The 72,089-nt window shown below is 41.7% G+C and overlaps 1 long non-coding RNA gene across 1 annotated transcript; it reads left to right on the forward strand.

Annotated features, from left to right (window-relative positions):
• The first annotated feature begins 34,743 nt into the window (after nt 1–34,743).
• LOC144376860 (uncharacterized) lies at nt 34,744–47,781 on the forward strand. Its single transcript, XR_013437229.1, has 3 exons — nt 34,744–35,076; nt 37,250–37,430; nt 47,358–47,781. It is a non-coding gene; the product is annotated as an uncharacterized LOC144376860 (long non-coding RNA).
• Nucleotides 47,782–72,089: the final 24,308 nt, after the last annotated feature.

Consider the following 72,089-nt stretch of genomic DNA (forward strand, 5'->3'; position numbering starts at 1 on the left):
CCTTTACACACCAAAGAACATTCAGCTGGGTATAAAATTATGTAGAGCCATTTAAAAAAAATTCTTATTCTTTTGACAGAGCTGGAATGAAATCTGAGGTTAGCTTGATTTATCTATTGTTTGTTAACTTTTTTATTGACTAGAAAATAATCTAATTTTAAAAATTCATTCTTAAGGCCTAGGCTTTACTTACCAGTGACATCTTACATTCACAGGAGTATCATATTTTCCACGTACCATGCCCCAACATACTTGCTGGCAGAAGTCTCTCATCAGAGGCCCCCCCCCCATGACAACAATTGGTGAGTTTCCCAGGGACACTTAGCTTTAGTGTCCCTTGGGCCCTGCTAGTTCCCAAGTCCAAAGTCAGAAGCTTTGTTACTCCCCAGGGTTGGTTTCACCATTGACCAGAGCCAGTCTCTGCAGTTCTCATTATCCCTCTGCCCCACCAACTGTGATGGTGCCTCCCTGTTCTGCAGACAGCCTCAAGCTGCATGGTGTTGCCTGATGCATCACACCTACCTCCTCTGGATGTCAAACTCCATGGCTTCTTGTTTTTCTGGCCCGTCTAAAGTTACCTTCCTCTGATCTTGCCAAACTCTGTTAGCAGGAGTTGTTTTTCTTTTTTTTGGTACGGGAATTGAACTCAGAGGCACTTGCCACTGAGCCACATCCCCAGCTCTATTTTGTATTTTTTAGAGACAGGGTCTCACTGAGTTGCTTAGCACCTCACTTTTGCTGAGGCTGGCTTGAACTCACGATCCTCCTGTCTTAGCCTCCAGAGTCGCTGGAATTAGAGGTGTGTGCCACAGTGCCTGGCTGTTATCAGGAGTTTTTAAAGCAGAACTGTTTGACCCTAATGCTCTTGTCTCTCCTTCAGAATTCCTGGGCTCTATGAAAGTTCAGTTGTACCTGGATGCTTGCTCTAAGTGTCCTTGAGCATTCGGCAATAATTCAGAAGCACTTAGAACAGTCTGTGATAAGCAGTTTGGAGACTTATCTGCTTGAAAGTAAGAGGTACATATGTTCTAACTTTTATTTTCAGCAAAAAGATGGAGTGAAACGTGCATGTGATTCCCCTCTCCTTCTCCAGGTGAAGTTGGAGCCTGGGGCTGCAGTTTCACCTACTCCCCCTGGAATCCAGCTTTTCAGCCCTGAAGTGAGAGCCAAGAAGAGCCAATGGTTGGGTTTTGCACAAGGTGCAGAATGGGTGGGCTGGGGATCAGGGACTATTTGGCTGTACTGGATCCTGGGGAGTGGCAGAAAACAAGAAAGGGATTAATTGAAAATGTCAGCAGCTGATAACTGTGAAGCAGAAACCAGAAACCAGAGAGAATCTTTGAGATGATAGAGTTCAGGAGAAGAGCCTTTATAGGAGATCTTCAGGGGACCTGGGTGCTGAACTGATTTGGAGCAGAAGGAAAGCGAGACAAGCTTATCCGGCCTCTTGAGGTGGGTGAGAAGACTCTACCCCAGCATGAGGGAGCACGAGGCAGATGTGTGTGGTGATTTAAACTGCATCTGCACAGGGACAGCATCTACATGAAGATGGAGGGGGCTGTCATTGAAATTCCAGAAGCTTGGAGACACTCCCTAGAAGATTAACTCTGGGCAGCATTGTGTTTGTAGAAGGGGTAACTGGTCTGGGATGGGGGGCAGGTGATGGGTGCTTCAGGTTGCCAGCCACTGAGTGGGAACCAGGTAGCAGCTCTTTGCTTTTGTCCTCATAGGGAGATACTGGGCTCTGTGTTAATCCCCCAGGTAATACCATGAGTGGGAATGCATGCACCTGGAGAATGTACGTGTCCCACCTCTCTTGGAAGTCATCAGTTGTGTCCTGGAGCAGGACTGTACAGGTTTTTTTTTTTTGGCTAAATATAACATATGACTGCATGAGTGGATGGATGAATTAGTTTTTATGAAGCCATAGAGGTTACTATAAATTTTGGTGGGCACTGTCATTGATGAGCAATCCCTGCCTGATGCTCAGAGGGTATTTGGATCTTAGTCTGGGTTGCTAGGTTCCCCGGGGGTTCCTTGGGAAGTAACTTTGCCTTTGTCTTTATGTCTACCTCCCCTGGTCAGCTCTTCTCCATGCTGGTATGGAAGGATGGTGATGAGTCCCTGGGAAAACAGAACACTGGATTTTGTTTCATTCACAGAACAAGGAAAACTGAGAGAAGTAAGAGAAGCTGTTATTTGTGTTTTCACTGTCATCTTTGCATAAGGCTTTGGGCTTCTTGTGACAAACTTCAATGTCAATAGGTTGGTTCCCCAACACACAGTCTTACATTTCCCCACGGAGTCTCTAGTGAGGTGATAGTTACATGGCACAGGGAAGAACTGTTTTTTGTAGCTGGTTCCTCTGGACCACTCTCCTCCACTTATTCCAGGAGCACAGAGTTACCTGGATCAGACCTTACCTGATCTCTCTTGCCTGTGCCCCTAGACCCACATAAAAGGTATTGAAGGAGCCTGGGAAGCCTACTAGACCTGGGCAGAGGTCTCTAGGGCTGGTGATGGGCAGGTGCTTCATCTTCTCTTTTCTTCTATCCTCAGGGAACTCACATTCCCTGGTGTAGAAGAGGAAATTAAGCAAACCACTATCATAGATTTATTTTGATTGCACAGAAGAATCTCATCTGCATATATTAGAGTAATACAGGCAATAGTCAAGTGTATAAGAGCATGTTTTCTCAAGATAGAAATCTCCTGATTTTAGACAAAGATTTGACATTGGTACCTCTTGGCCTCTGAGACACTTGATGATTGGAGGGAGCAGATGGACCATTGCACCTCTGACCTAAGAGGCCCCCAGACAGGTGCTACTGTTTCTTGAAGTCTTTCCTAGCTGCCTGCCATAAGGGTTGACATTCCCTCAATACTCACTCATTTTGATTTAAGGAACTGAAGCTACTTTTAAAAATGTAAATGCTGTCTGGAAGGGTAACATATTAAGCCATAATTTGCATTAGCTTGAATTAATTTATCAGGTTAGCACTAGTCTCCTATGAGTGCTCACAAGAAATGAAATTGGTTTTGATTGGGCCTAGGGAGGGGAGCTGAGGGGGCCAGCTGGGAAGGCAGGGCAGGCTGGATCCTCATGGGGAGACCACTAGCTGGCTCCCTGGGCATGAGGTGCATACACAGCTAATAGCCAGGGCACCAGAGCCAACCTTATAGGCAAGTTTATTTTTTTTTTAAGGAACCAGCCTATCAATCATACACATGCCACCAATGCTTTACTTTACACCAAATTGTCACATCTGTTTCATCTCCTCTCCCCAAACCAAGCCTCAGCTGTCTTTGGGCCAGTCCTGCTGGCTGTTCTCGGCACACGCATAGCAGCATTCTCAAATCAAGGCCAAACTCATTTTATTAAATCACAGAGTGGCTAGTTTGTTCTATTGCCTTATATTAATATGATGAGCGCAACCCGAGTCTCTATGGGCGCTACCAGATGGGGGAAGGAGATGGCGTATTTTCCCCCTCTACCTCATACTTCTATCTGCTAACACAGGGCCTCTAGCCCACTTCAAAGTCTCAACCTCTGTGAGTGGGACAGAGAAAGACTCCACGGAGCACTCTTGTTTGCTTAGAGAGAAATTCCTCATGAGGGAACCAGTTTTGCTGGGGGCCTTAGCAGTAAACCAGCTTTGGTGAGTGGCAGCTTGTGCTTTCCCATTCTCCTTGGTGGGGAGGGCTGGTTCCTGGGGTTGAGGTGGTTACATAAAAGCCATGAGCTTTCTGGGTAACGAGACCTGGATCCCAAATGCTTCCCTGTTGAAGTCCAAATGCATCAGAACTCTAACAAATGCAGATAGTCCTGGATTGAGATTCCTAGACAAGAGGGAAGGAGAAGTCCTGAAGGCTCTAACTGAACATCTGTGCACAACCCAAGGACTCCGCACATTGTAACCCCCTTTCACCCCAGCCTCTTTGCCCATGTGGTAAATAGCAATACTGCTCAAGCCATGATTTGCTTGTGAGTGGTGTAGAGTGGTTGGAAATATTAAACACACATTACATTTATTCCATGGATCTCCAGTGGCCCCTCGAGACGATATGACTTTCCTACTAATATTCTGATTCATTCTTCAAGTCTTTAAGATTCTTCCTGCCTTTTATTTGCTTTTGCCAAAAGTGCTCCCTTGTCTAGTCAACTGAAAATACCACCCTTCAATTTTACAAGAAAATGGAAGTATCCAGAACAGAACCACATCTTCCCCTCACCACAGCCATGCTTCAGTAGCCCTGTGGTAGGTCGCCATGTTGGACAGTGGATGAACACCCCTGCTCCTACTGAAGGCTGGTGCCTCCGCCTGTGGTCTAGATGCCCTTCTCTCCATTCCACACCAGACTACTGTTTGTTCACTTATCCCTTCCCTCCTGGATGACTGCTTCTTTCCTACTAGTCTCCACATGGGCTATAAAATTGCACCCTGGCAACAACCACAAACAAACAAGTAAACAGCAGCCAAACACTTTCTGGTCACCAAGTCTCCCCCTAGGTTCTGCTCCAGTGCTCTGCTCCCCTTGATAGCAGAATGTGTCAAAAGAGTTGTTCGTAGTGTCTCCACTTCCCCAGCTTCCATTCTTTCTTCCCCACTCCAAGCAGAGCTCTTGACTGACCTCCTCCTCTAAAACCATTCTTGTCCTGATCCCCAAAGACATCCATTCACCAAATACAGAGGGTCGATTCTCTTCCTTGTCTTTCTGAACCTCAGCAGTGTTTGATATGGTTGGTGGCTCCCTTCTTTACTGTATACATTCTTTTACATTTTATTCCCACAAAGATGGTGGAAAGGCTAGAATGCTGCCACCCTGTTCAAGACTGAAACAATTCCTGATACAGCTGAAGCCCTTTGCATGTCTCCCTCTTGAGTTAGTGTTTTTTTCTTTTTTTTTCCTAGGACACCACATGCTCCTAGTTTTTGTTCCATTTTTACCAGTTACTCACTTTCAATCTCATTTGCCTCTTGACCAGTAAATTTTGGTCTGTCCCAAACTCCCCCAACCCAACTCAGAGTTTGGGCTTCTGTATCTACAGACCCTCACGAGAGGGTCCACTCCATGGCTTAAACATTAAGGATAGTCTGATGACTCCTGGAATGACCTCTCAACAGGATGTTTGTCGCTCCTGGATGTCTGTCTAACAGAACCAAACCCTCGAGTCTGTATCCCAACACATCTCTCCACCTCCAATCTGCTCCTCCCGCAGGTTTCCCCATTGTACTAATGAACCCCCTGGTTGCTCAGGTCAGGTCCTAACACCTTCTCCTGATGCTGCTCCTCTCTCTCTCATTCTTCATCTACCTATTGGCAAGTTCTATTAGGAATATCCTTGAAATATGCCCCAAATATGACTTTTCTAGCACATAAAGTCACCATCATCTCTCTTACACATTTGCAGTGACCTCCTAAATGGTCTCCTTGCCCACCCTCTTTGTTCCCTATATGTGATTTTCCACCTGGCGGTAAAAATGATTTTTTAAAAATTTTTAATCAGGTCATGTCACATCCTTGTTCAAATTCCTCTAATGGTTTCCATCATACTTAAAATGAGACCTGAACTCTACTATGGTGCATATAACTTGATGTGATTCCTGTCTGTGTCTTTGACTTCATTTCATAATATGCTCCTGGACTTATTTTGCTTTAGCTGCCCTGGCCCTTAAACATGCCGATCTTAGTCTCACCCCAGGGTGTTTGCACTTGCTCTTTCCTTTGCTTGAAATGCTCTCTCCCCAGATTTTGTGTGACTCATCTGTTGTTTTGTTCAGACTTCTGCCCCTTTCTTTTCTCTGATAGCCTTCCCAGGCCTTTGTGTAATCCCGATTTTCCACCCTATCACTTTCTATCCCTCATCCTGCTTTGATGTCTTTTTACCTCTTCATTTATTTTCTGTCACCACCTTCTCTATAAAGATAAACTTCAAGTGCCTAGCACAGAGATGCTCAATAAATAATATTTGAATTAATAATAAACAAGCACAAGACAATTGGAAAAATCCAAAATTCTGAGTATACCTTAATCACGAAAGAATAGTATAAAGTGTTCTGAGATAAGGTGAATGGCAAGAGACAATTGCATTAATCACAAGTTAAAAAACAGGGGTGGTAGGAAACCTATCACAGAAGGTACTCCCTGAGGAATCAGAAGAAAAAGGAAAGGAAGTTTAGCCAATGAGCAGCACCAGCGACCCTGCAGGTGTCTTGTGCTCTAGTCCCTGGTGCTCTTTTCCAGGTGGCTTTTCAGACGCTCAAGGAGAAAGGCTTCCGACAGCTTGCTCTCTAAGTCACTGGTCACTCCTGGGCAAACTGAACTCCAGAAGCGGGCTCAACTTTGGCTCAAGCTGCACGCTCTAATTGTGGAACAATCTAAGGACTCCCACATAGAAAAGTCATCCTGCTCTGTGGATATGAGGTTAAGGGACTTCTACAAGTTAAAGCAAAGGTATTCTGGTCTCTCAAAGGACATTAGCATTTTAATTCTTATTTTAAGTAAGTGCAACTGAACTTTTCTCAATACATCCATCAGAGTCCCAGGCTGAACAGAACACAGGAGGGCAACTCATAACTCTGGCAGAATGATGGAGAAGCTCCTTGATGCAGTGATGAGCAACAGAACCTTATGCAAGGCTTCCTGCAAATTATAGGTCTGGGCAGGTTGGATCCAGGAGAGGAAATGCCACGAGAGGATTCTTGGGGGAAGAACTGGATGACACGTGAGTGTTCTGGTCTCCCAGTTCAGTAAATCAATGAAGAAAATGATGCTGTTGATCATAGAGTCATAGACTGTAAGCTCTGAAAACAGGCAGAATGTTGGTGTTTTTATCATTGTTAACAAGTTGTAGTACTCAAGAATTATTTGTGGAACAGATGAATGAAATTATTATTTTAATACTTGTGTATATAATGTATGTAAAGAATTGCAAGAAGTCTTTACTGTTTTGCACAGATGAAAATGACCTTGAGCCAAACATCCGCCCCTCTGGGTTCTCTGGAGCAGATTGGTGGGCGGTAGGAGAAACACTCTGTGAGTGTCTTATATCTGTTGGTTCCCAGGATCAGGAGCTGGGGCAGAAATAGGAAGCTCTAAATTGGTACATATAGCAGGGATTCTTAAACTCTTCTTGACAACAGAACTCTTTGAAGAAACTGGGGAAAGAATGATCTCTGTGCCCTCTAATATTAAAATGCACACAGAGGAAATGTGGGATGAGTGGTAAAAGAATATTAATGACCTTGTAATTTATGGTAGAAACAAAGAAAGTTGTGTCTGAGCCTGTTTTTTTGTTAGGTACATGTTAATCACCGATTTCCTTCATTTTTTCCTTCTTCTTTTCCTTTCTTTACAACATGATTTCTCAACCTTAACACTGTTGGTTCTTTGACCAGAGAAGGATTCTTTATTATGGCAGTGAGGTTCTGTCCTGCACACTAGGATTTTTCACATCATCTCTGGCCTCTGCTCACTGGATGCCTCTAGTATCTTCCTCTGACCTCAGTCAATCAAAGACATGGCACTTAAAAAAACATCTTTAGACACAGTGTGCAAACAGCTCAGCTAAGAACCACTACTCTACTATTTCATATGAAGATTGCTGGTCCTTACGTTTTTTTTTTTTGTATTGGAGATTGAACTCAGGGGCACTCAACCACTGAGCCACTCCCCAGCCCTATTTTGTATTTTATTTAGAGACAGGGTCTCACTGAGTTCCCTAGCGCCTCCTCCTTGCCATTGGTGAGGTTGGCTTTGAACTCGTGATCCTACTGCCTCAGCCTCCCGAGCTGCTGGGATTACAGGCGTGTGCCACAGTGACCAACCTCACATATCTTATCTGTTAGAATTGTGGGGCTGAGAATCATGTGGAGATCTTAAACCTAAAGGTGAGAGTGACCATTGATATTTCCATCAGAGCCTCCTCTCATCTCTGGCTCCATCCAGACAGGTCCACTGTGATTCTAGCCTTTTATGCATGTTTCTTCCAATTGCTTCTGTGCATGTTTAGCTTTATCATTTCAGAAGATTGGGTAGCACCCAGTTCACAATGGGCAACTTGGGTCCCGTGGTCACTCAATATCTCATGGGTAGGCACTTATTGTCTGTGAAGGGCAAAGCAGGGACACAGCAACACCTTCTCAGAAGAATTCAAGTCTGGGGAGGAGGGCTGCTCCAATACCCTGGAGGTCTTGCTGTGACTCTCCATTGAGCTTCCAGAGGTTTTATACAGCCTCCCGATTGGCCACAGATGGAAGAGCAAGGCTGGCTCTACTGTGTCAAAGGCCCTGAGAGCAGGGCTGCTTGCCACTTGCCACTTCTTCCCTGGGACTCTTCCAAACTTGCAGCCTTACAGTTTCTTGGTAAATGGGTCAGAGCAGTTTTCAGGTTGTGATTTGTGCTACCCACCAAACCTAGAGAGGTTCAATGCTAGCACATGTGGATAATTAGAGCAATCAAGAAATAGAGCCTCAACTGCTTCCATTCTCCTGGGTCAAGGGTACTTTCCTACTTGGAATCAGGACTATTTCTGCAAATTTTTTGGGGGAAGCTATGGAATGCTAATTGCTGCCTCAAAGGGAGAACCAGCAGGCACTGCTCTGCTGGCTATATGCCCCATGCCTCATTCTTATGCATTAATCAATTATTAGCATTTGTTTTCTCCAGCTTGTTAATTAAACACAGATACCGTTTCTGTGTGTTTCAGTGCCTGAGTCGTCACCGCACCTAGTTTGCAAGAAAATGTAATTGGGTGAAATTTACTGGTCTGTGTGTGGGAGGCGGCTTTTCGGCTATTCGCTTCAAGTATTAACAGTAACAAATGACCAAGTAAAGGATACTAGTCAACCTTCCTTGCCAGGAATTCCCCTCCGCAGGGTCCCAGAGGACTCCCAGATGAGGTGCAGGGCATTCTCTTTAGAAGGAAAGAACGCATTCTATTGTCAGGAAATTTCAGTTCCTTCTCAGACTGATCTTTTTAGAGTTAGGTGTTTTGGTCAGTTTGTTTTTTTTCCCACTGTGACTGAAAAGACATGAAAAGAACAATTAGAGGAAGAAAAGTTTATTTGGGGCTTTATGGTTTCAGAGGTCTTAGTCCATAGATGGGTGACTCCATTCCTCAGGGCTTCAGGTGTGGCAGGACATCACAGTGGAAGAGTAGGGTGGAGGAAGGTGGCTTAGGACATGATGATTAAGAAGCAGAGAGAGAGTTCTCCTCACCACAACAAAATATAAACCCCAAAGACTTGCCCCCAATGACCCACTTCCTCTAGTCACAGTCTACCTACCTTCAGCACCACTCAGTTAATCCCATCAGGGAAGCAATTCACTAATTGGATTAACCCAATCATTTTACCTCTAAGTCTTCTTGCACTGTCTCACACATGAGCTTTTTGGGGACACCTCACATCCAAACCGTAACAGTAGACCACTCATCAGTGCTCAGGTACCAGCTTATTCCCTGTTAGGTATTTTAGTTTCAACTCTGAGACCTTGTTTAGTGTCTTAAGATCCCAAGAGTTTAGCTTTCCACAGATGTGTAGCTGAAATAAAAGGATCTTCCTTTTTAAAAAAAAGTTTGTGATTAAATACAAATAAAAAATGCAACAAAATCCCAAACCAAAAAATATGTGATGAAACTCAATCATTGGAGTCTTATGGAAAATGCATCTGTCCATTTGCCCTAAATTTTCAATATGAATCCTTTTGGGTTGTGGACATGGCTTTAGGGATCTGGTCACTTATTATTTCCATTTGCAGTAAGAAACTTCTGGGCCAGGAAGTCTGAACAACTTATTTAAAGATACAGTTTAAGAGTAAGGAGTAGGATTTGAATCCTGTTCTGCGCAGAGACAGAGCTTAGGTGTTTTCTACAATCCTACCCCCGGTACAGAGCCACCCACAGGTAGAAGCTCAATATAGAACTCCTTCTGAGTGCCAAAGAGAAAGCCTTTGTTGAACACGTTTTTTTTCCTCTCTAGGTCTAAAGCAGAGCTGTATAAATCAACCTTGGCCAGAAATCTTATTTCCAATTGGTACACTAAGTTTTCTCTCTGCCTGACTTTGTGACTATTTTCATTGATTTTTGATAAGAACTTAATCTGAGCTTTGTCTTTTGACATTATTTTTTTGAATTGATCTTCTTGAGTCCTCACGGGAACCAGCCCTGTAGGTCAGCTAGGAAGCCATGGTCTGTAGTGGATATCTCCATTTTGTTACAGGATATGGTGTCTTCCAGAATGACTGAAGGGCTAATGAGGGCATCAGGGCTGCCCCGACAGTGGTGCTCACCATGTATGGAGTACCATGCTGCCAGCTAGGCTTCATATCCATGCTGAGTTGCAGCAAGTAGCGTTTTGAAAGTATGGGCAGGCATAGGTCATATATTACAAATCTAACACAAAAAGAGATTTTTATGTGGTTTTGCCCTAGAGTCAAGTATTTCAGGCCGTGGAAGGGTTCAGAAGCTCTCATTGATCTCTGGAGAAAATATAGCAACTGTTTGGGAACATCAGTAGCCTGAGATCACAGCCTCAGCTGCCTTTTTGAGTTTTATGAATGTCCACCTGCATGACGACTTGGGGACCTCAGCCAGGGACCTGTGCTCTTTTGTCAGTGCATAAGAACTTGATTCATCCTTGAACATGCATGTGACTGAGACACTGTCTGACACCTGCTGATGCTCATCTCCCCAGCATCCCTGTGAGCTATATTCTTCCTCTTTTTCAGGTGAAGAAACTGAGGCACGAGGGTTAGGTACTGTGTTAAAGTCAACATAGCAAGTAGCAGAGCTGGTTCGACTCTGGGTCAGCTCCATCTCTTCTTTTTTTCTTTCATGCCCTCTAATGATCACCTTGAAGAACCCCCAGGTTGCTGGTTCCAGATGTCTACTCTTTGATCATCAACAGCTTTTTTTGGGGTGCTCTGGTGATCATGATACTGTCTTTCCTGGTTTGCTAGTCTTTGCAGGAGATGTGGGGTTCAGGAGCTTTGCCATCTCTGGACAGACACCCCCAGGGCTAGGTTTGGGTGTGTACTTCCTCATGAAAGCAGTGATAGCTACAAGATGTCAGCAGCCACATCTGAGGTGGATGACCTCAGTTAAGTGCCTGGACCTACTCTCCCTCTGGGAGGGGCAGGGCTTGGGTGGGGAGGAGCAGTTGGGGGGAGTAGGAGTGGATCGTGCTGTTTCCTGCAGAGCCCCCGGTTCTCTCTTGCTCCCTACTGTCTCCGCTGAATGACATTTGCACCAGCTGCTCCCAAAGGGAGTCACTTTGGTGAAATGTCACTGGCTTTAGCACGAATGGTCCTTCTCCTCCCTTTATTTCTTTTCCGGCGGACTCCCTCCCACCCCTCAAGTGCCTTTTTTATTTTGAAAGGACACTGCCTTGATACTCAAGTGCAGGAAAAAGTAATTACATTTTCTCTTCAGGTCTGCCTCTCCAAAAGCCTTCAAATCATCTTCTGCTGAAACACTGGGATTATTCCAGAGGGAAACCGGTATTAATGGCAGTTCCGGCTGCTTCCCTCCCTGAATCTCACCCCTCTCTCTTCAGGCTCAGGCAAGGATGACAGCACAGTAGATTGCTGCCGCCTCCCTCCCTTCTTTGCCACCTTCAGAGGCCTGAGGCGCCTCGGCTAGCAGAAGTCAAACGTCTCATTCAATGTCACACAAGTAGTAAGTGGTGGGGCTTTCCTGAATTCTCAGCTGGGCCTCTCTGACTCCAGAGCCACATTTTAATAACTGCCATGTAATCTCAGTGACTATTTGCAGAACCCAAAATGGAAAGACATATGGTAATAAATGGTCGTCTTTCCCCGACTTATTGCTTTATTCAGATTTTTAATATGAAAAGTCATATGAAGGTACCAAAATGAAATCATGCTTTATTATTCATCTAAATAAAATCATCATTATAGGAAAGAAGAAATTATAGATAATTGGAATTTATTCCAGGATATCCATCTCACAGAATTGCTATTTGGTGGGAATTGCCTTTGACCAGGAAAAAATGAGTCCTAACTTGTGGTCTAGGGTTAGCCCTTAATTAGCTGTGTGATCTTGATTAATTTACTTCACTTCTCTGGGAGCTTTTTTCCTGGTGAAGTGAGAGAGTTGGCTCAGACCTTGTCTTAGGGCCTCTCTAATGCTGATAATGTTCAATGGCTTTGTAATTATAGATACAGACTTCATTGGATAGATGAGTTTTGCTCATCTGTCATTTCATTGGAAATGAGTTTTGCTCCTCTTCTACTTTGGATGGATCCTGGTAACAATCAAATCTCATCCTTTGTCATTTGGGACCCTTTTCTGACCTTAGGCACTCTAATTTCTCTTTTGCTAGGCTGATCCCTGGAATTTTTTTTTTTAAACTTTTCCAGCAAGATGGCCTTTGCCTGAACTTGTCTCATCATTTGTTCTTGCCCTTCCTTCCAGCCAGACTCCCCCACCTCTGCTTCTCTCAGCCCTCCCTACCCTTCCCAGCCTCTTCTTCCTCACAGTGTGTTGTCTGCTTTCAGTTGTTTATCGGTCACTCTCTGCACACAAATGCCTACTCAGCTCTCCCTATCATGAAAGGGTCAGATGGGCCACCATGCCTTGACTCCACTGTCTCTGACCATCTCTTCCTTCCTTGCTGCATCCTGCCCCCATCATACCATTTAGATTTTTCTGTCCTTTCCTAGTTTACAGTGGAACTCGCCATTCTTGGTCAAAAGCCTCCAGATTTCCCATTCTATGGCTGTCAATATTCTGTCATTCCTATGAGTTTGAAGTGTAGCCAGTGCTCTCCTTCCTCCTCTCTCCTCCTTATTCCTCCCTCAGTGGGCTACTAAAACCCACCTATTGTTGTCAGAACAGTCTCTCACACATCCTCCTCTCCATTCCTTCTTGCTACTACCCTGACTCACACAGGAATCTCGTTTTTTGTTTTGTGTTTTAAAATAAGGACTCTCTTAAAAGAGTCTTTAATTTCTTGATTTCTCCAACTCATCCTGTTTTCCTTTCTGCCAATAATCTTCCTAAAATATCACTGCACATTTCTTGGTATCCTTCTGCTTCCTGTACTCCAAATCACCAAACAAATAAAAATTTCAGAAGTTCCTAGAATAACATTCTCAGGCTGCCATTCAAAGGCATGCAAAATTTGGCCCTAATCTAGTCTACTCTTACCTCCTATTAGTTTCCCCATATACTATTATCCTTAGGCAACGTGTATTGTCCCTTATTCCTCCAAGTCCTGCATGCTTGGTGAATATGTGGGTCTCCATGAGTCTGTTTTCACATCACTAACGTGGTGATACCTCTTCTGGTTTCTTCAGGGTTGTAAGGCTAAAATTCACTTATTCAACAAAGAGGAGAGAGATACTGGGAATTTTCTAAATACTCATATGCCAAGTTCTGGGAATGTGTGAATATAAGTAATTATGACTCCTCCCTCAAGTTGCTCAGATAGTTGGGGAAATATTTAAGAAAATAGCAATTTCAAGCTGGGTGTATCCCAGCTGCTAGAGGAGGCTGAGGCAGGAGGATCTCAAGTCACAAGTTGGAGGCCTGTCTGGGAAGTTTAGTGAGACTATCTCAAAAACAAGCAAATGAAACAAATACAAAAGAAAACCCCCAGAACACAACATGAGTATCACGGGGGTGAGCAAGGATTTGCTTGCAGGCACCCTGTGACACCTGCTTGATGCTGCCCCACCAACCTGAGAACTGCTCAGTTCTTTTCAAGGCCACCCTTGATCAAATACTATCTGTCCTCTACAATTTCCTCAGGGTCCGGCTCCCCAAAATGTGGAAATTAGTGATTATGGATGCTAATTTAATGTGTTACTTCTTCCAGGTGACATATTTACATTTTAATAGAAGACAATTCAAAGGAGGGTATTTATGTGCCGTGGCAGGTAAACGGGGATATATTTTGAGTTAGGACTCACTCTGTGTAAGCGCCAACTCATTCTACTTCATGGAGTTGGCTGCTCCCCGGGAGCCCAGAGAGGAGACTCACCTCCCAGGGCTGTGCCGCCTCCCCATGCTGTGGCAGCACTCTGGAGCGTGGGACTCCTGGTGCAATGATGGATGAGACATCTGTTCCAAGATGGGCTATTACCAACAATTCATTACTGCAAAATGGACTTACCCTCATTAGCCCAGGAGCTCCGAGTTTAATGTGGCATTCTGCAATCTCACAGATTCTGCGGCACACATTGAAGGCGTGCATCACATTTTATAGAGCCAGGAAACCTGAACTTCAGAAAACAATGGAGATTTAGCATGCTTCTGGAATTAGTTGACATATTTACTCTTCATGAATAAGTCTGTTTTGTAGACAAACCCTGTAGCTCTCAGCCTCATTATTAGAAATTAGTTCGCTCTACTGCTCTGCCCAAGGGCACAGTTCTCCTTGGGGAACAGTTTTGCCCTTATCATTCTGGTACTTGCTGTAGGTGAATAGGTTTCTGAAGTTCTGGCCCAGAGATGTTTCTCCTGGGCTGCCTCTGGGAAGGGCTGGGCCTGTGGGTTTTGTTGGTCTTTCATCCTGGGTCACCTGTGTGATGTTTGTACTTTCTGCATCTGGCCGTTTGTGGAAAGTTTCTTTATTGTCCCCCTCCTTATTGTGCATTTGAGCAAAATCATGGTCATATGTTCACATTATTTTGAGGACTGAATTATACAGAATGAGTAATCAGTTCAAATAATGTGTGACAGACACAGTGTCAATTTGCTAAACTTCTGAGACTATAGGTACTGCTGGGGATATGTGAACTCCTTGTCTGGGCTCAGCTTATCCTCAGAAAATTACCCAACCACTTGTCATACTCCTCACAAAATGACAGTTCTCTTTCCAGACTTCTTTTCCTTTAATAGCTCAGGCAACTCTGAGGACTCTTCTAGCAAGAAAATTCTATGTTGCTATTGGCCAAACTACCAATCAACAATTCGGGGATTCTTTAAAACTCAGGCCCCAGATTACAAATGTCCTTCTTCATTGATAGCACCAATTGTGGATGAGAAAGATAACATTTTGGGGACCAAAGCAGGGTCAATTATTCTATTTGTTCCCTTGGGATTTGTACTTGGTTAATTATTTTCTTCCTTCTGATATGTCTCAGAAATATTCAGTAACCTGTCTCCAGGTGAAAAATGCTCATTCATCCACCCCTTTCACAAACATGCTATGGACAGTCATATAGAAACTTGTGTTTTCATTTCTCTGGGCTATATGCCTAGGAGTGGAACCTCTGGGTTGTCTGGTGATTCTTTGTTTAGTGTTTGGTGAACTGCCAGCTGTTTCCCAAAGTGGCTGACTATTTCCCATATTTGTTACCAAATTTGCAGGTTCTTTTCCTTCTCAGTACTGTTCACATATAATAACTGAACAGTTCTAGGAGAAGGCAGGAAATTTCACTCAATGGTCAAAGAAAGGGAGAGGGGAGCTCACGTTCTAAAGTCATCTTCTCTGGGAACAGGTCTAGGCTCTGGGTCTTTTCTAGGGCTGGGTGGTATGAAAGGCAAAGTGATGTGAGAGCCTTTCCCGGGAAGGAGAGGAGACTTCCAAGGATCAGGGTGACACCTCTTTTCTTCCCTGATTTGGGCATGGTCAGATCTCTGGTATCACCAGTGTCTTTTTTTTAAAAAAAAATCATTATAATGGGATTATCATGATCACAAGGTTGTCTGGAGTGTCAATATGACATCTGCCCTCCATGATTGGGAACATGGGACAATGAATGTAGAAGCATGTGTTTATCAGGCTTCAGCCTTAGTAAGAAGGGGCGTAGCTGACAGGACATCAGGCTGTCCGTAATTTCAGGGTTCAGGCTGGTGACGTTCACCAGCAGCTAGTCACTGATTCTCCATCAAGGTAGCAACCAGCCACCCTCTGAAGAGAGGGTAAGTGGAAGAAGTTACCGTTCCCATCCCTTCCACTTGTTGGAAGCCATAGCTAATATTCATCCCCATCCTCATCACTCACTCTAGATTTTTCTTACCTCCAGCTAGAAGTTCTGGGTTGCTGGCTTAGTGGGTTGCGTAGTATGCTTCTCAGCTTTAACTCCATAACAGCTATCCAGAGATCAGATAAAATGCATGGTCTGATTCAGTGGTCTGGGAGCTGGCTCAGATGCTGCATTTCAGACAAGATTTTAGGTGATGTTGATGTGGCTGGTCCAGTGATACAATGGGTAGCGAGGACCTAGACTAAATTTGTTCCTTTTGGCCACATCCTTGCTGGACTGTAGTTGCTACCATTGCACCTTTCAGTTTTTTTGCTGGGTTTTAAGGACCTAGAAAAGCATCACTGACCCTACCCCCACCCCCAGGATTCTAGAAGCAATCCTCTCTGCTACCATTGCACAGCAATAACTAGCTCCTTCTGGCAACCAGGGTTATTGATTCCACTAGTATAGTAACTCCTCTATGAGCAGAGGAGTGCCAAGTGGCTAAGTGATGGTCTGAGCTTCTAGTTCAGGGAAACCCTCACTAGCATTAGAGTTTCTTTCATGACAAGAGGGACAGGTCCTCCCCACTCCTTTGTTCCCATAGTGTGTAGCCTTGCTGATGGGGACAGAGCACCATATATGAGGCTGGCACGATGCACACACTGTATCCTAGATGACAGTGCCCTAGTCCTTCAGGGTGTTGCTATTCTGCTATTCTTGGACTGCTGATTCTGGATGATGATAAGACCAGTGAATCCCACGGTCATGCTCTCATTGTGTCTCCTTTGCTGAGGTAACAGTGTCCTGGGAGCCAGCATGCCTGGGTGGCAGTTGAATGGAGTCCATTCAGATAACCCAGGTGGAACAGTGAGTGATAAAGCCAAGAGGAGGTGAGCAGATGTATCTAAAGGGAAGGGATGGAATCCAGTTCAGAAAGTGTTATGATGTCGATATGAGGTGTCCCCCAAACCTCACATAGGAGACAATGCAATAAAGTTTAGAAGTGATATGATTGAGTTATGAGGGCCTTAACCTAATCAGCGCAGTTATCCACAGATTTAGATTAACTGGGTGGTAACCGTAGGCAGGTAGGATGTGATTGGAAAAGTAGGCCACTGGGGTGAGCCTTGGGTTTTGTATTTTGTCTCTGTGAGCAGACCTCTTTCTGCTTCCTGAGTGCCAGGTCCTGGGCTTCCCTCCTCCACCAATCACTTTCATGGTGCTGTTCTAATATAGATCCAGATCTAGCCAATCTGGAGCCAGATTGGATGTACCTTGGACAAACAATGGAGGATTGGGCCTTTACCCTTACCACACTGGCAATGGGATTGATGAGGGCCCCTTATGACCAACTGCTTTCTAACATTTATGTTCTTCATTCCTTATGTAGGTCCTGGCACATGGGAAAGTTTTCATGATTTTTCTGACTACATGTAACAATTATGCTTAATAAATTTATATACTCATTATATACAAAGTGCTTGCCGTGGAATACTTATCTCTCACTCAATGCTGTAAGATAGATATTATGATTGTTCTCATTTTATAGATGATAAAGTTGAGGCACAGAGAAATGATATGGTTGAAGTAATATAGCAAGAAAGGGCCAGAGCCTGGATTTGGACCCAGGCAGTCTGGCTTTGGAGTTCATGCATTTAATTACTGTACCCCTTGGCCTCTCAAAACCATTTTGGAGAAAGATTTGGAAACTATATTGTAAGTTGAGTGGTGGTGAAGCTTGTAAGACTGGGTGAGTGAGATGTCAGCTGTTTTAGGGGTAGGAGGGGATGTGCTTCATTGGATCATGCATCTCTCCGTTTGCCTGTTCCAGAGAAAATGCATCTTCTCTAGGCCTTGAATACCAGCAGCTCTGCTGCTCTGCACATCACTAGGTGGCTTGTGTGTGTGTGTGTGTTTTCTCTTCTCCCCCCACAGTGTATTTATACTCAAGACTGAGAAAAACATCCATTTGCTTTAACACATGTGAAAACACCTTAGCAACTTCCTGCAGCTCTGGCCTGTTGCTAAGCAGTGACCCTACTGCTACCATGGCAACATCATCAGGGACTCCAAAGCACTGTGGATACCAGCCTCTTGACTAGACCTAGGCCCTCTGGAGCACGTTCACTCTTGGGGGCAGCCTTGCTTTCTTGTCATTTTGTCCTATCAGAAAGCCCTGAGGGAAGCTGCCTGGGGAGAAGAGCCCTCCAGTGCTTGGATGATAGGATCCTGGTCACATCGGTTGTGGCTTCACCTTTGCTGCTGTCTCCACTTCAGCCCTGTGGGTTGGACCTCAGGATGGGTGCATGAGAATGTGCAGGGAGCTGTTTGTCCATTTAATTCTCCAGAAACCCCTTTTCATGTACTTCTGTCTGGCAGAGGGGAGCTGTGGCACACCTTTGGGTGTGGCCAGGTGAGAAAGCTGTGTTGGTTGGAGTCCCAGCAGGAAACAATTCCAGAAGTTCAAAAGACTTCAAAGGAGGAATTGCTTATGGAGATGTGGGCAGGATTAAGGGAATAAGTAAGAGATGGTGATGTACCTGGAAATAACAGCGGCAGGAAGCCACTACCACCTTCAGGGAAAGTTTTATGCAAATGAGTTTCCAGTCTTAATGTTGGAAACATGGTTCAGGGGCCACTCGGTAGAAGGTGTAGAGAGGGTAGGATGCAAATATAGTCATGCACGGCATAATAATGTTTTGATCAACCACCGACCACATGGTGGCTGTCCCATATGGTCCAGATGTGTAGTAGGTATGCCATCTAGCCTTGTGTAAGTACACTCTATGGTAGTTGCTTGTCAATAGAACTCATTTCCCAGAAAGATATCCACCATTGTTGTGAGACATATGACTGTATTATAAGAGACGCAACTGTTAGCAAGAAGGAGTGTGAAAGAAATACCTGGAACTCATCCTTTGGTCCCCTGCCAGTTCTTCTCATTGCCAAACTGAACTGTAAATAGGCCACAAGGCAGTCCAGATGTTGCAATCTGTTTGAACATCAGCCCTGGGGTACAAAGATAGGGAAGAGTGGACTTAATGGGTGTGTATAAAAGGAGTGGAGTTGTGGGGAGACAGAGGCTAATAATTTGATTAGAACAAAACAGCCTGAAAAGACCAAAAACTCCAACTGGATCTACCCAAGGGGTAGGATAAGACCCAGAAAGAGAGCCAGCTGCCGAGAGTGGGAGGAGGCATATGTAACAGCTCGGCATGGCATCTAGGACAACAAGGTCAATATCTGGGAAGTCCAACTTACCATCTGTCTAAACGACCTAGAACAGCACCTTCCCTGAACCACAGCAAAGCTGAGGGAATTTTATGAAAAGTTCATTGCTGGTGGGTTGAAGGGATAGAGAACAACCCGTTAGGTTCTTCTAAGCCGTCCTTCTTGTTTCTTCCTCCACTTGACATTCCATTCGTGTCATTCTCCATCCAGGTGTTTTGTATTGACAAAGTTTAGAACAGGTTATGTTCAGCACTACCTGAGAACATATTAGAAGTGCATATTCCCAGGCCTCACCTCAGACCTATTCAATCAGAGGTGACTGGGCAGTGATGTAGGACAGATGAGTATGGACACCTGAGGAATTTTCAGGAAGCAGGTTTATTTAGGTTCAGCAGTCCAGAGGGACTAATGTCTAAACATCTCTGGATGCAGAATATGGAAACACTTTAAACACTCAGTGGGGTGGTTACGTATCAGTGGGTGGATACATAACAGTTACTCTTTGTCCCATATTGTTAGGATAATCAGAAGTTTGACAAGTTTTTACCAAGAAAACAGATGATATGTTTTTTTGCACAATAAGCTTGATTGCAGACTCTAACTCTGTCACACCTTTTGTAGGCAAACCTGGCATCTATCAGAAAGAGCAAGCTTCAAACCACAATGTTCTCTATAGAAATCCCACTGGCATTCAGTTGAAAGTTTTGGTAAAAATTTTTTTGACAAGAAGAGAAAATAATGGCCAGGGTGTTTTGGGTGGGGGTACCTGGTCTGCTTCAGCAGGACCAGCTTTGTTGAAACAAAGATTGTTTTAACCAGCCCTCCAGGTGAATCAAATGCATACCGAAGATTGGGAACTACTGGTTTACAGTGTGTGATCGGCTTACAATTCTCCCTTTTCCTGGGTGCTGCTTCTCTTACCTTCCCTGGCTCCTTGCTCTGTAGTTCCAAGCCAACTCTGCCCCATTCTCAGGTTCTGTCTTAGATCAGAGAGCTCCCACCCTGGGTCAGAGCCTTGGGTCCCCATTAGTCTGAGAAGAAAGTTTAAAGAATCCAAGGACCATGGTGATGGGCAATTCAAGTGGTGGGCTATAGGTAATTGATCTTTAGGAAAGTAGGTCCCAGCTGCAGAACTTGGAGTTCATAGATGGGACACTAGCTCTGAGGGAATTAGCACAGATAGCCCCAGAGGCCCTGATCCTAAGCAGATGAGCAAGTCAGGGGCCCCAGAATAGTGTTAGGGATGGGTGTTGATGTGAGGCAATTCTCCATGGGTCTCTCATATTTCTGCATATGTTGGAGGCAAGACACAAATTTCCTTTTACTCTTGACTATCGAGGATATTTATATAGTGAACAACTTGGAAGATAGATTCTACCTTTTTCTGGAGCAAATGACAGTTATAGTTATTAACCATTATAAAAGACTTAGGTTTCTTAAGCTTGGGGCTCCCACCCTATAATACAACCCGTTGTTTGTTCAAATGCCATCTTGCCCTGTTCATGTTGCTCTGTAGAGCAACATGGAATTTGAGAGACTGGTGCAAAAATAATAAGACACCAGTAATTGCTACTGCAATTACTATAAGTAATAAGCTGTCTCTTATCTCTAACCCAGGGATTTCATGTCTTGTGCCAGTCTCCATGAATATGTGGCAGGCTAACTTCTTACCTTTCAAGTGTAAGTGTTATAAAACTTCAGGCTCTTTACAGCTGTTGACAGGCACAAGGTAGGCCTTAGCCTCAAGAAACAAGGGTCTGTAGAGCAGCAAAGGTGAAGAAGCCTAAAAGGAGTGACCTATCTTCTGTTGGGGCTGGTCTAGGGGTGGAGCAGAGCTAACCCGAGAGTGTGGGGATCAAGGGGCTCCATTTAGGAGAAAATGAGGGAAGAGGAGGCTAAGATTCAAGATAGCCTACAGGCACCAGTGCCATACAGATAATTATCTGCTCTAAAAGAGACTTTGGGGTCCTAATAGGCTGTTTTAGTCTGTGCTGCTATAACAGAATATCAAAGATGAGGTCTATGAAGAAGAGACATATATTTTCTTACATTGCTGGAGGATAAGAGGTTCAATATCAAGGCATTGTCAGGTTGTCTGGTAAGGGCTGCATCCTCTGAAGAGAGGAATGTTGTATCTCAACATGGTGGAAAGCAGAAAGATAAGGAGAGCTGAGCTTCTTCTGTTAAGCCCTTTTTAAAGGGCACCTAATCTCATTCATAAGGTAGGAACCCTCAGGCCTAGTTACCTCTTAAAGGGCCCAATCTTTTAACACAGCTGTATTTTGGAGGGACACATTCAAACCATAGCATGGAAGATTTTAGCTCCTTGAATCTCACCTCTGTATATATGGACCATCTGTTGAGCTTTATACGAATATAGGTGCCTGGATCCTACCTGAAAGGATTCTGATCTTTTGATAACAGAATGGGCTGGTTCTGGCTCAGCAGGTCACCCAAAATTCAGTTAGGTTTAAGACCCACTCATTTATTCCAACTCTGAGGAAACTAACATTAGGGGGGTTGGAGTGACTTGACGCTTTGTTCCTGGTCAAGTCCTCAGAGCTGTGGATGCTTTCTATGGCTCAGGACCTAGACTTGTCTCTGGCTGAAACCTCACCTGGAACTTGACCAATAGAGATTTTCCCTCTAGCGTGTATCAACCCCAGGACCCAGAAGGAAAGCTTCTGTTTCATCTTGTCAAGTGGGAGTCTGGGTTGCTAGGCAACCAGACAGTCTAAGGCACCTGTGATGTTCTGGAGTGGTGCTTTGCATATTAAGGTTCCCTGGGTGGTTTCTGGAGACACTCAAGTGTTCTAAGGGCTGCACATAAGAGTGAGGTGTGTGGGAACACAGGTTCTCCACCATCTTTGCCTTACCTGCAGGGATGTTGTTACACATCAGAGGGAGATTCTGGTGCCTCACAACATTGGGAGTGAAGAGAGCCAGGGCTTTCTAACTCTTTTCCTGTGGATCTCAGGGCCGGGGGCAGAAGAGTGGGGGGCTTTTTATAACACCCTTTACAATTTTTTTAAAAAGTTGGAAATAATTTCCAAGTTACAGAGAAGTTACAAGAATAAGAGCAGTATAAAGTATGTCCAGATTCCTCTATTTTTTAATAGTGTATCCATTTGCTTTATTATTCATCCTCTCTCTGTGTAACAATTTTTTCTTAACCACATAAAAATAAATTGGATTCATCTTGGCCCTTTACCCTGAAATATGTCAGTGCATATTTCTCCAAAATAGAGATATTCTTTTTTCTTTTGCTTGTAGAATCATAGGATAATTATCAATTTCAACAAGTTTAATATTAATGCAATATCTATCTAATCCATCTCTGCATTCCATTTTTTTGTCCATTAACCCTATAATGACCCTTAGAAGATGTTTCTTCCAGTGCAGGATCCAATCTAGGATAATATACTACATTTTATTGTCTTGTCTCTTAGTTCTCCTTTAATCTGGAATATTTGACAGCCTTTTATTCTGGGTTTACCTTATACTTCCTTGTCAAGAATTTGGAATATTCACTTCAGGCCAGAATGCTACATAAGTGATGGCATATCCTTCTTAGGGTATGGTCTCTGGAGTCACACAATGTCAGTCGTCTTCTTCTTCTTCTTCTTTTTAATTTTTTTTTAGTTGTTAATTGACCTTTATTTTATTTCTTTGTATGTGGTGCTGAAAATTGAACCCAGTGCCTCACACATGCTAGGCAAGCACCCTACCACTGAGCCACAACCCCAGCCCAGTTTGCTGCTTCTGAAATTTTGATCAACTAACTGGTTGAAGTATTCTTTAATTTCTCCAATGTATAGTTACCATTTTATCCTTTGTAGCTAATAAGCAATTGAAGTCCAGGCAAGCATCAAAATTTCTCCCTAGAGTTGGCATCATTCCAATGATCATTCTTGCCTGAACCAATCTTTCTCTAATGGTTTTGCAGTGATGACCAGCATTTGGAGGGCTCTTTAAAAATGCAGGGGGTTGGATTATGAAAAGAGTTTCCTGTTTCTTGGCAAAATTCACCTTTGACTTTGGTAGGCAATTCAAGGCTAGGGAAAGGGATCCCTGTTTTTTCATGTCCCGGCAGGGGCTTCACATTCCCTCTCCCTATATTCCAAACGTGCTTTACCTTCCTGATTTGGGTTTTAAATCTAATAGGGCATGTGTCTCGATCTCTATTTTGCATAGAATCATGAATAGTCATTTTGTCTTGTAATCAGTATCTCTGAGTTTTGAGAATGGTTCCTTTACTTATTTGTTTGTTTAGATAGTTAACCTTTGAGTGCCTATAATTATCATGCACTGTAGTAGGTGCTGAGAAAAGTGGTAAAAAGATGGATTTGGAACCTATAATCAAGAGGCTTAAAGTTTAGTGCAGAAAACAGACATTGTACATATAATTAATAGTAATTTTTATAAGAGGAACAAGCAGAGATTGCCTTTGGAGCATGTACTGCAGAAGCTAGTCTAATCTGGGGCCAGGGAAGCCCTTCCAGAAGAAATGAAATTAAGGATGAGTTGGAATGATTTGGGCAGAGAGTGGGAGCAGCAGATGCACACTCTCAGAAATGACGGTGCCTGGTGTGGTGTGTACTCATCTATATGGCTGGATGTAGGAGGTAAGGGCAGGGAAGGCTCATGATGAAACTGGGAAACAGGTCAGATCCAAATTGTAGAAAGCCTTTTGAGTTTTGATAAAGATTTCAGTTTTTATCCTAGGAGCCAAAGGAAGCCTCTGAAGAATTTAAAACAAGAGTGGTAAAACTACATTTGTAAATTGAAAACATCCCTCTCGTTGTTGTGTGGGAAATGGGACCAGATGGGTAGCAAAAGAACGAAGCCAGAGGGAAGTTACTGATCAGGAGGAGTCTGTAAGAAAATCCAGGTGGGAGATGGTAGTGGCTTGACTAGGGTGACAGCAGAAGGGCGGTGGCAGCGGGGTGGGGTTTGATCTCTCTGACTTCCTGTCACTCAGTAGGCATCCTGATGGCTGTATGGAGCTTACCTCCCTGAGAACCATCGACACTCTGTTCAGATACAAGACAGAGCGTGGTTGGAGGAAGCAAGCTCTTGTCCTAGCTGGGAAACATACATAGATTTCTTTCTTTTTTTTTTTTTAAGTGTTTTAGGTGGACACCATGTCTTTATTTTACATTTATGTGGTGCTGAGGATCGAACCCAGGGCCTCATGCATGCTAGGCGAACGCTCTACCACTAAGCCACACCCCCAGCCCATACATAGATTTCTTAAGCAAATTTACTCTTTTCTACAAGAAGTAGCTAACCATGAACCAAGTTTTACTTGTTGTTAATGAATTAGATTTGCTGGATAATAACTCATTCGCTCCTTTCCAGTTTTGCAAAAGGAGGTGGTCCCTTTACTAGGTATTCTACAGTTGAATTTGATTTGCTTTAACCATTTGTACTTCAGATGCATTATGGACATGACCACTTTTGGCTCCCAGACAAAACAGAATGATAGTGGAGTTTTCTCCCCCAACCCGGCATTCTTTGCTTTGACTGCAGTTTTTATGGCACATGATATGTCCCCATTAACTTTTATTAGATCCATAATTTTTTTTATTAACACTGAGTAATAACTGTTTTCAGTGGCATCACTCTTCCGAGGAGTCCCCGATTAGTAGTCCATGATAACAGTTGCTAAATTGAAGTTTCTTCTGCCAGCATTTCACCCGCAGTAAATCCAACCGTTCTACCTCATCTTGCTTAAAAAGCCATGAAATTTCCAGACATTATCAGAAAAATGACCACAGTCAAAGTGCTCTAAATGGAGATGGAAATTGAGCGCTGGCCTATTTGAATCGAGACGTTTCATAGTTATAGGTTGGGAGTGGGAACTCTCAACCCCAAGTGAAAACCCCTCTCTGTGGGATTTCTCTTTCTGAGGGAGATTATTGGTTGATTTGCAGGTCCAGGTTAGACTGTGTCTGATAGAAGACAGGGGACTCTTGTAACCACAGCAATAGTAGTAGATTTTTTTCTTCCTGTGGTAAAGGGTGAAGGGTGAGTGTCAGGTAGTTCCCCAGAGCAGAGTGGGAAGGGGAATGGGGCTAGCTGTAATCAGGGTTGTGCTATCTGGTTCAAACTTGATTTAGAGTTTATAGAAAAGTTTCTGTTATCTAAAAGGCCCTGGGTTTAGTCTAGTGAGTGTCAGTTCAGTCCAATTCAACTCAGTTCCGTTCAACTTTATAGCAGATTTTTAAATATTTCTCATGTTTTATCCAGTCAACATGCCTCTATTCATTGAGATTGGTTAGGTTGCAAGTGAACGTAAACCCCAAATAGAGACAGAGAATCCAGGGCTCATGGGGAAGGTTGGAAAGTGGTCAGGAACCTGCCTGTATCTTGCTATTCTGGCATCTTAGCATGTGGCTTTCAATTAATGAGTCATCCTGTATACCTGAGATCCAGGCATCACGTCTGTATTCTAGCAGAAGAAGGGTATAAGTCATGTCCCCTTCCTTCAAGGACACTTCCAGGCAGTTACACATGACCCCTCCATTTAAATACAGTTGGCCAGAGATTAGTCACAATCACATCTTACAAGGAAGACTGGAAAATGTTGTTACTGAAAGCTTGGTCCTTGTCCCCATTGCCAATTCAATAGTGAGGACATGATTTTGAGAAAAAGGAAAAAGGTGTTTTATTGCTTTGCTAGCATAGGAGAAGTACTGGGGTCTCCCCTCCCAGAGGCTGTGATTCTGCCCATCAGGGGTTTTTAAAGAAGAGATTCCTTCCAGGTGTTCCCTGTGTGGGGTTGTAATTCACTTGTTAATTTGGGAGATAGCCATTTCTTAGATCTTCTGGTGCCATCCCTGAAGTCTGAATTGCTTGGTTCCTGTGGTGGGGTGTGTGCTCAAAGACTGATAACTTGGTCTAGTATGAGAAAAAGGTAATCCTCTTTCCTGCCCCTAGGTTAGAGAGGGGAGAGGGAGAAGAAGGGGAAAAAAAGTGTCCATTTTAAAATAAGCCTCAGTGGCAGAGCAGCAAGCGTTATATTCAAAGCATGACGTGGACCAATGTTACATTATTATTCCAGGCAGCTTGGGCTGTGCTAAAATTTGGGGGTTCTATTACTAAGAAAGTAGGGAAGTACATATTGGGGAATGGCTAATAAATTCCACCCACATATACCCAAGCTATCGTCTCCAGATTTGTTTTTAAAGGTTCCCTATTTGTTCTTGAAATATTCAGAAAACAAGTTAAAAAAATGTTTCCTGTTCTTAGAAAACATGAAGTTTAAAATTCAAACTTGAAAGACTTGGGTCTGAGAGGAGGGAATTCTTTTGGGATATATATGGCTGGTAACTTGGAGAAACACTGGAAAATACTGGAGTGTCCCCTGGCTTCAAATAATCACTCATCTACCCACTCATCCTATTTTATTGAGTATCTGCTATATGCCAGATATTGTGCTCATAGCTGAGGAAAGGGATACAAGTATCTAAGTCCCACATTCCAGGAACCCTGGATTGGGAGGAGGACAATGACAGGTGAGTTAATAATTTCAGCTGATAGATACTGTTATAGAAATAATCATTCATTTATTTGTTCAACCAACAAAGACTCAGCGAATACCTACTATGTAATAGGCAGGCTTCTAGAGACTGAGGATGCAAAAATGAAAAGAGAAGATTTTTATCAGAAAAAATAAAATGCAGAGTGATGTTAGGGTCTATGGAGGTGTGGATAGGTACAGTGGGAGATGCATCAGGAGATGCTTCCCATAGAAGGGAACTCTTGAACTGAAAACATGGAATAAAACTTTTCCAGTACAGCCTTTTGTCCCTTGAGCTCCGAGGGAATTGACCTCCTCTCCTTTCATGCTCATAAGTGATTTAATATGTCTTGGGTGGCTGAAATTTCCCAACAATCTATGCTGGAAACTTTTGAATAATTCTCCCTGTTATCCAATCGAGTGCTCAAAAGCATTTACTTGGTAATATTTCTTGTGTGAGTGGGTAAGAGGGGATATTGACGATTTTCCCTGGTTTTAAGCAGAGTTGCGATGGCAGTATTTGAAGCCTATCTTGGGTCTGGAGGGCCTGACAAATGCATTTCCACCATGGCAAGGTGCTGGAAACCAGAAGCAACTGCGTCTCAAATGAAATGAGGAGTCTGACAAAGTACATCCTATCAGTGGAATGAAATTAGATATCTGTCAAAATGCATTTGTCTTCTAAATAACCATCCATATGTTTTATGTTTTGGTATAAATAGACATTCATCAGTTTATCACAATAGTGCTGTCAGAGACCTAGCAATTGGAAAACCGAATTTTAAAGATCCTTCTAGAGCAATAACCTAAGCAGACTTTTGGGGGTTCTTTTTCTTTTTTTTATTTCTTCTCTTCTTTTGATTTCTTTGGGCTCCCTTTGACAGCCCACAGTTTATCTCACTAAAGTGAAGTGAAACATCTATTTAAAATCAATCCAGTAATACCATGTTCCAAAGCATTAATTCCTGTCTGGAATCAGCTCCTTACAGAGTGTCCTTTGCTTCCTCAGCCTTCTCTCTTCAGGTGTGGCCTATGTGTGTGTTGGGTGTGTAACCACTGGGTGCCTGTGTGGACTCCCTCCGGTTCCATAGCTCCTGTTCTGCTGAGAAGTGTGGCCTTGGGGCCAGGCCAAAAAGCCCCCTTGAGAGCTTTTTCCCCTCCTGTCTGGCCTCTGTCCTTTCTAATTTGTCCAGGCAGTGGGCTGTAGGAATCAAAGTAAGTTCTGAGGAGGCAAGCCGCCAGAGGACTGGCAAGCCAGCATGCCTCAGTGATAGGCATTGTAGCCTGACTGTTTCTAGACAGTGAACTTGCTGCTAAAACAATTACTATCTTGTCAAACATTCTGTCCAAGGAGGAAAATTAATATGATAACTTTGCAGACAAAAGCACATTTTGACCAAAGTCCAACACTATGCATTTAAATAAACCCTGGAAATTAATGCTGTGATTAGCATTAGTATTTGCCAATGACATAAATTCATTATTCTAAAAAAAAAAATGATTGAAGAGTCAAGCCAACCAAAGATCCCCTGGAGGAAGGAAGAACAATGTGGAATTTCAATCAGGTTTTCAGAATGGGCACATGGCAATTCCTAAAGCAGGGTGGATCGCCTCCTCTTGTGGTTCTTGTCCTCTTAGGAGTTCAACTCCTTGAGCCACTGTTACTTGGTACAGCAACTACTGGTCTCAGAACCAAGGGAGGTAGGGTGGAGGATGGATGCAGGCCATGAAAGGGGACAGTAAGGAAAATAAGTTCTAGAATCTCTGGTGGTTCAGCTTCTACTTCTAATGACAGAGGAAGAGAAGAAACAGATGGAAGAAAATATAACTTTAATTGCCTATCCAGGACTCTGGATGCTGGCTTCAATTTGTTCATTCCATCACCACCATGTTTATTTGCACCCCTTCCAGCACACTTGCTCATTAGTCAAAGCAAAGTTCCTATCAGGACAGAGCTTGGTACTTCAGGCTCCATCAGCTCATTGTGAAAAATTAATTCCTATTCTTAGAGTCTCAAACATACAAAATTTCTTTATGATATTTTCAGCACATCACTCATTATAGTATGGCTATTTTTTTAGGTATCTAGATTTTACATAAGATAATAAATGTTTTGAAGGAAAGAAGTTGGACTTCCCATCTGTACAATCCAAGCCCTAGCACAGTGTTGGCTCTAATGTTTTGACCCTACTATTTCGATTCCACGGTAATGAACGGCACTTTTGTTGGGTGTCAGACACTGTTTTGACACCATCAATCAAATTGAGAGCTGTTGATGCCATTGTGTGATCAGAAGTTTGTTCTTGGCTTTTTCAGTGGCTTGGAGAAAAAAAATCACATCTTTCAAAGTATTCAGAATGATACCAAAGAATTGGCTTCAAAATCTAACAAACCATTCTTGGATCACAGAGTAAGCTTGCAAAAGTGTTTACCATTCTTTTTTTTTTTTTTTTTTTGTGTGTGTGTGTGGATTAGATATAAAGTACTTTTTCCAAGTCATTATGAATTTCTGTGGCTGAAATAATCAACACAGAATAAAATTGACAGCAACTAAAACAGCAATGATTTACTAATAGGGATCCACAGAGTACAATGTGATAAGTGATATTGGATTCAAGAAAACTGGGATTGTTCAAAATGGTGGTAAAGACAACTTCCTAATAGAAAAAATAACTTGTCATTATTTGGTATGGTCAAAACTTGATTAATGAATCAAATATTTGTTTAAAATGTTATATGGAAAATAATTCTGATAAACATTAGTTTTGTTAAAAGTAAATAGACACAAAATTGGAATAGTTTAATAGATATACTATATAAAACTGACGATTCTAAATCCACTTTGTAGAGTTCATAACTGAAATAACTTTCTCCCTGGAAATACATCAAGATAATATAACTATAATGAATATAATTAAGAGAGACATGTATGCATTGATAATCCTGGAGCAAACTGTCTCCAGATTCAGGGGTAAAACTGTAAGTCCAAAGAGGGATAATAACAGTCTCCAGATTCTGTACTTTGCTGGCATGTACGTAACAGAAGTATAAACAGTCTCCTTTCTATAAAAAACAATTTTAACAATCTGTTTTTCGCTTTTTCAAAACAAAATTTGAATCGATAGTACAAATAACATAACAATATGTGGGCAAAGCCAATCTACATTCCACTTCTGACCCCATTTTAGTACTCTATTTCAGTCTTTAAGGGCTATTTACCAATTTGTTATTTGTCTTTCCAAGGATAGCTAATACCAGTATTTTTCAAATGTTTTTTGTCCATAACACAGTGCAAGAAATATACTTATTCTTGCATATTCCTATCACCTACTATGCAATCACATAACTAACAATATGTGCATAAAATGCTTATCTTTACTATATGATTAAGAAAAACAAAATGGTTATCAAATTATTTAATCAATATTTAAACAAAACAGAAATTCTCAAAATAAAAATAGCAACATTAAAGAATGTTGGTAGTAATTCTTTAAATTGATTTTCCACATAAAAATGATTTGCTACCTAATTTTAAAAACTGCATATACAAATATATATCCATATACTTCATTTAAAAATCAATATTAGAATGTTATACACACAGAGCTACATTTTTAATTTTGTATTTAACATTTGGGAGAATGTTTTATATTAGTATATGTAGGTCTGCTTTTTTTTCTTTTAATATCTTCTCTCTCTCTTTCTCTCCATATATATATATATAAATTTATAGAATCAATTTCCTGTTAATACACATTTATATTTTTTCCTTTTCTCCTATAAATAATACAATAGTGAACATTCTTGTGTATATTAGTTATTAAGTTTTTAGAAGTGAAATTTAAAATTTTGGTTGAATTGCTAAGTTGCCATCCAAAGATGTTGTGCTATTTGGAGCTCCCAACAATAATACAATAAGATGCCCTTTACAATGAATGAATTAACAAACTTATTGCTCTGTCAATCTACTAGGGAAAAATGCAATGTCTTTGTGATTTTAATTTAATTTACATTTCTTTTTTTGGGGAGTGTGTGTAACCGATGTGATTCTGCAATCTGCATTTGGGGTAAAAATTGGGAGTTCATAACCCACTTCAATCTAATGTATGAAATATGATATGTCAAGAGCTTTGTAATGTTGTGAACAACTAATAAAAAAAATAAAAAATAAATAAATAAATTTACATTTCTTTTAATATGAACGAAACTGGAATCTTTTCTCGTGATCAAAAATCAGCTGCCTTCCTGCCCCCTCCCCCCAATGTTTTGCACTAACTTTTTTTCTATTGGGTTTTTGGGCTTTTTTCCAATTAACTTGTTTAGTACTCTTTTGTGGTGGAAATTAATGATTTGTTATAATTCAGCAAATATTCTTCCTTCTTTATTGATTGACTTGGTTTTTGGTATTTTTGTCATAAAGACATTTTAAATTTATGTTGGTGGGTTTTATTCACTTTTTTGTGTGTCTTCTGGGTTTAGTGTAATACTTAACTTCTTCCTATTAATTATATTTTTTAAAAAAAATCTCATGTTTTCTATTAGTACTCTTATGATTTAGTTTTTTTACATTTGAATAATTTAGCCTTCTGAAATTAATTTTGGTATAAAGAAACGGAGATGGCATTTTTATTTTGTTTGTTTTGATGGACAAGCCAGTTATCACAAATTATGTATTGAGTAATCCATCTTTTTCCAATGTGTTGAAAAGCTACCTCTACATAATCAAATTTTTATGTAGGGTCTATTTTAAGTTTTGTTAAATTCACTTCCATCCATTTGATTGTTAATTGTTGTGCCAGTACAAGATTCTTTTAGCTGTGACTTTATAACATAACGTTTTATCTGGTAGGGCTAATACATCCCCCATGCTCATATGTATTAAAAATATTTTGCTTTTTATTTTTTAAATAAATTTAATGGTCAACTTAAAGATTTTATCTTCCCTCTACCCTTTCTCCCAATTTTTTCTTTTGGATCAATTTAAATTTATAGATTAATGCAGGAAAATTGAGTTCTTTCTATGAAGAGGGACTATCTTTCAATTTATATAAATATCTTATTTTTCCTTTATATAGTTATTCAGTTTACTTCATATGGGTTTTATATATTGCATATCAAGTCTTTTCTAGATATTTTTTCTTTTGAATTGCAATTCTAAATGGAAGTTTCTATTGTATGTTCTGGTTGTTGGTTATTGATTAATTTTTATATGCTAATTTTTTAAAAAGTTATCTGAATCTTGTTGTTTGGGATATGTTTTTAGTTGAATCTCTCTGATTCTTATAATATTGGAAAAAAATAATGATTTTTTCCTTCTGTCCAATTTTATTTTCTGTTTCTTGTGGTTTCTAAGGGGCACAAGAATTATATGGTTTTATTATGAGGTATTTTTCGGCCTGACATGCAGAACAATCAGGCACGTTTGTCAGAAGCTTTGACTAATGAACTTGTTACTGAACCCAAGTCCATTTACTCATGGCTCCAAAAGGGCCCAACAAATGAAGAACAAGTTGTTGGAGCCAGGAAAAAGATTTCTTCTTCAAGTCAGCAAGACTAGGAAGATGGTGAAATGGTATCCTGAAGGGCCATCTTAACTCAGTGTAAGTCTCACACTCCTTTTATCTTTAGACAAGGAGGAGAAGCAGAGCTTGGGTAAGGAAATGACTGATGACTGTCATTGTCTTGGTGCCTCTCTGGTGATGTGGAATGGGATATTGTAAAATATGGTGTTTGGTGACCTCTTGATTTGGCACATAGTCATGATGTCCCTATAAATCTTAAAAATATCATAGTTGCTCTTGTGTCATTAGTCTTGAAAGGAATATGAGATTAGGAAAATTTTGGGTAAAACAACACTGCACTCCTATGTTTGAACAAACACTCCTTAAGTGATTAACAAGGGTTGTGTGCTCAGGGAGGCATAGGCTTTTTCCAGGAAAAGATCACAGAGGCCTTATCTTCAGCAAAGCTAGGAGACTAACAGCACATTGCTCAGCTCTGTGACCCCCCCAAATTAGTGATTTTTAAAGCCAACTAAAAGCAATGATATAAGCAAATGAGCAACAAGGTTTATTTATTTACTTACTTATTTGTTTGTGTATTTACTTATTTTTCCTTCCTTTGGTTTCAAACCCCTCATAAGTGGTAGTGGAGGGAAGGAATTGTAAGCAAGACCTTTGGTTCCAAAATCCTGGGTTCAGATCCCAGTTCATTATTTATGGGCCACATAATCTTGAGCAAGTTACTTAACCTTTCTGGGGCTCAACCTACCCATCTGTGAAATAAGAGGATCCATGTCACAAGGTGGTTGTAAGAACTGAGTCAGAACACATTAAAGTTCTTAGTACTATTGTTTACATGGTGAGTGCTGGAAAGCATTAAAAATGTTGGTTAATATTGTCATTAAAGTCAGAACTGAACTACAAATATCTAGAACATATTTATTACATCTCTAAACCTCTAAGAATCAATCCCCAAACTCTTCAGCTTTTCCCTTTATGATAACTGGTTCTCTATAAAGAATCTGATAAGTATATAAAATTTATTCACATTAAGATAATTCATGACTGGTCATAAAGATCACTTTCCAAGACCTTGTCTTTTGACTGGTTACAGAGTTTGAAGAAATGAGGAAGCAGAGAAGCTCTCTTGAGAAGCCAGTTGACATTGATGGTCACTCTGTAACTGAAGCTGTTAGTTATCTGGTACCTTAGTGGTGCAATGATTAAAAAAGACCTTTCCTTCGGTTGAGGAACAAAAAGTCCAAAACATGAGATAGATGCTCTTCTAAATAACTAATATTTACTTTATAGGTATCTGAGTTTTTCTAGACAGTTTGGAAGGACCCCTCAGCAAACTACCTGGGACCTCTCTGCATGTATGAGGCAATAGACTATGTGGAGACTCATGTTCAGGGAAAAAAATATGAGAATGTGACCCCAGGGGAAGGTGAGAAGTAATTTTAAGTGACTATCACTCAATAACCATTTATTGATGTTTTTGTTACTGTTTTAGCTAGTTTTTTCATTGCTATGACCAAAAGACCTGACCAGAGCAATGTAGAGGAGTACTTGTACTCCTAGTTTTTTTTTTTTTTGAGAGAGAGAGAAAGAAAATTTTAATATTTATTTTTTAGTTTTCGACGGACACAACATCTTTGTTTGTATGTGGTGCTGAGGATCGAACCCGGGCTGCACGCATGCCAGGCGAGCGCGCTACAGCTTAAGCCACATCCCCAGCCCCTGTACTCCTAGTTTTATTGGCTCATAGTTTCAGAAGTTCAGGCCACAGTCAGCCAGCTCTATTGCTCTGGGCCCAAGGTGAGGCAGAACATCATACTGGCAGGGCATGGTGAAGAAAAACAGCTCAGAACATGATATCCAGGAAGCAAGCAAAAAGCTCTGCTTACCAGAGGCAAAATATAAACCCCAGTGACCTATTTCCTTTAGTCACATCCTACCTACCTTCAGTTACTGCCCAGTTAATCCATATTGGTGGATTGATCCTCTCATATCTAAATCATACATTATACCTCATATCTAAACCATAACATTGTGCTCCTGGCCCATCTCAATGCAAACTACATGTAGTTCACTTTCAAGAGTCCCCATAGTCATAACAGTTGAAGCATTACCCAAAAGTCCAAGTCCAAAATCTCATCTGATACAAGACAAACCCTTGACTATGAGTCAAAACCCAAAGCAATTTACATATATCCCATATATAATGGCACAGTGTAAACATTTCCATTCTACAAGGGAGAAATAGGGACATAGAAATAACCAGTGTAACCAAAGCAGACTTAAATCCAGCTGGCAAACAAATTTGGTATCTGGGGCACTTGGCATTATGTTTTCTCCAAAGGGCTGTGTAGCTCCATCCCTATGGCTTTGTTGATTGCAGCCCACATGGCCTCTCTCTTGGCTTGTTTCTGCTTGATTCCTGCAGTTTTCCTTGGCAGACATCCCACATTACTGCATTTCTTAATCTTGGCATTCGTCACTGCAGCTTTGACTTTCTTATCACATCTTCATGAATCACCCTCTCAGGGGCAGCCTGCAGGGACTTTGACTCTGCTACACTTTGCCTGGCCTCCCATACTCTCCTTTGAAGTCTTGGCAGAAGCCTCCACGACTCCTTAACTCCAGAATCCTACAAAATTCTACAGAACTAATACCACATGGTGGACACCATGGTTTGTTGCCATCTTGAGCATTAATAAAGCCTCAAGGGACCATGGTTATAGCAGCTTCTGAGTGCATGGGCAGTTGAATCCCTATGGTCTCTTCATAAAGGAATTTTTACTTATACACCCTTGAGATGGGGTGGTCTTGCCAGTTCCTGAGATGCCTTCAAGTCATCTTTCCTATTGTTTCTGGGTAAGTACTTAGCATCTCTTTAGTGACTTTAATGTCTTTTGCAACCAAAACTTCCTTGGACAAAATTTTACTTGCACTTTTCTGGCCAAACTGCAAGTTCCTCAAATCTTTGTTTTGCTTTCTGCTCCTGATCATCACAGTAAACTTGGCTAAAATCTGCTACAATATCCATGCCACCACCTGAATGCTGTGCTTCCTTGAAATTTCCTATCCAGATTAATTAGTCCATCACCTTTAAATTCAGCCTCACAGTTTCAGGATGTGGGCGAAATATAAACAACTTCTTGCCAACATGTAATGAATGTCTTCGAGTCCAATTTCCAAAAGATTCCTCCTTCTCCTCTGAAACCTCAGGAGTCCAGTCTTTATTGTCCATGTACTATGGCATTCTGGTCTTTTGAACTCCCTCCAGAATCACCCATAAACTCTGCTTATAACATTCCAAAACTTCTCCAGCTTTCATCTTTAAACTTCTCAAAAAATTTTCCTACCAAACTCCAAAGGCTTCTGAACCACACGGTTATGTTAGTCACAGCAACAACTCTACAGTGCCAATTTCTGCTTTAGTCACATACTTCATTGATGTGACCAAAAGACCTGGCAAGAACAACGTAGAAGAGGGAAAGTATATTTCAGCTCATGGTTTCAGAGGTCTCAGTTCATAAATGACTGACTCCTTAGCTCTGGTCCAAGGAGAAGCCGAACATCGTGGTAGAAGGGCTTGGCAGAGGAAAGCAGCTCAGAACCTAATGGCCCGGAAGCAGAAAGATAACTGCTCACCAGGACAAAATATGGACTCCAAAGTTACACCCCCAGTGACCTATTTCCTCCATTCACACCCTACCTGAATGTTATTATCCAGTTAATCCATATCAGTGGATTGATTCATTAATAATTTTAACCCTCTCATAATCTAATCATTTCACCTCTGAAATTTCTTGCATTCTCACAAATGAGCTTTTGGGGGACACACAATATCTAAACCATAACAACCAGACACTAATATGTCAATAATACCTTCTTTAGTCTATTTTATAACCCTCAGAAAAATGCATTATGGGCTTCATTTAACAGATAAGTAGGATAGAGGTCCAGTAAGCTGAAATCATTTTATAAACCTAACTAGTTTGTAAGTGAGGGTGTTCTACTAGTGAGGGAATAAAACCAAAAAGAGTTCCTTGCTTCAAATCTCAAGGACATCAATGGTTGACCCCACTGTACTTTAAACTCATGTTGAGTTTATTTACTCAGTCAGGTAATATAGGTTATTGAAACCCAAAGGAACCAGTTGAGAAAGATAAAATCCAGTCTGAGCTGCACGGTAAAGGATACCCTGGTGAGGGGTGCATACGCCAGAGGAAAGGGCACCTTTCCCCATTTCCTATCATGGCAATGCACAAGCTATCTGCAGCTTTGACTCTGAGGGCAGCACAGACAGGGGTGATCAGTATTTTCCTCACTTGGGGTGGCTACTAGATCCCACAAATGACACAGAGTCCTGGCCAATAGGCTGAACAGCTTTCCCAGGTGTGTGTAGGCATGTCTGTTCTGTTTCTGGCTCTTTAAGTGACTAAATTGGATCATGATATTCTGCAACTGCTATTGCTTATAGTCTATCTGCCTCTTCCCTGGGCATAGCTGCCTGGGAGAAGAGCAATCCCTTCTTGTGTTGTTCTGCAGCCCTCCCCCTCCCTAGTGGCCCTACTATGGGTTGAAAAAAAAAGTCAGTGGTATGTGAGTGCAGAGGAGGGGAGCTTTAAGGTGCCCATGGTGGTGAAAGCTGCTCACAGGAGGTGACATGAAAGCCTGGTCTTGAAAGGTAGGAAGGTGCCTCCCAGGTAGAAAGGGAGGAATGATTGGCATGCCCAACGGCCTTGAAGAGAGTCTATCCCAACAGAGGAGAAATGGTAAAAGGAGTCAGCAAACCTGCTTCACTTTTCAAAGAAAGCTCAGCAGTGGCTGGGCCTCAAATGTGTTGAATCCTGCAGGCCCTGGGTTGGGGGCGGGGGGGGGGCGGGTGGCATTGTGGGCTAGCAACCACTTAACCCTGTGGGCAGCCTGCCCTGAAAACAGGTTCTGGAGATCAGCTTTCAGGCCTAACTGGCTAAGGCCCCAGGAGGTACGCGGGGAAGTTGCTACACCAGCATGAGATCATGAACATTTTCATTCACAGACACCCTGGATAAACCCCAAAGAGTTAGCAAGGGAAGAAGCCTTTTTAAATTTGAAGAGAGAAAGAAAATAACCCAGAAGCCTCTGAAGACTCCATTACAGACCCATCGGGGCGTGCAGAGACTTCAACAAAGCCTCCTAGTGTGTGCTACTACTCACCAAGGACAAAGGGAGAATGCATGGTAAGGATAAGGACAGAGACCCCTCCACACCCGCAACTCATGGGAGGCAGAGGTGGCAGGCACTGGGTGCAGCTCCCGGGTGGCTCCGCTGTGGTAGGACACACAGAGCAGGAAGGATAGGAATCCAGGACCGGCAAACTTGGCCCCGCCTGCGGAGAGCTGCACAGCTAGGTGACAGCTGCCCAGTCGACCTGTCACCTGACCCTGGAGAGATGCACTGCTCAGGGAGTGGTCAGCTCATTACCTGCTTGTGTGTGTGTGTGTATGTGTGTGTGTGTGTATGTGTGTGTGTGTGTGTGTGTGTGTGTGTGTGTGTGTGTGTGAGAGAGAGAGAGAGAGAGAGAGAGAGAGAGAGAGAGAGATTTTCAAAGCCCTGTCCTCCACTCTTTACTGTGACCTGCAATATTCATCATCCTGCTGTCACCTTTTATTTTTGTCATGGTTATCTAAGAAAACTGAACAATTGGTAGCCCAAGGGAAAAGAAAACACCAGAGTCTAGAGTCCAACAGGCCTGAGTCAGCCTCCTAGCTGTGTGACTCCGATCAGCTCATTCAACGTTTCAAGCCTCAGTTATCACTTCTTAAAATGGGAGAAATAAAACCACAAGGAACTTTTCTAATATAGGGAGCTATTAAGAAAACAATATTTACAGAAAAGTTGCTAAGACAGCACAGAGTTTCCAACGTAACCGCACCCCGTTTTATGTTTATGATTCTGATCACTGAACCCAGGGTCTCTCACATGCTAGACAAGCCTCTACTACTGAGCTACACCCCCAGCCCTTTTTATTTTGAGAGGGGGGGTGTCTCACTGTGTGGCCCAGGCTGCCTTTGAACTTGGGATCCTCCTTCCTCTGCCCCTGAGCAGCTGGGATTACAAGAGCGCGGGGTAACGCCCAGTTTAGTTTCTCTTGCTGTTAACACTTTGCATTGTATGGTACCTTGGTCACAATTAATAAACCAATATTGATCTATTGTTATTAACCCAAATCTATACTTTTTATTTAAAAATTTTCTTGTATTCATTTTTATTGGTTCTTTTTCATTATACATGACAGTAAAATCCAGTTTGACATAATTATAAAAGCATGAAATAAATCTTGTTCTAATTCAGTTCCTAGTACCTCTCCTTCCCCTCCCCCCATCCTGGTTCCCTTCTCTCTACTGATCTTTCTGCCATTTACCCATACTGAATGCATGTGCATGATGGTGAGAGTCACTGTGGTACATTCATATATGCACATAGGAAAGTTACATCAGATTCATTCCACTGTCTTTCCTTTTCCCATCCTCCGTCCTTTCCCTTTATTCTAAGGTTCTTTCTCTGTTCTATTTCTGATCCTATGTTATTGTAATTATCATGTCTCCTTAGGCTCTTTTTGACTGAACTGCTTTCTCAGACTGAGCTTGTTTTTGATGACCTTAACAGTTTTGAGGAGTATGGGGTCAAGAATTTCATAATGTCCCACAGGCGAGACTCTTCTGGCATTCTACTTAGAGTTATACTGGTGGCTGTAAGTTTTGGGGAGGAAAACCACGGAGGTAAAGCCATTTCCACCACACTGTATCAAGAGTGTATACCGTCAACATGACTCACCACTGTTGATGTTGACTTCAATCATTTGTCTCAGATAACGTTTGTCAATTTTTTTTTAATAGAAACTGTTAATTCACACCTCTCCCCACTTTCCAAAGTGTGCTCTGTGAAGGTGTCACTATGTGGTGCTTGTGCTTAAAGGTAGTTATACTCTACCTTCTTGAAAGTGGAATATCTACATAAATTATTTGGAATTCTTCTGTCCTGAGGATTGTTTTATTCCCCCCATTTATTTGTATCAATATAAACTCATAGGTATTTATTTTGTGCTTTAGTTTATAATGCATATGACATTATTTGTTTTCTTGCTTGAATTATTCTAGCTTTGGTCACTGGAGTTTCATTTTAATTGGGCTGTGTTCTTTCTTATTGTTGAGGCTGAATGAAGAGTTCATATTTTGAATATGTGTCCTTTATCAGATATGCTTTATTTGCAAGTATTTTCTCAAGTCTGTGGATTTAAAAAAATATTCTCTTTACCATGTTTTTCATAGAGCAAGAATTTTAAATTAAAAAAGTGTCCATCTTATAAAATTTTTCTTTCATTGATCATGCTTTTGGTATTTTATCTAAAAACTCACCCTCAAATCCAATATTGCATAAATTTTCTCATTTGTTTTCTTCTAGAGGTTTTATAGTTTTGCATTTTACGTTAGGTCTCAGTCTGTTTTGTGATGGTGTAAGAGGATACCACAGACTGGATGATTTATAAAGAATAAAAGTTTATTGATTCATAGTTCTCAAAGCTAGGAGGTCTAGTATCAAGGTGCTGGCATCTGGCAGGGGCCTTCTCGCTGTATCATCACATGGAGGAAGGTGGAAAGGCTAAGAGAGAAAGTACAGACTCCCTCATCAAGCCCTCTACTGTGTTAATCCATTCATGAGGATGGAGCCTTCATGACCTAAGCCCATCCTGCTAGTCCCCACCTTCCAACACTATTGTCTTAGAGATTAAGTTTCATTTTGAGTTTGGAAGGTGCCACCATGAATAAGGCATGTCAGACCACATAGAAAACAGATCCTTCTGCTCTTCTAGCAAGCTCAAACTTGAGCTCTACTCTCAGGAGGAGAAGTCACAGAGTTCTCCCAGGTGAAGAGGAAAGGGTGCTATCTCTGAAGCCACCCGCTCAAATTCTAGCTTTTCCCTTACCGGCCGTGTGGGCTTGTGTACACTACTCAATTTTACTGGGTCTCAGTGCAGACTTATAATGAAATAAGAGCTAACTGTTAAGTAGCACCTCCTATGTGTCAGAAGTTGTTTTAAACATTTTGCTTATAAATCAATCAATTTCTCTTACAGCCTCATGAGGAAGATTCATATTATCTGCATTTGAACATGTCCAATACCATTCAAACCCACCCCCTCAATGTCTACTCCTCTTGATTCCCATTTATACCAAATCTTGATTTTTGTGGAGATTGCTACTTTCTCTTTATAATTTTACCAATTGATATACATTCCTGAACACTAATTTTGCAAGTGTTTTGAACTTTATCTAATATGTATTCTTCTGAGTTTTGTTTAGCATCGTTTGAGACTTATCCATTTAGCCATAGTGTGTTTATTTTCAGTGCTATATATTGCTTTACTGTGTGAGTATGCCAACAATCTTTATCCATCCTGCTCTTTTTTAAAACACATTTATTTTTTAGTTATAGTTGGACACAATTCCTTTACTTATTTATTTATATGTGGTTATGAGGATCGAACCCAGAGCCTTGCACATGGTAGGCGAACACTCTACTGCTGAGCTACAACCCCAGCTCCTCTATCTTGCTCTTCATAGGCAAAAAAGTGGTTATCTAGTTTTTGGCTGTTTCAAATAGTGCTGCTATAAACTTTCTCGTCTGTATTTGTTCAACTTTAGCTGATACAACTGTTTTTAAAGTTGGTGTATGAAAGTTGCCTTTCTGCCTCATCTTCATCCAACACTTTATTTTGCCATTTAATAGCCACTTTTGGTGAGGGTATTGTGATATCTCCTTGTAACTTTAATTTGTATTTTTTTAAAATTATCAGTGAAGTTGAACACCTTTTTGTAAGTTTAAGGCCATTTGGATATCTCCTTTTGTGAAGTATTGGTTTCAAATTTCTTGACTTTTAATTCTATTGATTTGTCTTTTTAATTTTAATTGATTTGTAGAAATTCTTTATATTGAGAGTAGGAGGTCTGTTATAGATAAGTCAATACTTTCTTCATCTGATTTTAGGATTTCTGTGTGTGTTTTTAGTTTTCAACAGTTTAATATGGTGTACCTAATTTTATGTTTTTATTTATCCTTACTGTGAATTCTTGAATCTGTGACTTCATGTCTTTAGTCAGTTTGGTGAGGTTCTGAGCCATTTCCAGTTTAGTATTTTTCCTTTCTCTCCTATTTTATTTTTATTTTTTAAATATCTCCTTTTGGAATGTTGATTAACTATTTAGTATTAAACTTCCCTGATCATATCCTCTCTATTTCTTACCCTCTTCTTGGCCTGCTCTCTCCTTCTTGTAACTTCCTGCTTCTTTATGGAAAATTTCTTCATGAACTAGTATTTCTTTCTTTCTTTTTTGTAGTTCCTTGCCAAAATTTTCAACTTTATCTTTTATGTTATTGAACATAGGAAACTTAGTTGTTTTCAAGTCTAAGTGTGATGGAACTAATATCTAGACACCCTGTGGCTGTGTTTTTATTGTTTGGTATTCTTGCAAGCTTTTTCCATGTAGTTTTATTCCTCACATGCCCTGTTATTTTTGATCATGTGCTGGACATTATATTGCAAATTGCTTGTAGAAATACTTTTGAGGTCCCAGATATTATCTCCTTCCAGAGAGAATTTATATTTACTTTTGGTATGGGTTTGGAGAGACTATTAGCACTTTAAGAACACCTCAATTCAATTTTAGGGTTTGAAATGATTTGAAGTTGAGCCATAGTCCCTAAGACAGCTGATAAACTTCTGAGCTCCATCTTAAGAGTATGTATCACGTTTCCCCTGTGGTAGTTAATAGTCTCTGGACTTGTATTTCTCTTTTCTTTGCTCCTCAAGACTTTCAGAGGTACTATTTATCAGTCTGTAAGTCACCCACTCTGGAATTAACAAACATGCCTAAGGGGAAAGTGGCTGGAAATGACAGGCTCACCTCTCGGGGTTCCATCACTTCCCAATCCTGAAATAGTGATTTTTACCCCGTTTTGTTAGTTCTATGATCCTTCAGGTAGGTGTTTGTATATATTGTTCAGATTTCCAGCATCAAGGTTGGTTCTAATTATCTTGTTTGCTATGGGTTAGAGTTAGAAGGCTCCTTTGTAAACTACCCAAATTAGAATGCATGCAGGTTTCTGTTTCCTTCTGGTGTACATGACAAATCTGTAGGTTGTTTTAGTAGGGGTTTTCTGGGTCTCATTTCTTCAAATTCATTCTCTGATTCAGATGCTCCACCTCTGTCCCACTCCTCCTGTCAGGTTGGGAAGCTAATTTTTAGTTTTATTTTTTCTCTGCTCTTCTATCAAGATAACGAAATTCCTCTGTTCTATAGGCTTTCCTAATTACCTGGCTGAAATGATCTTTCCCTCCTTTGAATTTCCCTTCCACTCTGTGGGTAATCATGTTTAACAGTCAACTAGGTACATATTAATTATTTTTAGTGTGTGTGTGTGTGTGTGTGTTTGTGTGTATTATAAAGCTCTTAAAGGCAGAAATATGTTATCTTCTTTATAATATCTTCAGCTTCTGGACTTATAGTACATGTGCAAAACATAACAGATCGAGCATCTCAGGTCTGTTCTCCAAAAACTGTGTCTTGCCTTTATATAACAGAATGTCACATCATGTCACATTGTAACATAGTGCATAACTGCAGTATTAGAAAGTTTCCACTGCCTGGTCAGCCTCCATATTCCTACTCTGGGAGCCTCTGCTGAAGGCACAGATCCAGGCATGCACCCCCATATTCCTGTAATAGCTGATTTGATCATGATATATCCCTGATCTACTCATTAATCAGTTCCTTGATCAAAACTTAAAAAAAAAAGATATGAAGCTTGAAATTGAAATGCTTCCTTAATAGGATGTCTGCAAAAAAGTCACAGAGATTCTACTCAAGAGATCATGCAGAGTGCTGGGAGTGTGCTCAGTGGTAGAGCATTTGCCTACCACTGGGTTTCATCTCCAGTGTTAAGAAAAAGCCATAAAGAGGAAGCAAAAGTTGTGGAGGTGATGAAAATAGGAGTAATCAAAGAAAGCTTGTGAATAAATCAGATGGGAAATAAGCATTTATGCAGAGACTGAAAGAGATGAGAGTCCACGTGGGCCCTGAGGGTCAGCTTTTATTTCCAATGATAACCCAATATCTTTTCAGGCCCAGTGTTTATAATTTTAGGTATCATGTCTATACTTTTGATCAGTTATGTGGGCTTCTATTTTTGGTAACCAAAGGGTATAGACTAGAATAGCAATGTATCTTCTTTTTGTATTAGTGAAGGTGCTTTTGGTGCATGTAACCAAAACCAACCCTGGCTATCTTAATCAAAAAGGGGACATATTGGAAGTACAAAGGGAGATAAGAACTGATAAGTGGCTGGAGGGTCAGACATGGAGGACAGACAGGAACCCAGTGGGACCATAGAACCAAAAAGCAGGAGGACCAACAACTGCCTTTTATAGTAGGACCTGGCTTGCCAGATACTTCCACTCTTGCTGTGGACACTGTGCCTCTAGTGGACTTTACTGCTGCCTTTGCTACTATTCTCCTGGTTCCTTTTGCATTTGTTAATTTTTCAAAGGTGGAAGCAACCATATAGTAGTGTCTGATTGGTTGAGCCTGAATCACATGTTCCTATCCCAGAAAGCAGGGAGAGGAAGGATCCTGTCCCTTTGGGTTTTGTCATGGAAAGCAGGACCCTGCTACTGATGAAATGACATACAATAAGGTGGGGAGGGTGACCTAAAAAATGATGGATGTTGGAGAGCTGGTAATGGCAAAGATGTTATTAGTCTTAATGGGACCTTTTTGGTTCAGATGAATGTGGTTGAAATTTTAGCTCGTATAGAAGATGAATGGAACACAAAATAATTAGGTAGGGAAAAAGATAAAGCATTAAGTTTGAAACAGCTCCTTAAGGGTGATATATGCAGCTGGCATGTGCCTCTTTTGCCCTTTCCTCTTCTGTTTCTTGTCTGGATCATGGTCATGATGGCCAAAACTCTAGTAAACATGTTGTGATCTTGAAAAAGGAAGCCATGTGGCGGAGATGGCTGAGTAGAAGGATAAAAGGATTTTGGGTCTTTGATAAAAAGCATGAGACACCATGCTCACTTCTACATTGCTTTTACATGAGCAAATGCTCCTGTGTTCAGCACAGTAGTCTGGTTGTGTTTCTAGCAGCTGAACATAATTCCTAATACATACAGCCATTATTTTTTTTATTACCATGAATGTTGTAAAGGCTAAAAAATTGAGTCTTTAGCAACATGGCTGTTGTTCATTGATTCAGAATTCCTGTCATACCATATTTTCCAAAAGAGCTGAGAGGTAGATGATAATTATTTTAACCAAAAAAAAAATCTACTAAAGTGATTGAGTATGGATTTTTTCAAAAGACTTTTACAATGCATTTTGCAAAACTTGGCGATTTCCTGGTATGTTACTTTCTCCCTGGTGAGGGTTCTTTGTTATAGGAAAGAGTGACTCTGATTTGGAGCATATCACATCCACTTATTATAGTGATGTGGGATTAGGCAGACACTGACACATGAAAATCTAAATAGAGATAATCAGAAAAGTATTTTTGATTTTTTTCAGATTTCAGAATTTTGTAATATTTGAAAAAAAAATTCAAAAATCAAAAGAAGACTACTTAGAGTAGCTACACATCTGCTCTCCTCTTCCTGGTAGACTTCTATCATCATTGCTCAGGTCTTCTTGCTTCCCTTTGGCATGGGAGTAGACAGCATCTCTCTCATGTGACCCATATTGTGAGCTAGAATGGAAGAGGACTGAAAGTGTTGAAGAAATAATTGACTACTTAAAGGTCATTAGGTAATTTCTTTTATTTCCTACTTTTGCTGAATTCCAGGCTACATGTAGGAATCTAGCTGAATATGCCGATAATATTGCATGGACATTAAACAAAGGAATTAACGAAGTAAAGGAGGCAATAATAGCAGAGAGAACTTCAAGGGGTGGCTTAGCACAGATTATCCACATGGAAAGTGTTAGCAATACGGAGTGCACTTCAATTGGCAGCAATTATGGTATTAACAAGAAAATTAATACTGACCACAGAGGATTTCTAATTCCAAAGCCTAAACCATCTTTCCCAGGTAGCATTTTCTTATTTTCTCTTCAAACTAAAATTTTGAATGCCCAGAGGGCAACACAACCATCTAGCACAGGACTTTAAGCAACACATGCTTAACCCATGTGCCATAATGAAGTTTGCAGAGAGATCTCCTCGAGAAGGCGCGTGGTTAATTAACTCACTATGAGGGCACTGCTTGGCAGTTGTGAGTCTGAGAGACCTTGTCCAGGGCAAAGAAGGCAGTACACAGCCAGCTCCTCGGGCCAGAGCCAGAGCTGGGCTTTCTGCTGCCTGTTTTCATGCGGACACTTGCCAGGAGTTGGTGAGAGTACCCGTGGGAAGGCTTGTGCTATTTAATCATGTCTGGATATTTTTGAGAAGGGGCCTCTGGAAGGTTATTTTCCTAAATAGCTGAGGAGCTCTGGGACAGAACAAGGTCAAGAAATAAGGGGCCCAGACACAACAGATTTGTCCTTTCAGTAGATACTTGAAGGGAAAAGGGGACTAGCCTTTGAGGGGGGCAAAGAATAGAAGCACATCTGGGTACCCCATAGAATGGTGATGTATTGAAGAATCCACAGGCAAATGAAGAAAGCAAGGAAACACTGTTGGCAGTTCTGCAGACCAGGAATGTCACCGGAAAACAACAGCCACTCTCTCCAGTGTCCCCATTTTGGTGGCTGCGCTTACTTCTGCTTTCTTGTCGTTTTAGTCAGTGTTTTCATTGCTGTGACCAAAATACCTGACAAGAACAAATTTAGAGGAGGAGAAGTTTATTTGGGACTCACGGTTTCAGAGGTCATAGTCCAAAGATGGCTGACTCCATTGCTCTGGGCCCAAAGAGAGGCAGAACGCCATGGTGGAAGAGTGTGGTGGAGGAAAGCACCTCAGGACACCAGGAAGCAGAGAGAGTGCTCCACTCAACAGGGACACAATATAAACCCAAAGGCATATCTCCAGTGACTCCCCTCCTCCAGTCACACCCTTCCTGCCTACAATTACCCCCAGTTCATCCATTCAAGAGGATTAATGCCCTGGTGGGGTTAAGGCTCCCAATCAATTCACCTCTGAACTTTCTTTCATTGTCTCACACATGAACTTTTACAGGACACCTTTTATCTAACTCTAACACTTGTGAAGCTCCTTAATCCTTCGCTGCTCATGATGTTTCCTGTCCATACAGCTTCTTTCCCCCTCGGGCTGTTTGCTATTCTGTGGACTCCGATTTCTACTTTCTCTCCAAGGTCTCTCTGCTTCTACAGGCTGCTGAGAAGACTCCCTGGGCAAGCCTTCATGGCTATATGGAACCTTCTCTGGACATTATCTTCCTGCTAGGTCATGTCAGGTATCTGTGTGAGATGGAAGACGGGGTTTTGGTGCCTGAATTCTACCATTCAGTCCTTTTTCCTTAAGGGGTTCCCTGCTAAGAGAAATATACCAGAAAGGGGAAAAAAAAGCTAAATTGCAAGCAAAGCACTGTTTGTGTCAAGTTTTATTGATATGGTTTGAATGTGGTTTGTACCCTAAAGATTCATGTGGAGCTTTATGTAAGGAGTTGCTATGGCTCTTTCCTCAGCCTGGCAGTGTTCAGATGGCAGAAACTTTAAAAGGAGAGGGGTAGTGCAAAATAATTAGATCATCAGGTCATTGCCCTTGGATGGGAATAATGTTATTCTTAGAGAATGAATTAGTTCTCTTGAGAGAGTTATTATGAAGTGAGGCTATCCTACACGCTTGTCCCCTTCTGTATGTAGCTGTTTCTATCTGCTTCTCCATCATATTGTGAGAAACCAAGAGGAGCCCTCACCAAAGGCAAAAAATAGTATATAAACAACATAAAAATAGTCTCCCAAACTGAGATAAATTTATTGTCTTTATAAAGTAAAGCCTCAGGTACTTTGTTATAGCAACAGAAATAATTGAATACAATCTTCTATTGCACAGTGCTAAAAAACAATTCTCTAGAAAAATGTGTCTTAAAGTAGGACACTTATGTGAAGTTTCCAACTCCTCTCCCCCTAAATCTGTCTATCCTGTTTCAGGTGGAGAAGCTGGAATACAGTGAGGAAGGAAGCCAGGCTTAACTCAAGAACATGGGCCTTACCAAATGGGAAAAGTCTATTATTGCCTAAAAGGCCAGACCACTGTTTGAATGAGTTAATTTACAGAAAGGAAGTAAAAGAGAAGACAAACATTGATCCTGACTGAAGACACTGTTATCCATTCACTAGTAACTGTGACCTTCTTAGAGCTTCACTTTAATATAGTAGCTATGTGGTTATTAAACAGTAGAAAATAGGACTAGTAACAATTGAAATGTCCTGTAAGTGTACACTTTAAATCCGATTATAAAGACTTAGCACCACATAAAAGAATGTAAAATACCTCACTAGTGTTTTGTATCCTTGCTTACTTGCTTAAATGATAATATTTTGGATATACTGAATAAAATTAAAATTAATGTCACCTCTTCCTTTTTCCATCTTAACAATATGAGTACTAGATAATTTGAAAATGCACATTCAGCATCTACTAGATTTCTGTGGAACAGCTTTGTTGTGGTCCAAATATGTTGGCTGTCCAGGGAGTAGCTGGGAAGGAGGTGGGCAGCAGCAGGGCCACAGTGTGGGGAGGCGATCACAGTGAACACTGCTGGTTTAACCAGCTCTGACTGGGGTGGCAGGGTTACATGATATACAACATGACCTCTATGTAAGGAGTTGCTATGCTCTTTCTCTTAGATGTGGGCTCTTAGCCGGGCAGGCACCCAGGCACTTCAGACTCATCTCCACTATGACTAATGAAGTTTGTTTATTTGTTCTTTCATTCAACAGATGTTTATTGAGGTCTTGCTATGGATTGGTACTCTTCTAGGCCCTCGGAACACAGGCTTGGGTTAAAAAACAAAACAAAACACCTCATCTTATGGAGTCTGGGAATAGACAATAAATAAGAATCCATTCCATCAATGTCATAAGGGGATAGTTCTGTGAAGAAAAGGCAAGATAAAGTTGCAGAGAGTCATGGGTAGGAGTGGGTGCTCTTTTAGAGGGTGGTTAGGGAGGGTCTCACTGACATTTGGGTGGAGACTTGAAGAGGGTGAGGGAGCAATCCCTGAGGGTACGGGGGGGGGGGGGCGGGGGCGGGGGGGGGGGGAGTGAAGACCCTGCAGTGGGAATATACATGGTCTACAGAGAACAAGTCAGGAGGACAAAGCATGGTGAGGACAGAAGAAGAGTTCAGAGCTAGCAGGGACTGCTCTGTAGCCACAGAGGGCCCTCAGACATATCCCCAGATTGACAGGAAGCCATTGGGGGATTTGAGCAAAGGAGTGACAAAAGGATTAGTCTGGTCACCTATGAAGAATGAAATGGGTGGTCAAGTCTGGAGCAGAGTAAAAAAGTTATTGCAATGGTCCAAGACAGACAACAGGGCCTTAGACTGGAATAATAGAGTTAGTTTAATTAAATTGGCCAGAAGCTATCCCATACCAGGGAGTTCTTGCATAACAAACTCCAACCTGGTTTGGTATGTAAACAATCTAACTTAGCAATATCTCTTTGGAATAACATACCTGGGCTCAGCAATCACAAACAGCCAACTTCAGCCAATCACAGGCAGCCCACTGATCAGGCCATGTCCAAATAAGGCAAAGGCCCAGCTGTAACCAATCAGCTCTTTCTGTACTTCCTGTTCTGTCTGTGAATATTCCCTGTCCCAGTTGCAGACCAGAGTTCTCTGATCCTCTTCTGGTCTGGTGTTCCCCAATTCATGAATTGTTTTTTTGCTCAAATAAACTGTTAAATATTTTGTCTAATTTTTTTTTTCTTGTAGCCAGCTTAAAGGATTTGCTGAGGGATTGGACCTGGGCTGTGGGGGAAGGCAGCAATCCAGTGACTCTGGTGGTCTTGACTGGAGCATTTACAAGGATGTAGTTGCCATCAGCTGAGCTGTGTGCACTGGGAGAGGCAGACTTCCTCAGGGAAGGCCGGGATTCAGTTTGAATCCACTGAAGCGTGAGATCTCAAGTAGACATCTGTTTTAGTTTGTTTTCTGTGGCTATAATGAAACAACTGAGTAATTTATAAAGAACAGAGATTTATTTTGGCTTATGGTTCAGGAAATGGGTAAGTCCAGGAGCATGATCCTGACATCTGTTGAGGGCTGCATATTGCTTCATCTCCTGGTGGAAAAGCAGAAAAGCAAACAGGTACACAGGAGAGAAGACCAAGCACGGGGGGAGGTGGGGGGGTGGGGGTGGGTGGGTGGGTGGGGGGTGTGTGAACTTGCTTTGTAATCATCTGCTCTTGTGGATCACGGACTGGTTCCTGCAAGAGCCAACTCACTCCTGGGACAAAGGCCATATCCTCCTTGAAGAGGTGACACTTCTTAAAGACAGCACCTCCCAAAGCTGTGATATCAGGGACATAAATTTTAGAGGGCACAAACCACATGGAAACCATATTAAGTCCAAAAGGAGATGGCAGGTAAGCCCTTGGATGGGTGAGTCTGGGGCATGGGGGAGAGATCAGAACTTGAGAAGTTTCTCAAAGCTGAAGGAACAATTGAGAGTCACACACTGAGCTAAATGCCTAAAGCTATGAAACCACCAGAAGCGAACACAGATGGAAAATGAAGGCTGTAGCCTGGGCCCCTCTAAGGTTTAAGAGCAGGCAAGAGGAAGAGGAACCAGAAAAAAAATTAAAAAGAGAATAATAGCTAGTGAGGTGGGGGGGAATCAGGAGAGAGAACGGATGCTGGCATTCACACCCACATCTGTGTGGCTTCCCACTCCACAGCCAGGCATTGATCTCAACGCTTACTCTCCTGTGTTAGGAACTGCAAAGACTTGTTCTTAGGTCTGTCTCCCTCTACTAGATCATGGGCTCCTTTGTATCCCCAGGTCTAATACAGATTCTGGCATTTAGTAAACTCAATAAATGTTTGTTGAATAAATTCATAGGAATTTTTAAAAAGGAGAAAGGGCAGTCTGGCATTTTTGTTATTTAGTTTTTATATGCACTTAAATGAAATTGTTGTTTTTTATTTTCTTGGTACTAGGGATTGAACATCCGGGTACTTAACCATTAAGCCACATCCCAGCCCTTTTTATTTTTTATTTTGAGACAGGGTCTTGCTAAGTTGCTGAGGCTGCCTTTGAACTTGTGATCCTCCTGCTTTAGCCTCCTAAGTTGCTGAGATTATAGGCATGTCCACTGTGACTGGCTATGTGGTTTTGTTGTTGTTGTTTTTTAAACTCTATTATATTCACAGATTTGTGATAGGAATGAGGGAGAGTGAAGTGGCAATGATGAGTGGCTACCACTAGTGTAGCCTCAGTCACTTTGATGGGGTGTAGCTCTGGTCACGTGTACTGGCAGAAGGAAAGAAGGCTGCTGCCATCATTGCAGACGTCAAATCATGTGAAGGATGTCCATTAGGCAATCATGGAGTTTCCATTGTCCCAGACACTCATGCACCATCAGGGAATTAGCTGAGGTGTGCCCTGACCCAGAGCTGAGTCCTGAATCTGCACAAAGCAGATTGCCCTTGGGAATTGTCCTCCACACTGGTGTCTCTCTGAAAAATCAAACTCCATTTTGTGCTCAGCTAGACTGGCTGGATAGCTATTTTATTATTGATCAAACAGGGCTCTACAGAGAGCCTGCCTGAGATGAGAAAAATCTTAAAAGGCTCCCTTGGCTAACTCAGGCAGCTATGATTCCAACCAAAGAAACAAGCCCGATGCTCATTTCAGGACCAGAGGCCTGACTGTGTGAAGACAGAAGCTGAAAGACTTTCTATCTGACTGTGTTGCATCAGGCACTCTGCATGAACATCACACTTTCATTACCGTGATCAGAGCAAGCCACGTGCACACCTCTTCCAAGGCCACACTACTGGTTAGATCTGGCTTATTGAGAAATACTTCATTTTTTTGGATAGTTATAAATATTCAGGTGTTGGGTGGCATATAGCCAGTTGAGCAGCTTCCTGTATGTATTGATGGTAGTTTCCAACTTCTTGGTGGCTGTTCATAGGGAAGTTGCAGGCTTATTTTTAAGAAGGCCTCCTTAGAAAAAGAGAGAAAAAAGGTAGTGTACAAGGTCTGTCATATACCTTACTCCATTTAATCCACAGAGATAGATAGGATTTAGATCCATGTAAATGCTCATAGAACTTATGAAAGGTCACACACTTCTAAGAACTAGAAATTGGAATCAGGCCCAGGAAAATAGCAGAAAAAGTGAGATTCAAATCCAGTACTTTCTGTTGCCAAGGAGAAAGAACTAGCAGAAAGGGAGAGACTAGAAATGCAGTGGGGAAATCATTGATGGCATAACTGTAACTGGAAGAAGGATCTCTTCTTTAATTCTCTTTCTCCCCCGACTGGGAAAAAGAATGACACCTTTTAAGAACTTACTTAATCAAGTCCTTATAAATGGTGATTTCAAAGCATCAGCACATCTTTATGTAGCTAAAGGAACAGCCATTAAGGGGTGGGAGGCTCAGTAATGGGCCCATTTTTTATTCTCAGTGGCCCAAAGGGGTACAATTTGAAAAGGGTTGGGGACTGGGAGGAGATGCATTAAACTAGAACTGATCTGCACAGCCATGTAGCACATTAACTCCATTGCAGGCGGAGATGGCCTTGCCAATTAAGGAATAAAGAGGTAATGTTTCTTTTCCTCCTTATGCTCTGAGAATTAATATTCATCTTTGGGAAATTGTGTGCATGTGCATGTACACATACACACACACACACACACACACACACACGGGCTCTTTTGGTCTGATTAAAAAAATTGCTTCTAGATCTGCACTACTCACTCTGGTATTCATGAATCACATATAACCATTAATATTTAAATGAATTAAAATTAATACAATTAAGAATTCAGTCACACTAGTGGCTACTAGTTATTATATTGCATGGCATAGATACGAACATTTCTATCATTACAGAAAATCACATGGGACAATGTAGCTCACAATCCTCAGAAGAGCACACAGCAACTCACATTTGCAGTGAGACCCCAGAGGGGACCAAATCTGGAGTGTCGAGTCTCACCTGAACTGTGCTGAGCAGAATTCTGTGTTGGTCGATTGAACCCATGAATGAGGACATATAACTGATGGCTGTAAGGATAGGAAGTTGAGGACAGAGGAGGATGTTAGGGTTTACAGTCTGGATGAGACGCATGCAGCTGGGTGTGAAAGGCAGGTGTGGTGCGGAGGAAAGGACACCAGGATTGAGGAGATCAAGGCACTGTGAGGCAGGTGTGCTCACGGATTGCCATGAGTGACTTGCACTTCTTTCCTTCTTTCTGATGAGTCTAAAAGAAAAGAGAAAGGTGGGATGAGCAGATGGTGCCAAAGTGGCTCTTTCTTCATGCCCAGGCATCTCAGAAAGTGGTTTACACTGGCCTCTACTTTCTCACTGAGTTCTAAGTGATATTTCCTACAGATCTCGAGGGAGTCATAAAATACTCACTACCTGTGCAACACCTGTATTGTCTTCCCAGGGCTGCTGTAACAAGGTGCCCAAACTGTGGGCTTAAAGAAATTAGGCAGTTCTGAAGAACTGAGGTCCCAAATCCTTGTGTTGGCAAGGCTGGGCTTCCCTCAAAGACTCCACGGAAGAGTTCTTCCTTGCCTCTTCTAGCTTCTGTTGGTTACTTGGAAACTTTGTCACTCATTAACTTTTAGGTCCAGTTCTCCAGTCTCTGTCCCTGCTTTCATGTGGCCTTTTCCTCTGTATGTTTGTCTTTGTGTCCAAATTTCTGTCTTCATTTAAGGACATCAGTCATATTGGATTTAGGGCTCCCTTTATTCCAGTATGGCCTCATCTTTATTGTATCTGCAAAGCATCTATGGGTTCTAACTGGACATGAATTTTTTGGGGGGGAGTGTACTATTCAACTGAGTACAGTCTCTGACTGAGCCCCTTATCTACCAGTTTAATGCAAGTAGAAATAGAGATTTTATTTCTCCATTTCTTCACTAACTTATTTTAGAAAGGTTTTTGATATTCACTTTGCCTGAGGAAGTTATACTAGGCATGAGGTAAAAGGAGGATAGACACAGCTCTTGGCCTTAAGCTTGCAATCTTGTGTGTGACTGGATTTAAATTTCAGCTTTTCTCTGAGAAGCTGATAGGGAGTCAAGAACCACGTTGTCTTTTTTATAAAGTTTAGGTAGGCATGTGCTCTAGTTTAGATCCAGATTGTCCCCCAACACCCTGTGTCTTGAAACATTGATCTCTAGCCTGTGGCTTTATTGGAAGATGGTGAGACCTTTAAGAAACGCAGCCTAGCAGAAGATCTTGGGTCACTGGCGGGTGTTCTCTTATAGAGGATGTGGGACTCTGGTCCCTTTTTTGCTCTCTCTTTCATTCTGTGCCACAAGCTCCTGCTGCCTTATCATAAGCTCAGAAGCAATGAGGCCAACCAACCATGGACTGAATCCTCCAAAACTGTGAGCCTAAATAAACCTTCACTCTTATAGGTTGATCATCTCAGGTGTTTTATTCTAGCAAGGGAAACGCAGCCTGTGAGAGAGGAGATACGGTTGTCTTCCAGGTAGTCCAGGAAGAATAGGAGCAAATCCATGGTGTGCAGGGTCACAGCTGTAGCCAAGGACAGAGCTTGAAAGGTGTCTTCTTACCCTGCTTAAAGGAGCCTTAAAACCTGACCCAGAGGAGGAGTTGTTAATATCACTTCAACAACATCCCTGTGCAGATATCATTTTGGGGATGTTATATGATTCATGTAAATAGAACTCTCTTTGCAAAAGAAACCTATTTTGATGGTATTATATTTAAGGGTACACACAATTTTAATATGTGCAGAGTTATCTTGATGCCATAATGATCCATCCACAAAACGGCTATCCAAAACATGATCTCTTTATTAGAATTTGATATTGACTCATTAAACAATAATAAATTTCCCTCAATCCAGTTGGGGAAAAAATGGAGAAAGCTGGGGATTATTTTTTTTTCCAAATGAGGTCGATGAGACTCAGATGTCAGATTGAATGCGCTTCCTGCACTCTGCCTCTGCCTCTCTCCTTCCTCAGGGCCTGCCAGTTCTGCCTTGCAAGTATAGGATGCTCTCCTTTCCTTAGGAGGCCACTATTCACATACACTTCCTACAGGAGAAAATGCCTACAAAATGGCTTAGAGTATATGGGGTCTATTTTGGCATGCAATTGAACTTTACATTAATTACCCCCTGGCCCCAATCAAAATGATTTTTCTCTTGCAGTAAGGTGCTTTAGGCTGGTCCAATTCCCCTGGGATGGAAGAACAGTCTGGCTGGTACTGGGTAAATCTGATAAACAACCTCACTATTGCTCACATTATTCCTTTAGAAAGATCTATAATGGTTTTCATGCAAAGCTAATGTGAATGTTGAGTGTACCAGGGCTCTCTTTGGGTGACCTCCAATTACTGCGTCATTATTAATAGAAGCACTTCTTCTGTTTCCTCTCATTTTGCAGCTCAATTACAGAGATACCCTCTCAGCTTCTGTGTCCTTTCCATTTGTTTGTCAATGGTTGGGGTGTAATTCAGGTGGGGACAGTCCAGTGGGTGCTAGGGAGCGTGGCCAGTCTGTGTCTTCTAATTGAAGCGTGTGTCACACTATTATTTTTCAAAACAAGAAAATTGCTGTGGGGCAGAGAACATTGATTGTAAGTGAAGTGCTACTAGAAGCAATTAAAGGGCTCAGAAGGTGCATTTCATTAATGCTGTGTTGTCGCCAGGCTTGGCCCCTTCCTGAAACCATCCAGCAAATCTCATTTTCCTTTTCGGGGGCTAAAGGTCTGTGGAGGTCTCCGTGAGTCTAATGAAGCTGTGGAGAAGCTGGGTCCTGAGGGGAGACGGGGAATCACACACAGTTCCTCTTGTGACTGTGACAGGAATTTGAAGCAAGGCTTCTATTAACAGGAAGATGACCTCTCTTCTACCAAGACCCTGTACTTGTGCAACTGTGATGAGATAAAATGGGGAAATGAAGCCATTAATTGAGTTGAGTGATGAGAACCTTCTATGGAGAGAGAAAACACTGCTGCTAGCTCCCAAATTTCCAAGTTTATCTTTTAAAATATACACCTAAATTCTATCCCTTTCAGATAGGCTTCTGTGGAAGCCTTTTATTTGGCTTAGTCTTAACTGTCAAAATGTTTCATTACATAAGAAAACATGTGTACAGCTGATATTTTCAAAACAGTTGCTCTCCCTGCGCAATTGCAGATCAGGCAGCAGATGGCCTGAAGCCACAAAGAAAGTCAGGTATTCCTAGCAGGCTCCCACTGCGCTGTCTGGGGAGGGGAGGTCCACCCCTTGATGGAAAAATACAGAATCGCTTCCAAAACACTTTGCTTGCTAAGATGGTCCAGTCAATGGGACAAGAGATGAGGCTCTAGGGAAAAGGGTTTAAGAAGTGTTTCTGTCCCTGGGCAGCACTTTATCTGGTCGTGCAGATGTGCCCTGCCAGCTCCCGCATCTTGGTCCAGTGCTGCAGGATCCACACTCTGCATGCAGGCAGCCATGATGTTGAGTGACTAAACCCACCAGGCCTGTCACTATAGCTTCAAAACAACTTTCCTGATGAAATTCATTTTTCCAGCCATTAGTATAATAACCATAATCAATCTTCTCATTGCCAAGCACACAGAATCCCTGTTACAGCCAATTCTCAGTGATGCGAAGTAACTGATATGCCAATCAGATAAATATTATGTTAAATGGCACTAAACAACAGTGACAAATGGCATGTTATACACACATTAAAACCGTGTTTTTCCTTAAATACATTCAGAATTCAAGGGCATCAGATTCAAGTCCATCTTCAAATCAGTCGAATGATAGGAAGGGAGGGTTGTCAGATCTTTTGGGTTGTTGCAGTATTTATTCCAAAACAAGCAACTGCAAAACTTCATGGCTTAAATAATGATGATGTTTTGTATTTCAAGATTCTGCCACTGGTCCTGGGCTCAGCTAGGTGATCCTTTGGTTCCAAGAGTGGCTGGGGTCTGAACATCCAGTGGCCTCTTCACTCCACAGATCCTGCCTTAGCTGGGATGGCTGGAATGGTTGGTGGCTGCTGGGGGCTCTCTGTTCATTTTCTCTGTTCATGTGAGCTCTCCAGTGAGTTGCTGAACCTCTTCTGGTGGCTCAGGGATCCAGGTGAGAGTGTTCCAAGTGGGTAAATCCCACGGTTAAGTACTCACCCACCTCTGTTTGTGCTATGCTTGCTAATGTCCCATCGACTAAGCCAAGTATGTGTCACACCCAGAGTCGATGTGGGAGGAGACTATGAAAGAAGATGTGGTTAGAGGGCAGTGTGGCTCACTGGTGGTTACCAGAATAACAGTCTAGAAGTGTTCCTGACAGGGTCACAAGATGAGATTCCAATGAAAAGCTTTTAAGGAGTATTTCTTTCCCTGGGCAGCACTTTATCTCACCATTGTGGGTACATGCACCATCTAGGTACCAGAGACTATTGCTCATACCACCAGGAAGCTATTAAAATTTGCCACCTTCTCCTCCTTTCCTCCATTCCCTCTTCTTCCCTTTCCCTGCTCCTTGTTCCTTCTTGGTTTTATTGATATAAAACTTACACATCAGACATGGTGATATCCATGTTTATAGCAGCTCAATTCACAATAGCTAAGCTATGGGACCAACCTAGGTCCTATTTTAGAATGTTTTTATTCTCCCTGAAAGAAAACTTGTACTCATTGGTATCATGTGCTACCCCACTCCCAAGCCCCCTACTCCCAGCCATGGGTAATCCTAATCTATTTTCTTGATATGTTTGCCTCTTCTGGATGGTTCATATAAATGAATTAATACCATGTGTGGTCTTTTGTGACTTGCTTCTATTGATTAACATGTTTTCAAGGTTTATCTATATTCTAGTATGTATCTGTACTTTCATTGTTTGGATACAGTTACATTTTGCTTATCCATTCATCAGATGATAGATATTTGGATTATTTCTATTTATGTCTACCACAGATAATGCTGCCATGGACATTCATGTACCAGTTTTTCCATGGCTGTATGTTTTCATTTCTCTTGGGTAGACACCTAGGAAGTGAACTGAGCAAATTGATGGGTTGAAACTCTGCATATAAAAATTTGAGGAACTGCCAAATTCTTTTTCAAAGTGACTGCATCATGTTAAATTCCTATGTTTGTTTTTAGACTACCAGAGGAAAGATAATCCCTTGTTTAAGATGGTTTGGTAAGGAGATAGAGGAAAGAAAATACTATTGCATAACTACTTTTGGTCTCAGGATGTTATAAAATAGTATTTGATTCCTGATACTGAGACAAATAATTGAATTAACAGAAAGGTCTGAGTATTCTTGTGTATTAGATTCTAGGCCCTAAGGCACCAACAGGCAGCTGTGGCTGTGGCCGGTGGGCTCTGGGCTCCCTGGCACATGCCCCTGTTTCACGGCCAGATTGACCTGCACTTGGCAGCTCTGATGCCTGCATTGCCCAAACGCCTCCTCCACAGGACAGAGGCTTGTGGCCCCTGGTTTACTGCCATGGGACAAGCTGAGAGAGGCTTGGACCACTCTGTGAGTTTCGTCAATCTGATATGTCTAATCAAGTTCACTTTCCAGGCATTTGTCATTTTGCTGACTCCCTTCCTGACCAGCCTAGAATCTTGTGGTCCAGATTCCTGAGGTAGACCAGAGAGGTCCAATTCAAAGCCTAAAAATTCCCCATCATAGAAAAGCCCAGTTAGCAAGTTTCATTGCATAGAACATAGTGTGGTATATCTGTTTTCAGAATCAGAGGCTCCGAGGGGTCATGGGATTCAGGCTACACAGACTACGTATTTGTTCTTATTGACTTGGCTAGTATCAGAAAGCCATTCTTCCTTACCCCTCCTTAACCCCTCTTTGGACAGTTCATCTCCTGAGGTTGTGGCTCAGATGTCTTTTAGATACAAGGAATTGCATCTATGAACTGTGTGTGGAAGGGCTGGATCTCAAAGGCAGACTCTCTCCATTGGCTTGGCATCCCTTATTCCAACCTGCTGACCCCATGGCTCACAGGCACCAAGTCCCCTCTGGATCACCACTTGGATAGAGAAGTTCCATCCAGAACCTCGAACAATGAAAACCATCTTTATAAAAATATAGCTAACTTCATGCCCTAAAAGGATGGGCATTCTCTGGGTGGCTCACTTCTCTGTATGGAAATTGTCCACATATTCCGTTCCTCACAGGAAAGTCTGGGCAGCTGAGGATAAGGCTGGCTTTTCTTTTTTTTTACTGTTTTTTTTTTTTTGTAGTTGTCTTGCAGATGCTCAATCACTGAACATCGCAGAGCAGGCTTGCAGTGAGCATTTGAAGAAGGAATAAATCGATGAGTGAATGGGGAGAGTGACTTGAAGGAGAAGGAGGTGTCTTTGTGTATCTAACAGACTCTCCATGATGAGGAGCTAATCTCATCTATGTGACTCCCAAGTGGATCACGGCCCAGGAAATGGACGTTATGGGCAGATTTCAATATAAGGACAAACCTCCTCTGCATTAGAACTACTACCTTTGGAAGGGGCAAGTTCAAACACGTTTACTTTTGATTGAGTCCAAACAGAAACCAGACGTCTATCTGGAGAAATAAGTGAGGGGACTGCCGGCTCAGAGCTGGAGGGCCTCTTTGGATGCCCTCCAGTGACGAGGTCATCCAGCTGTGACTGGGGCAGCTTCTGTTTTTCCAAACTAATCTTGAAATAGACTCAATTCCTTCTCACAAATTGACTCCAGCAGATATTTGGGAAACAGATTGTACTTGAGATTTTGTAGTGGAAATCGGGGAAGGCAGCCATAGTTCTGTCTTCTATGTTCCCCTTAGACATCTCTCCTGGTCTCTCTCACTGGCTGCTGGCCTCTGCTTTTCCTTGTCTGTTTCTTTCTTTCTGTTCTCACCTTAGGATTTCCCACTGCTCTCAGGATGCTCTTCTCTCCTGAACAGAGCCCTCTGCTTCCCAGTTCCTCTGACCTTTACACCTGTGCTCCTCACCTCTGCTCCCATCCACGGTGCCAGCCAGTAAAAAGTCTATGGCAACTGGAAGCCATGTCTTTAGGAAGGGGTCTTTGGGCTTAATGACCTGCTGTTTCCTTCTGATCTTTGGTGAGAATTAAACATTTTCAAATTCAAAGGAAGGAGGAGAGAGAATGAAAACGAATGAGAATAGTTTTCTTTTCTATTTAAAGGAACAGTTTACCCTCCAAGCTCCCAATGCCTTCTCCACCCAGAAAGAAGAAACATGCATGGTTTGATGATGGTGAGGTCAATGGATGTGAACAGTATCTCTCTCTCTCTCTCTTTTTCTCTCTCACTCTTTCTGTCTTTATTTCTCTCTCTGTCTCTTGACAGGGGATTGAACCCAGGGGCTCTCTACCTCTGAGCCACATCCCCATCACATTTTATTTTTTTATCTTGAGACAGGGTCTCTCTAAGTTGCTAAGGGCCTGGATAAGTTGAACTTAGGATTCTGGCTTTGAACTTGGGATTCTCCTTGGGATTCCAAGTCACTGGGATTATAGGCCTGTTCCTCTATGCCCAGTTAAGAGTTAGTATTTCTCAAATAGCATCAACATCATTAGTAAAGCCTTTTATTTTCCCTGAACATTAGGACAGCAGCCCCCTCCTCCAGTGGCTCCACATTTCCCTTCTTATCAAACCACGGTTATGGTTTTATATTTATCTATGAGGTTATTTGATTATTTTTTGGATTCCCCCATAGGATTTTAAACTCCTTAACACTGGGGACTGTGTCCATTTGGAAGCACCACTGAATATACATGGGGCCCAGGGAAAATCTGGACACAGAGAGGCTCCAGTAACTGAGAGTCCACATGCATCTCCATTGGCTTGCTCTCCGCCTGCCTAACTGTCTATTGCTATTTATTTGTTGAATGAATGAATGGAAATGAAAAGAAAGAACACTGTTTTTTATATGGACAGATGGGACAGTCTTTGGAAAGAAATTCTTATAGTTGTGTTTGATTTCAGGTGCTTGAGGGGAAAACAGATGAAGCCCAGAGGAGAGCACCCACCCTCAGGCTCACACCCTTTCACTCGCCCTTCCATTTCCCAGCCACAACTGCAGATGCCACTAGAGCTCAACCCTCCCCTTTAGGGAGCCTGCCAGACAGAATAGAGATAGCCTTTGATATGCCTGTGGGACTGAAGGACAGCAACTTCTTTATTTTATAGGCAGGGTGCTTCCAGAGGAAAGAAGGAATAGTTAAGAAATTTGGAATAAAGTAGGGGTTTACAGGGAGAAGCCTAGAGGAAGCAGGAGGCTTAGGGAACGGGGCAGTCTCTAAGCATCGTGTTCCTGGAGCCTGGGCAATAAAGCTCATTCCTTGGGCAGAGTAAAGGGGCAAGGTAGCCAGACCAGAGCCTAGCACTGAAAAGGATGAGGTCTCTGCCAGTTGAATGGACAGAAGAGAAGGAAAAGAGGAAAGGAAAGAAGAAGAGTCCAAGTCAGGTGCAGAAGGAATTGCAGGTAGGCCAGGTGTGCTGATCAGCCTACCTGCATCTAATATAAGCCATGGGATGATGGAAAGTGATGCTTATGATTTCAGGGCATTTGCATCTAAATTTCACACTGCCAGGTGCTTCCTCCAGAACCAACCTGTGGTCCCACTCTAGACCTTTAGTGATGGTGAGGAAAGAGCAATGGCACTAGCAGATACCTGGGACAGGACTGCAGAAGAAAGAATGGTTCAGGAGTTCCATGGGGAGGGGCTCCAGTAACTGAGAGTCCACATGCATTCTCCATCGGCTTGCTTTCCGACTCCCTAACTGCCTATTGCTATTTATTTGCTTTTTGTTTATTTGATAGGACCACATATATACACACAGTTGCTTGCATGCACAATTAATCAGGCAGAGTATTTCTGATTTGTGGTTTAACCTTGCCCTGCACTTAAAAGGTCTGGGTCCCAGGGCCCCCTGGCTGTCTCACATGGTTCCCTAGCAACCAAATGAGACAGGGAAATGTGCACAGTTGCATCACCACAAGATGTTAGGTCAATTAATATTCATTAGCGGTGCCTGTGTTTGGCTGCTAGGAGACATGATGAAGAAAAAAATCTTTGTTGCTCAGAGGGGAGGATGGAAAGGAGAAGGGACCGATGAATATGTAGATTACATACAGAAAACATGTTTTCTTATACTAGTCCATTGATCTATTGCACATGTGCATGTAAATTTTTTAAAAATTTATAATTGTATTTGCAATTATTCTTCTCAGTTTATTACATGGGAATAAAGACCAGAAACAATAGCAAGAATACCCTAAAATATTTATGGCCCATTCAGTACACCTAAAATCATATCACCAGTAACTATTTTATTTATTCTATGATTTTATTTCAGAATCCTTTGTATGCTTAGTGTAGAAAATTCAGATGCTTGAAAAATACATAAAAGAAACATAAAGGAAAAAACCCAGAAATTTCCTGTATACTCATCATGCAAAGATAACCATTATCAACCTTTTGGTATATGTCCTTTTAGTGTTTTTTTTTCTCTCCAGAGATGATACACTCACAGCCACATACAGTTTTATAAAAAAAAATATTATTTTATATACACCATTTTATGACTGTACAATTTGGCATTGTTATTATGAACATTTTCTTATATCTATAACATCATTTTTATTAGTTGCATAATATTTTACTTCCTATGATTTGTTTAACCAAACTTCTATTTTTATTCATGTGTTTAGGTTGTTTGTTTGTTTGTTTGTTTGTTTATTTATTTATTTTGCTATTATCAATGATATTGTGGTGAGTGTCCATCTTTGAGCTCTTGTCCAATTATTTCCTTAGAGCTGATTCCTAGAAGCAGAATTGCACCTTTGGAGTCTTTCATGCACTAACATGTTCCCCTTTAGAGAAAAGAGAAGTTTCTACTTCTACCAATAATGGATGGAGGTTCCCAATGATCTTCTTTTTAAATGACTCTGGGGAAGATGATGACATTCCCAATGTTTTATCAGCAACTTCCCTTTATGATACCAAGACTGGAGCCCTGAATCCTTTGAAGGAGAGGGCACAAGTTCTAGAAGATGGGGATCTGGGACTGCAACATATTCAAGATTTTGCCTTGGTTGGGTCAAGTATTTCCAGGCAATTTCCCCTTCATAGCTGCACACAGCAGCCTGAAACAAGCAAGAAAGCATCTCTGCAGAGATGATGTACTCCATGGAGCTCAGCCTCCTGCCCCATCCCGTATTCCGAACAGACTGTTCCTGAGAACATACACCTGGGAGGTGGTACACATACCTGCCCTCCTCACTTGGCTTTACTCTCAGCTCCAGGAGATAATAGGATGGACTAAGGGAGGCCATTGGTGTTTCCCTCTGGCAAAGACAGAGGAAAGGTGTTGGCTGCTCAGCAGTCCTGAGGAGTCAAGAGAAATATAAGCAAAAGCGCTTGTGGCCTGGGAAGTCTTCTTAGTACTATTCTAATTTAGGACAGTTGCCTTTTTATTCCTAGCTAACAGAACTCTCTGCTACTCTCAAGGTGGTGCAGGGTATGAGAACAAGACGCTGTTTGGCCCATTTTCTGAGTTTGAAAACAGTCTTGGTCAAGGATGATCAAATACCATAGCTGAACTTACTAATCAATGGAATTGGCACAAGCACTGGCACCCGCAGGACCAGAATGGGAGATGAGCTCACTCTGGAGAAAATAGTGGGCCTTAATGAGGTGGATGGCTCAGGATGAGGATGAGTAGCCAGATATGGGGCAGAATAGAGCAGAGGTTCTTAAAGTGTGGTCTGTGGACCAGCAGCAACTGCATCCTGGGGAGCCTATCAGAAGTGCAGCTCTGAGTCCCCCACAAATAGAATGAATTGGATTCTATGGGGATGAGACCTAGGCTGGGTGTTTCAACTAATTTTCTTGTAGATCCTAACTCACATTCAAGTTTGAGATGTACTGCTGCAAAGCAGGGGACCTTAGTTTTCAGTCTTGTTTTTACCTGCTATCCCGTAGGACACTAGGGAACCAGTCCTTTCTTTTTCTTGTCTTTAAATGAGAATAAGTAGACTTAATACTTCTTGCTGCAACCCTTTCCTTTGCAACCTTTTTCTTGTTTGTATAATCATCTAAAAAAGATTGTGTGTGTGTGTGTGTGTGTGTGTGTAGTTTGGCCTGATTCTTCTTTTTCCTCTCCTTTCCTCTTCCATGGGATGATAAAGATGTAGCTTGTTGGAAACAAAAGCCCTAAGTAAAATCCAGACAATGATGCTTACTGCCAAGTCCGTTGGGGAAATGGGTCTCAGGGTTCCCCAAGGAGCCACTTGGCAGCTCCCTGTGGGATGACAGATCCTTCCTAGAGAAGAAGGAGATAGGTCCTCAATCAGGAGCACAAAGGAAAAGAGGTTTGGATTGGGCTTGATTTGAATTTGTGGATTTCTGTCAGCTTTATCACTTTGGAAAATGCTCATTCCAGTTTGAACTACTTTTTTTTCCTTAAAATTAATCAGTTCAGTTTACAGATCAATACAACATCATTTCTCTGGGTTCTGAGGACAATCAAGGATTCAGCAAATTGGCGAGGCTGATTTTGCTTTGGGGTTTTGATGCACCTGGGTTTGAATCCAGGCTCTAACAGTAAATGAGTAACTTGGGCAAGTCATGAAACCTCTGTGCCTCAGTTTCCTCATCCACAAAGTAGTAGTGATACTATTAGTCAGTAGAGTATTACACAATGGAGTAATAATACAATGTAAATTATTGTGGAGCTTACATTGTCTAATATCTTCCAAGTACTGAAGATGCAGCTTGGCTTTTGTTGGCTCTTATCACTATTCCAGTCTCTCTTGCTCAAATTCAGACTTGCAGAGTTTCCATGCACCTCAGCCTTGTTGGGGACAGGGTTCATATCAACTTTTTGTGTCATTTCTAAGCCGGATCCAGCTGCATTTGGAGCTAACTGCCTCTCATTTGTTTACAAGGTAAGTCCTTTCTCTCTTTTCATCTCCCTCTCCCTTCCATCCAATTTCCATTTCTTTTGTGAAATGGTTAAAGTGCTTGACATAATTAGCTGTTAATTGTTAGCAGCTGTACCCATTATCAGTTTAATGCCTAATTAATTGCAACAATTAATGCTGCCTGTCCTGTCTTAGGAACTGTTGATGAGGGAAGGCTGGTGTTATTGAAGTTATATCTTAATTAATTTACCTCTAATTTTTAGCATTAAACTAAATCCCAAATTGGGGACATTTTCCTTATATGAGTAATCAATGAGAAGAGGGTCTCAGTGCAACGCTCCATGGCTTGGGTCCATCCTGTGCAGGTTGAGTGTCTCTGGAAGTCAGCATTTGCTCTCAGGAAGTGGGACTTCCAGCAGCTCTAGGTCACCTATTGCATGGCAGGTCCCTGTACACAAGTGCACTCTTCTCTGGAATTTCCTGTTTTGAGAATATGACAAGCCAAGAGACCCAAAGCAAATTGATTCTTCTCCCACCCTGTTCAAACCTACCCTGGAGCACAAGGTCCACAGTAGATGGCTTGTATGGGAATCTAAGTTGGACTGAGCATCTTCAGGGGAAGTCTGTCTGGATTGTGATTGCATCTCCAGCACCAGGAGGATGTTCCACCATTGGAGGGAAAACTGAACAGAAAACTTCAGCCTCTATTTACTCAGCATCTACTGTGAGCTAGGTTTGGGGCTGCCTACTTCATATGTCTTTTTCCTAATTCTCATAGTAACCTCACCAGGTGGGAATTATTTTTCTATCTCCGTTTTGCAGATGAGGAAACTAAAACTCATTGAGATTAAGTAATAGGAAAATACTGGGATATATTTCAAACTTGCCTGACTCTAATTCTAGCACAGGCCTGTCACCGTATAACCTTACCTTTGTGCAAATAAATGAATGGGTGAATCTTACCACTGTGTTCTGAGGTTTGTAGGGTTTGCTAGAATAAGCTGTTGAAAGTTGGATTATTGGAGAAAAGATACACATATTTATTAATGTACATGGGGGCAGTCACCCACCATCCACACAGATTCAGAAGCTCACATACCCATCTCTGATGGGGAGGGGGAAGGAGGATGAAGGAGGACAGCAGATAAATTTTAGGGGAACTTAGCAGGCTTGGAGAACATTCATTGGCCTGGGACAGAGTCCTCTGTTAGGCTGTAGAAGAGAATATGGTTAGTAAATTATTCTCTTTGAAACCCTGAATGGGGACCAGAATAGAAGATAATGGTGTGTGACGAAAGTCTGTCCAGGCCTGCATCTGCCTGCTCATTGGTAAACCTATGCCAGAGCTCAGGCCCCAGTCCAGGACTTCCCCTGCAGACCAGCAGACCAACACCAGAGCCCAGGCCCTGCCCAGGATCATCTCCACCACCCATGGGGGGAGCCCAGGGTAGACCCAATTCTGCCCCCAACCCCCAGCCCACCTGGAAGCCCAGGCCTAACCTACCTCCCTCTTGGGATTCTGCAGTCATTGCCATAGCCCTCCCCACATAATAGCCTTCACCTTGCTATAACAGACAGGGTCTAGAAGCAGCCACATCTTGGAGCAGGCATCCCAAAGCCAGTGTAAGGTCCACCCTTTTAGCCCCATCTTTGAAAGAGGTTGCATCCATCATGGGACACCCTCTACTGCTATCTCAAGTCACCTTGTCTATTGCTGCCACCACCTTTAGTTGCAGTAGCATCCATCAAAGGACACTGGTAGGGTCTGGAAGCCCAACACCAAGGTGAGGTAGAGATAATCTACACAGATGCTTTAAGACTATAGGGTAGAAACCTGTACTACCTCAGAGCTGCATGGCAGGAAAGGAAGATACACAGACAACATAAAAAAGCAAGGGAAGAAATTGCCCCAAACAAACCAGGATACTACAATAACAGAACCCATTGCCAGCAAAGTTGATGAATGTCAGAGAAGGAGTTCAGAATGTACATAATTAAAATGATCTGTGAATTAAAGAATGACCTAAATGAGCAAATACAGGCAAAAATTGATCACTCCAACAAAGAAATAAGAGAGCAAACAAAGGTAGCAAAAATTTACTTCAAGAAAAGATAGAGAGATTCTGAAAAAAAATCAGAAATCCTTGAAGTGAAGGAAACAATAAACCAAAAAGAAAAGAAAATAGAAAGCATCACCAACAGACTAGATCACTTGGAAGACAGAATGTCAGATAATGAAGATAAAGTATACAATCTGGAAAATAAAGTTGACCACAGAGTCAAGATGGTAAGAAAACATGAACAGAACAGAACATCCAAAAATTATGGGATAGCATCAAAAGACCAAATCTAAGAGTTATTGGGATAGAGAAAGGCATAGAGATTCAAACCAAAGGAATGCACAATCTCTTCAATGAAATAATTTCAGAAAATTTCCCAAACATGAAGAATAAATTGTAAAATCAAATATAAGGGGCTTATAGGACAACATATGTACAAAGTTTCAGCAGATCTACATTAAGTCAAGTTATAATGACAATGCCTAACATACAGAATAAGGATAGAATCTTAAAGGCTGCAAGAGAGAGGAATCATCAGCTTCATTCTTCTTGCTAAGGATTGCTTTGGCTATTCTCCATCTCTTATTTTTCCAGGTGAATTTCATGATTACTTTTTCTATTGCTATAAGGGATTCCATTAGGATTTTGATTGGGATTGCATTGAATTTGAATAGTGCTTTTGGTAGTATGGTCATTTTGACAATATTAATTCTGCCTATCCAAGATCATGGTAGATCTTTCCATCTTCTAAGGTCTTATTTAATTTCTTTCTTTAGTGTGTTGTAGTTTTCATTGTAGAGGTCTCTCGCCTCTTTTGTTAAATTAATTCCCAAGTATTTTTTTTAGGCTATTATAAATAGGGTGGTTTTCCTAGTTTCACTTTTAGTGGATTTGTCAATGATGTACAGAAATGCCTTTGACTTATGGGTGTTGATTTTATATCCAGCTACTTTGCTGAATTCATTTATTAGTTCTAGGAGATTTCTGGTGGAATGTTTTGGGTCTTCTAGGTATAGAATCATATCATCCACAAATAGTAATAACTTGAGTTCTTCTTTTCCTATCCTTATCCCTTTAATTTCTTTCGTCTGTCTGATTGCTCTGGCTAGGGTTTCAAGAACTATGTTTAATAGAAATGGTGACAGAGGACATCCCTGTCTTGTTCCAGTTTTTAGAGGGAATGCTTTCAATTTTTCTCCATTTAGAGTGATGTTGGCTGGGGCTTAGCATAGATAGCCTTTACAATGTTGAAGTATGTCCCTGTTATCCCTAGTTTTTCTAGCATTTTGAACATGAAGGGATGATGTATTTTATCAAATGCTTTCTCAGCATCTATTGAGATGATCATATGATTTTTATCTTTGAGTCTATTGATGTAATGAATTACATTTATTGATTTTCATATGTGGAACCAACCTTGATCACCCTACTTAATCATGATGCACTATCTTTTTGATATGTTTTTGTATTCAATTTGCCAGAATTTTATTGAGAATTTTTGCATTGATATTCATTAGAGATATTGGTCTTAAGTTTTTTTTTCTTTGATGTGTCTTTGACTGGTTTTGGAATCAGGGCAATATTGGCCTCATAAAATATGTTTGAAAGTGTTCCCTCTTTTCCTATTTCATGAAGTAGTTTGAGAAGTATTGGTGTTAGTTCTTCTTTAAAGGTTTTGTAGAACTCAGTTGTGTATCCATCTGGTCCTGGGCCTTTCTTGGTTGGTAGGCTTCTGATGGCATCCTCTATTGATTACTATTGATTGGTAGGCTTCTGATGGCATCCTCTATTGATTACTATTGATTGGTAGGCTTATGATGGCATCCTCTATTGATTACTATTCCAGACCTAAAACTATACTACAAAGCAATAGTAGTAAAAACAGTGTGGTATTAGCACTGAAATAGATCTGTAGACCTATGGTACAGAATAGAGGACACAGAGTCTAATCCATATAACTTCAGTTATCTTATATTAGACAAAGGTGCCAAAAATGTACATTGGAGAAAAGATAGCTTCTTCAACAAATGGTTCTGGGAAAACTGGAAATCAACATGTAACAAAACAAAGTTAAACCTTTATCACCATGCACAAAACTCAACTCAAAGTGTATCAAGGACCTAGGAATTAAACCAGAGACCTTGTACCTAATGGAAGAAAAAGTAGGCCCAAATCTCCATCATGTTGGATTAGGCCCCAACTTTCTTAATAAGACTCCTGTAGCACAAGAATTAAAACCAAGAATCAATAAATTGGATGAATTCAAGCTAAAAACCTTCTTATCAGCAAAAGAAATAATCAGTGAGGTGAATAGAGAGCAAATCTTTACCACAAGCACATTAGATAAAGCACTGATCTCTATAAAACACTCAAAAATCTTAGCACCAAAAAAAAAAAAAATCAATAAATGGACCAAGGAACTGAACAGACACATCTCAGAAGACAATATACAATCAATCAACAAACATATGAAAAAATATTCAACATCTCTAGCAATTAGAGAAATGCATATCAAACTACTCTAAGATTTCATCCCATTCCAGTCAGAATGGCAGCTGTCAAGAATACGAACCACAATAAGTGTTGGCAAGGATGTGGGGAAAAGGCACACTCATACATTGCTGGTGGGAGTTCAAATTGGTGCAGTCAATCTGAAAAATCCAGAACCTAAACACCCTGGCTATGGGTGGTGTGTACCAGGGCACTTTGTGCAGGACAGTAGGTGATCCCTGGAGGGCAGGTGCAGGCCAGGAACTAGGGAGTGACACCACTGCAAAGTTTGCAGCTTAAACTCTGAGAAGAGTCATATTTACTGTCCAGTCATGGTAGGCCAAAATAATAGTCCTCCAAAGACATCCATGCCCTAGTCTCTGGAATGTGTGTATGTGACTTCAAGTGGTAAAAGGGAACTTGCATATGTGATTAGGAATTATCTTTGATTATTTGGGTGAACATTAAATGCAATAATGTGTAGCCTTATAAGAGGGAGACAAAAGGAGATTTGTCACTGAAGATGAGGAGAAGGCAATGAGACCCAGAGGCAAATGTTGGAGTGATGTGACTACAAGCCAAGGAATGCTGGCAGCCACCAGAAGCTGGAGGGGTGAAGAAGGGAAATGGCTCTGTTAACACCTCTATTTCAGCCCAGTGATACATATTTGGGGCTCCTAGATGCCAGAACTTTAAAAGAATAAATTTCTTTTGAAGTTTGTGGGAATTTGTTAGAGCAGCTGCAGAAAACTACACATAAAATATAAGTTTTCTTTGTTATAATCTGTTCACATCATTCCTGAGCTTCAACAAAGTTTTGTTAGGCTTTTAAAGAAGTTGATGCTGGGCATGGTGGTGCACGCCTGCAATCCCAGCAGGGAGGTTGAGGCAGAAGGATCACTAGTTCAAGGCCAGCCTCAGCAACTTAGTGAGGCCTAAAAAACTTAGTGAGATCTTATCTCAAAATGAAAAATAAAAAGGGCTATAGCTCAGGTAAAGTACCCCTGGGTTCAATCCCTGCTACAAAAAAAAAAAGAAAGAAAGAAAGAAAAAGAACAAAGAAAAAAAAAAGAATAAAAAGGAAGAAAAATTATTGATGATAGCTAGATTTTTCCCATCTTCAGATTTATCTAGTTGAGAGATTTCTTAGGTTCTTAGGAGTAAATATGCAATCCTTCAGGGTAGTTAATTCAGGATTAAGGCTGAATTAATAATTAAAATAAAATTATTGCTTAACTCAAAGAGAAGTTTGATTTTTTTTTTTTTTTGTATAAAAGGAATCTAGAGTTAGGCCACCTGCACTGGTATGGCATTCTCACAGAGTTGCCAGGGACTAGGTTCCTTATCTGATTGCTACAGCATGTGATCCTCATCCTCAGGGTTTAATATGAGTGCTAGCATTCCAGGCATCACATCTTAGTTCCAGAAGTAGGATGTAAAAAGGGGGAGAGAAGAATCCATCCTTTCCCTCTTAGGGAGGCTTGTAGGAGGTTTCCCCCTCATTTCTGCTTACATCTCCTTGGTTATGGATTATTCACAGTGACACAGCTGCAAATGGAGAGTTAGAATGGAACTCTTTTGCCCGAGTGACAGTGTGCCCAGTTAAAACATAAGGCTGTTAAAAAAAAAAAAAACAAGAGAAGTAGACATTTGGAGGTAACTAGCCATTTTTTTTCCTGGCCAGCTATTCAAGTCCTATAGTTCGGTTGGGAAGCTAAAGTGGAGGGATTGAATTATAACTAACTCGTGAGCGTTTTGTTTTTCTTTCTTTTAATACTTCACCTGGAGTAGATTTTGGATCTGATGCTTCAATCTAAGTCTCATGTTTGTTTATAAATGGGAAAGAATCCAGGCAGGAGTGGAGAGAATGGCTGTGGGTCCAAAACCAAAGGAACAGGAGAGGACCTCAGTTGTTTGGGTTAAGAGGTCCTTTTTTAAAAAATTATTTATTTTTGGTAAGGACAAAATGATCTGTTTTCATACACATTCAGGGATTTTCCTGTGGACAGCAGAGTGAACTATAATTGATTAGACAAGGAGTTGGGTCGGGGGGCACTTTTTGCTCAAATATGAGAAGCAACTTCCTAAGAACTGAAGATCCAGGGATGAAACAGCTGTCTCTGGGACGCGACTCCCTTCCAAGAAGGGACTGTGGGTTAGGCAGGGGCTGTGGGGGTGGGGGGACTGTAGGGGGGCATCCTGGGTGGGAGGCAGGGCTGGAAGTCTTCCCTGCTAATCCCAGGACTCACTGGGGAGTCAGAGATCTCTGCCCAGGACCCAGTGCTGTGGTGGGCTGTGTCTAATTAAGAGTCAAATGAAGGAAGCTGGTGGAGAACTTTCTGTGCCCCAGGGAGACAAAGCAGTGATTGTTGTTGGAGGAAGGCCCCGGGGTCTGTGCCAGCATCCTAAGGACAGGCTACAAGGAGTGTGGCTCCAGCCTGAAGCTGAGCCCCATATTTAGGCAGTCCCCCATGGGAGGGGAGCAGGAAAATATAAGAGGCTCTATTCTATTTGACTCCTACAGTTTAAGGTTTGGTAGGGACAAGAAGCCAGTTTTAGCATCTATAATACGAGCCTGGCAATCTGAGGTTCTCAGGGTCAAAGGGAAGGGCAGGCCAGAGAGGAAGAAGAGGCCTGCATCTTTTCTCTGATGAAATCTATGTGCAATTAAAGACTAAAGTCTCCTGAGGATTTCATGACATTTCTCTAAGAGGCTATGACTCAGAGAGTGACTTTAGGCTAATGTTCTTGTGGGTATTTGGATGACACTGGCTCTGTTGGGAGATGCCCCTGAATAACACATGAAAAGGGGATACTTCTTCAGCCAGGAGTAGAAGCATGGCTCACTTTCCATGAAATGATGGCTCAATTCCCACTAACAGTGACAGGAATATAGAGAGAATATGAACATGCCTAAGACTGTCTTAGGAACTTGAGCTGGTCTGGCCTCTTGATCGCGAGTGGCAGATGCTGCTTCAAACTAACTGTCACCTGGAAGAGATGCTTCAGAGAGTTCTAAACTCACAGCTTTCATTCCATACCATCCTGTATCTTCATCTCTCCTCTGTACTTTAGCCAGACCCCAGCTGTCTCCTACACCAGTGCCCTGATCAAAGGGTCTTTGGAAATAGGAAGGTCCTCAGCAGAGAGCTTGCAGACAAGATCCAGCCTGGTCTCAAGGCCTGACATGCCTTCCTACTTCAGCTACCCAGGAGTCTGGGAAAGTCAATTT

Source organism: Ictidomys tridecemlineatus, chromosome 4 (assembly GCF_052094955.1).
Source record: "Ictidomys tridecemlineatus isolate mIctTri1 chromosome 4, mIctTri1.hap1, whole genome shotgun sequence".
NCBI classification, from domain to species: Eukaryota; Metazoa; Chordata; class Mammalia; order Rodentia; family Sciuridae; genus Ictidomys; species Ictidomys tridecemlineatus.